The sequence below is a fragment of the Peromyscus californicus genome, unplaced genomic scaffold (genome assembly GCF_007827085.1).
Source record: "Peromyscus californicus insignis strain IS unplaced genomic scaffold, ASM782708v3 Scaffold_23__1_contigs__length_62951481, whole genome shotgun sequence".
Taxonomy (NCBI): domain Eukaryota; kingdom Metazoa; phylum Chordata; class Mammalia; order Rodentia; family Cricetidae; genus Peromyscus; species Peromyscus californicus.
The window spans coordinates 14,053,091-14,125,179 of NW_026294534.1; the positions used below are offsets into that span (position 1 = coordinate 14,053,091).

At 40.2% G+C, this 72,089-nt stretch overlaps 1 protein-coding gene and 2 pseudogenes across 1 annotated transcript; all 3 read right to left on the reverse strand.

The window, feature by feature from the left end:
• Window positions 1–11,829: 11,829 nt before the first annotated feature.
• LOC128119362 (alpha-defensin 24-like) lies at window positions 11,830–12,672 on the reverse strand (annotated as a pseudogene).
• Window positions 12,673–30,005: 17,333 nt separating this feature from the next.
• LOC128118843 (neutrophil antibiotic peptide NP-2-like) lies at window positions 30,006–32,216 on the reverse strand. The gene is made up of 3 exons (XM_052751609.1): window positions 32,164–32,216; window positions 30,673–30,854; window positions 30,006–30,134 (listed from the first exon to the last, which is right to left on the reverse strand). The coding sequence occupies exons 2-3, from the start codon at window positions 30,839–30,841 to the stop codon at window positions 30,019–30,021; spliced, it is 285 nt and encodes a 94-aa protein (XP_052607569.1). The 5' UTR covers window positions 30,842–30,854; window positions 32,164–32,216; the 3' UTR covers window positions 30,006–30,018.
• A 15,368-nt stretch (window positions 32,217–47,584) lies between these two features.
• On the reverse strand, window positions 47,585–48,570 carry LOC128119363 (glutathione S-transferase Mu 1-like; annotated as a pseudogene).
• Between the last annotated feature and the right edge of the window lie 23,519 nt (window positions 48,571–72,089).

Sequence of the window (72,089 nt, forward strand, 5' to 3'; positions counted from 1 at the left end):
AAAAACATTGTGTGTGTGTGTGTGTGTGTGTGTGTGTGTGTGTGTGTGTGTGTGTGTGTGTGTTTGCATGTGTACAGATGGAGCACTGTTCAACCATAAAAGGATGGAATTTTCAATGACTGAGATGGTCCTTGGGGACACTTTCTGTGTAAAATTCAGATGCACAAATATAAGGACAACATGTTCTCACATATACAAGGTAAAATCAACATAATGTAAAGTGAGACTAGAATACTTGCTAAAGGAGACTGGCAAGGTCAAGGTTTGCAGAGGAGAGGTTGGTCAATGGGTACAGAATTACATCTAGGTTGGAAAAATGAGTTCTGGTCAATTATTATACAATAACATGATTGTAAATAACAATGGACTATGTATTTCAAAATAGCTAAGACAGTAGAATTTTAGTGTATTTGATTATTATCTGGCCAGCTTCTGAATTTGGGACCATTCTGTTTACTGCTGAAGTCAATCTTTGTAAGAAATCTGTGAAAGATTCTTCTGGGCCCTGTATAACCTTTGTTAATGACTCAGTTTTTTTTCCTGGTTCCTCAACTCTGTCCCATGCATTCAAGGCTGCCATTCGACATAGAATCAGGGTTTGGATATCATATAAACATTGTGTTTGTACTGCAGCATATTGGCCTTCTCCAACAAGCTGATCCTGGAAGACTTGTATACCTTTATCACTACATTGTTTTGCTATGTTTTTAGCTTCCTCTTTGAACCACATTTGCCACTGGAGCTGTTGTCCTGGTTCCAGAACAGCATGTGCCAGCTCCTGCCAGTCCTGTGGTATAATCCTATGATAAGTTGACCAGGAGCTTTACATATGGGGAATGCATGCCATAAGATACTATTGCCTCCTTAAACCTTCGTAAGTCTAACATTTCAATTGGAGTCCAAATATTTTGTGCATTCTCTTGACCAGGTAGCTGCTGTATGGTTACCAGATAAATTAAGGGTGATTGTGTGAAAACAGGCTTTCTTTCTGTAACCTTATATACACAGACTGCATATATATCCTGTGATCTGTATACCATAGGGTAGAGAGTCTTATGACTTTTGTCATATTCATTTACTATTATTAATAATCTTCATTTATTCCCTTTTATTGTAATGTCATTTTTGCTATTTCAGTGTTTCTCCTTCAATCAGCAACATATGTTATTCAATGTTAAGTCTATTTTTGGTGCATCTCATGTTGATTACTTTATACTTTAAATGGAAAATATCAATGTATGTATCATATAACATATAAACTATTTAATTTATTTCCCCCAGAGCTTTCTTGAGATATAATTGACAAAATGCTATATAATACATACAATGTGAGGATTTGGTACATTATACACTGTGGTGATCAACAGTGTAATTTATATAATTATCATCTTTGAAATAAACACTTCAAATTTCTTTAATTTTTTGATATTAAAATTTAATTACATCATTTTCTCCTCTCTTTCCTCCTTCCAAATCCTTCTATAATACCCCTCCTTTCTCTGTTTTAAATTTAAGGCCTCTGATTTCATTAATTTTTGTCACACACCTATGTGTATGTGACATAGATATGTGTATACATTTATAATTCTAAGTTAATAAATGTACCTTGCTCTGTGAGTATGTTACTTGTATGATGTTTTCAGTGGTGATCATTCAGTATGGGATAAATAATTGCTGTATTCTCTCCATTGAAGTCTATGTCTACCACTTATATATTCTTTAGTTGCCTGAAGTTCTTTATGCAGGGTTGAGGCCTCCTGGGCTTTCCCCCATCCACTTCAGCATATCTGTTGTTGTTCTTGTTCAGCTCATGCTCAGGAAGTCAGGTTGGAGGGACTTTATGGGTGTGTCTTCTGACATTCTTTGGAGACACAATATATAGAGTGAACTCCCTGATCATCCGGCTCTTCCAATCTTTCCACCCTCGAGCCTTCCGTGTGCCAATTGTGTTGTAGATGTATCCACTGGGACTGAACTCTACCTTCTGATTGGCTGTGGTTTTCTGTAATGGTCTTCCTTGGTTGCAAAGAGATGTTTCCTTGATGAGGGGTAAGGAGTACACTTATCTGTGGGTATATGGACAAATATTTAGAGTGTAGTTAGGGAGTTTACTGGCTTAGTAAAATGGTGGTTGTAGGTTCTCCTCTAAGATCCATGACTTCACTAAACCTGGGTAGTTGCCTAGATTTCCAGTACCAAGCATAATTTCTGTCTTGTTGAACAGTCCACAAGTCCAATTAATTAGAGAGCAGTTGGTTATTTCCAAAGTATGCATGCTACTACTACATTCTGAGTATTGTTTTTTTTTTTTTTTTTTTTTTTTTTTTTATTCATAGACATCATAGCTGAGTAGAACTGCTATTGTAGGTTGGTTGCTTCCCTCCTCTAGAAGCTTACATGGTACCGGAAGGCACCATGAAAACTAGACTCCTTAAGAAGAAAACTTTCAGGTCAGCTATAGGTCAGGAACCCCTGAGACATGCATCTAAAGTACAAGGTGTCTTCAGTACTAGGGAACTTACCTTCCACCTCTAGAGGGCAACCAAGGACAACTGTAACAGACTATGGTGTTTTATTGTTCTCTTGGACAACCCTGGTCACCAAGTCAAAAAGGGGCTTATCATGTCTAGTGTTGGAGTTTTTGTTAGATTGTTTCTGGCTCTTGGAGGAAGAATTGTCAGTCCAGATGAGAAAATTCCATCAAAACTATATGTGCAAAATTATAGACATACTTACTGTGTTATAGGTGGTTTTTTTTTTTTGTTTTTTGTTTTTGTTTTTAGATTGTACTGGACTGTTGAGCTTCTCCATGTGAGAGGAAATAAGCATCAGTGTGAAATGTCAACTAGAACATGGTGGGAAAGGCTGGCAAAGCAGACACCTGATAAGAAACTATTATCCATATATAGGCAATGTGTGCACCTCAGAAGCCAAAACCAAGTCAAACAAAAAATGGTAGGTGACCCAATGAGATATTTCTTAAAATAGAAACGCATTTTAGGATGATATCATTCTCCCTACCTAAACGATAAGTAAGACATCTATGTGAATTTCCTCTTAACCAGGATTACTGTCCTTAGAAGGCACCAGAGGTCCACACAGAAGAGCCTTAGAAGGGTGTCTGCACATGTAGGCTCTTCCAGAGTGCCCTTGCCTTTTGGGAGTCAGTTGTAGCCAAGCCTCAATGACATATCCATTCTTTGAAAATGAAGAGACTTTCATTACTTATAGATCCTTGGGCTGTGCAGAGAGCAGAGCAGGAGACAGCACTCCTCTGTCCAAATCTTGGGATGCAACAGTGCCTGTACCCTCACAGGACAGACTTTACCTATTTAATAGTCACTTGTGATGTCCTAATATTTTGTGGTTAATTTCTATTAGGTACTTCCAACACCTGTGGTGCAAGGACATTTAGGCTGTTTGGAAAAGCTGGGGAAAGGCAGGGATTCCCAGAGGGACCTTTTCAGGAATCCATGGGAATGTACAACAATGACAACTAGTATTGAAAAAGTCAACCCACCAGACCCATGAGTCCCTGTTGGGGGTCCCCATTTGGCAAAGCTGTGGGATTATTGACTGTAAATGACTGGTTGTTTTCTGTCTGCAACTATCTAGGGTGCCACTGCTATCCCTTCCTAGTAAGAACCGCTGTGGGGGGTCTTTCCACAGTCCTTTGGTAATGTGTTTTACATCTTTGGACACACATATTGTTGTGGGTGGTCAGTTAATGATTTCTGTTTAAGTTATGTAATTTTTTTTTTTTTTTTTTTTTTTGGTTTTTCGAGACAGGGTTTCTCTGTGTAGCTTTGCGCCTTTTCCTGGAACTCACTTGGTAGCCCAGGCTGGCCTCGAACTCACAGAGATCCACCTGGCTCTGCCTCCCGAGTGCTGGGATTAAAGGCGTGTGCCACCACCGCCCGGCTAAGTTATGTAATTTTGATGTATAGAAATAATACTGGGATATTTTACACTACTCAGACTGACACAGGATTCTCAGTCACAAAGACAGCCTTTTACACAGACAGATAACTTTAGACTTCAGAGCAGATTCAAAGCAGGCTGGTTGCCCCTAGAGACAAATACATGAGGTCATTTTTCCAGGTGTTGTTTTGCTTATTCAAGATCAGAGCTTGAAGCAACCTTAGACATAACTTTTTCAGTAATTCACTTTTGCACATAGTCCCAGCCTCAGATGATGCCACAGGCTTCAGGTTCAGTCAACTGTTTACTTACTATCTGGGATCCCTCACCAACTGAGAGCTACATGTGTGGGTCAGTGTGACATTACTAGCCTAAGAGAAACTGCATGACTTACCTTGTATTATGAGAATGGTTTGGACCCTGAAAATTTAACATATAATTGTCCAGATTTAGCTGGAAGAGAGATCAGTGGTGGTATGGAAGAGATATTACTGCGTAGAGCTGTGTGAGAGCTGCTGCAGAGTGTGAGTGAAGTGTTTGTGTGTGTGTGTGTGTATGTGTGTGTGTGTATGTGTGTGTGTGTTTGTGTGTTTGTGTGATGAGTGAGAGATTCAGAAGAAGAAGCATAAGAGAAGTGTGAGGGAGTGAGTGGGTGAATGAGTGAGTGAGTATAGAGTGAGTGAATAATATAGAAGTATGTGTGTGTGATTGTGTGTGTGTGTGAGAGAGAGCTCTGTGAAAGAGATGCTGCTCCCTGGAGTGCCTAGGACCTGTGTAAAGTGCTGTATGGTGAGAGAGCTATGTAAATGAGATATTTAGCTGTAACTGTGTGGAGATTTGTAACTGTGTGGAGACAAGGAAGATGAAGCTGTAAAGAAAAGAGATGTAGAAGAGAACTGTATGTAAAAGAAGCATGTGTAGCCCTGAGAAAACAGATGTAAACAGATGTAACTGTGAATAGAGATATATCATCATATGTATGTAAAGAAAGATATGTAGCTGTATGTATAGAATGTAGCAGTGTGAAAATATGTAGTTGTGTAGAGACAGAAGAGTCAGATACCATTTTTAAAGATGAGATATAAGAGAAAGTTACCATCAGAAATCATGTGTGTTTCCTTCTTTTACCAGTCATATAGATAGAAACTTATTTCCAAATATTCTCTGATAGAAAAAGTCTAGCCCTCAGAGAGATAAGAATTGTTGCTAGACCCTAGCTGCATTGGTGGATTTTATTGCATTACCCTGGAGGTAGCCTTGGAGCAGGTTCTCCGTAAGGCCTCTGATAGGCCTCTTATCTATCTTGTCTAGGACTACACAACAATTGTTTACCCCATCCCTGCTTACACAGTGGAGCCTGTGCTGTATAGGCCTGTGCCTGAGGCTTAATATCTAATGTTAGAAAATATGAAATGGCACAAAGGAAACATGTGTCTTACAAATCTGCTTTATACTTGGTGAAGATGACTAGAATAAATATTCGATGAATGTGTAGAGAAGGATTTAAAAACAAGTTCTCAGTGAATCTCCCAGGACCTAGGTTACAACCATGAAAGCTAGTTAAGACATTCAGTGGATTAGGGATTCTGCACTAAGATGAGATTGTACATTAGTTCTGCTGTGTGGCTGTACAGTTTCTAATGGACTTTCTCGTGTGATTCATATGTATCATGTTGTTCTCTGGAGGGACCAGATGCAACCTTTCTTGGCCACTAGGTAAGGATAAACAGCTATCTAGAGCAACATGGCCAAAACACTCATGAGTTTGTTACTTAAGACATAATGTCTTCTGGATGTCTCAGAGGCTGGACAGATAGCAGAGAGTTTGGAAGTAGACAGTCTTGCCAAGTGATGTGTGTTCAGTGGCATTATACCTAAAGCAATATTGGTCATCTTTAGGGACTGTGTTAGACCAAGCATGACCAGAATGGATATTGCATGCAGGAGTTGCACCAGCTTTCCACCATACAGGAGGGAAAACAGTGCTTTTAGATTACCTGAAATCCTGTGACACTTGCTATCAGAATGCAGGCCTGTCTGAGCTCTTCTTGAGCATATATGGTAATTTCTTGACCAATAGCAAAATCTCACACATGTCAGCATGCTGTAATTTTGTTTCCAAGACTTGAAATATTAATATTTTCACTTTCTTCTTACTGGATGATGTTGTGGTCTGAATGTTTAAGTCTTATTAAGATTACTGTGTGGAAATCTTACTCTTAAAGATTATGAAATTCATGAGTGTTCTTCTGTGAGGGGATTGGGTTAAAAGGGAAGAACCACCATAGATGGGATAGTTGTTTTTATAAAAGAGGCTGAGTGAACTGACTTGTCTCTTTTACCAGGTGAGGATATTTCCTGAAAGTATCATTTATCAACCAGGAAGTGGGCTATCATCACAGAGTAAATCTTTTGACACTTTTATCTTAGACTTCATAGACTCCAAAACTGGAGGAAATTGGTACCATCTGCAGTGTATAATACAAAGATCAATGACCTGATAGGTGGTTTTGTGTTATACTAATCAAAATGGACTAAGACAGATGTTCATGCTGGAACCCATCTGCCATACTTTGAGGTACTCTGTGTCTTGTGGAGGAGATCACAGGGGAAGAACTGAGCACTCTTACAGTGCTAGACCTGAAATACTTATAGCCAGCTTTCTCACGAAAAAAATGATCTGATTTATAGTATTTACAAATATCCATCATTAAAACCCACTCAGCTTCAGACAGGGACCACTGTCTGATGATCACCCCCCTCTCTTGCCAGGATGGATGGTTGTGGTCTGCACATCTTGTCTCAGCTCACAGCCTTGCTGAGCTTCCTCCTGACACCAGTACCACTTGTCTACCATGCTGGAGAGTTCTTCTGCAATAATCTCTCCATATCCTAGAGAATCACTCCTCCTTTTGCTCAGGGAGTAGACCAATGTTCATGTGGGAAATGTGAGGTAGAACACATGCATATGTTGCATGGATTCCATCTCTTATTGTAATGGTTTCTTACACAGCAATAGGAGAGCAGAGCATGCCGATGTTCACAGTGAGAGAACCTGTGACTTGTATAGATTAATTCATACATCAACTTTTGCTTTGTCAAAGTATTTATGTAGGACTTCAACTTTTTACTTAATTTCTCAAGAGTAACATAGAACATATAATAAGTAAGTGGCATGAAGTCCTGTATTCATTGGGATGTTTTGGTGAACAACAATGCTCCAGCATATGTCTCTGGTAAAATGAAACAGGTTCTTTTGCTTATTACAATATAAAGCATATTATAGGTATACCACACAATCCTACAGGCCAAGCAGTCATAGAAAGATCAAGTTGAACTCTAAAGGATATTCCAAATAAACAAAAAGGGTTAACAAAGACCCCCAGAAATAGATTACATAATGCTTTATTATCTTTCAATTTTCTCAGTGCTAATGAGAAAGGAACAACAGCTACAGAGAGACATTGGGTAATAGAAAAAACTATAGAATTAAATCAGCCTATATATTTAAAGATGTGCTGACCTCAGAATGGAAGTCAGGTTACGTGTTACATTGTGGACAAGGTTTTGCTTTTGTTTCTTCAGGAGAAGAAAAGCTATGGATACCATCAAAATTGATAAAAGATTCGATTTGAACAAGAGAGACCTCTTAATTTGAAGAGGTGATAGCTCATCAACCAGGATGACCATTGAATTTAAACTAACTTATACCACTAACAAATGCTTTTTATTTGATCACATATAACTTGCCAAAAGGGAACCTCCTCAAAATTAGGGTTTGGGAAGGGTTTTATTTTTGTCTTTCAGGAGAATGAAGGCTAAGTAATCTGAAGAGCACTGGACAAATGAGATATCTGAAGAAAAAAAAAAAAACCAAATCATCCAGAAAAAACATCTCATGAAAAAGATTTTCTGGCCGGGCGGTGGTGTTGCACGACTTTAATCCCAGCACTTGGGAGGTAGAGCCAGGCGAATCTCTGTGAGTTCGAGGCCAGCCTGGGCTACTAAATGAGTTCCAGAAAAGGTGCAAAGCTACACAGAGAAACCCTGTCTCCAAAAACCAAAAATCAAAAAAAAAAAAAAAAAGATTTTCTGCAATGAACTATGACCACACCTAACAACGACCTTTGAAAGATGATAGAACCCCACAACGATGATTCCACATGGGCAGTGATAATGCCATTAAGCTGACAAACTCCACCCAAAGATTGGTTTTAGACTACAAACTGCTCAGGACAATATCGAGACAGCTAGCTAAGATGATACAGCCTCACAGACTACTCCAGTCAGGACTTGACCATAATCCTAATTTTTTTTTGTGTCCCCATAAGACTACCAGCACCCCCAATCAGCAGGAAATAGCCGAGAAAACTATGCCCACATTCCCCAAAAATGGATTATGGATGTTTGTCTTTGTTTAACAGTTGCTTAAAAATTGTAATTGTTCATAGTCAGTTTCTTTCTAAAAGAAGAAAGGGAGATATGATATAGAAATGTATTATATAGAAATGATAGGATAAAGAGGTAGATTATTGAATCTACTCTTAGAAATATAGAAATGATAAGATAAAAGGATAGATGATTAAATCTATTCTGAAAAGAAAAAATATGATATAAGTATGATAAGATTAAAGGTAGATTATTGAACCTACTCTGAAAAAAAGAATTGAAATAAGAGGATAAAAGAGTATATTATTGAATCTACTCTGAAAAAAAGGGAGAATATAGATATGTTAAGATAAAAACGTATATTATTGAATCTACTTTTAAAAAGCAACTACAAGTTTTAAATATTTATATTAGATTAGGTTTTTGTATATTGTACACAAATTTTATATATTGATACAAATTTGAGGTTGATTTTGTTAGAAAAACTATACATATATTTCTAATCTTATTCAAGGTATTGTACCTATACAACTCACAATGTAATGCAATTTTCCAGTCCTTGAAAGTTGTTATTACCAACTAATTATGATATAGAGATATGCAAGTTAGTATTTAGTCACTTATTACAATTGAACTTATAGTCATATTATGTAAGTTTTCAAGGTCAAACAGATGTATTTTAGATAGACAGGTCATCTTCAAACACCTCAGAGAATATAGCATTTGAGATATTTTAATAATACAGATTCTGGCTACAACTGTTGTAGGTATAGCATGGGCATCAGAGTTCTTAGGTCATTCTAAAGCACAACTTTACTGAGGCTAATTATCGAAGAACTAGGGTCACCCACATCAGAAGACCTGAAGGCAATGAAATAGGTTATAAACCAAGAGTATTAGGTTGACACACAAAGGAGGAAGAATCTAGGCAATGCAAGTGTGTGGGCATGTGGTCATTGGCTAGAGGGTTGAAGAGAGTGAGGTCACTGTAATCTAGGGAGTCAAACTACTAAGAGATTGAGAAGGTGACCATCTGTGCCACCTTAGACCAAAAACCTTTTCCTCTAACATGTACATTTCTGAAATGACCTATGGAGCTTTGAGTGGCAAAGGAACGTTCTCAAAGCACAGAAAAATATATTTTCATAATCCCTTATACTCTGTTTCTGGTTGTAGTAAGAGTTCAGGAAACCAAACTTTCAAATGGAAATGAACACAAATTGGACAGATATCATTGTGTATTATAGCTCTGTACACTGTACATTATTGTACATTGTTGCCAAAGGAAGACATTGACCTCCGTGTTCCAAGGTGAGTGCATGGATATGGAGAATTTGGTATACAAAAACATTGTGTGTGTGTTTGTGTTTGTGTGTGTGTGTGTGTGTGTGTGTGTGTGTGTGTGTGTATTTGCGTGTGTACAGATGGAGCACTGTTCAACCATAAAAGGATGGAATTTTCAATAACTGAGATGGTCCTGGAGGATACTTTCTGTGTAAAATCCAGATGCACAAATATAAGGACAACATGCTCTCACATATACAAGATAAAAATCAACATAATAGAAAGTGAGAATAGAATACTTGCTAAAGGAGACTGGCAAGGTCAAGTGTTGCAGAGGAGAGGTTGGTCATTGGGTACAGAATTACATTAAGGTAGGAACAATGAATTCTGGTCAATTATTATATAATAAAATGATTGTAAATAATAATGGATTATGTATTTCAAAATAGCTAAGACAGTAGAATTTTAGTGTTTCATCAGAAAGAAATTATAAATGTCTGAGGTGACAGACATGCTAATTCCCCAGTTCAATAATTTCACAATCAGCATATACATATATCAACCCTTACTATTATGCACTGTAATTTTTCACCATTACAATAGATCAGTTTAAAAACAATAAACTCTTGCATTTTATAAGAAAATTTCACCCCAAACTTCAAAAGTGGGAAGGAAGAATATATGGGATTATTCCAACCAGGGTCAAGAATTTGCAATAGAGTGAGAGGTTTGAATGAACTCTTTGCAGACAAAGACAAGAGAGGCTTTCAGCTTTGTGGGCTAGTGGAGAAGCCCTGGAGAGCATTAGTGGGTTAATCAACGTGATTGTGTCAAATGTTTGCTGATTGACACTTACTGGAGTTACACTAACTGTACCTGAAAACAGAGTACCTATGTCCTTAGATAATTACATTTCAAAAGGATGACCCCACATTTGATGAAATCATTAAGTTTATTTTGGCCAGGACATGATTGACTTATTTAAGAAAGAAATATTTTGTGGGAGTTTGGTAACTGCATATTATGTTTGCAATCACTAATCAATTTTCTGTGATATTTGAGGCTAAAAGAGTTGTACTGGCTGAAGATACACTTTCTCTACTAGTTCAGTTGGTGGAGCTGGTGTCTGTCACAGCCCAACACAGATTGTTGTAGCAACTACCAAATGAGATGCTTCTAGCATCCTTTTTTCCTCAAAGAGGGATGGGGTATTCTATTCTCCCAGCATGCCTCCTTTGCCCACAAGGATGTATGCTGTGAACCCACATTACCTGTGCTACTGGAGTTTGGAATCTAAGAGCTCACCACTGCTGTCTTTTCATCAGATATCATACATAACTCCATTAAGGAGTGTGCAATGTTCTGGAGTTTGAGTCTAAACAACCTGTAGCACCACTGGGGACTCCAAGCTGCAGGGAGAACTGTCTGTTGATTTTTTATTTTTCTTGGAATCACTTCCAAGCTGCATTAAGCCCACCAAAGCTATCAGATAACTCCCTTGAGTGTACATTGCAGAGCACACTGGAATCATTAGGCCCATGCACTTTCTGTATGTGAAGAACAGTGTTCTATATAGAGAATACCTTTTGCTGTATACAAGCATAGGTGCTGTGAGTATGTGCACATCATAGCATGGGTTGCTTTGCTTTTGTTCAGACCCATTCTGTCTTTGTACTAACATTTCCTAGTATTGGTAAAAGTTGTCTCTATGGAGCCAAAAACAACCCAGTGCTTAGAAGGTAGAGGCATAATCCAGGCCTGATCATTAAAACTTCAACACTTTTTAAGGAGCCTGTGGCTCTCTGAAAAATTAAGATTAGGACTGTATAAACCTGAAGCCCAAAGTTTTTTCTTAACATGTAGGCATGTCTTTGAGTGTGAGTTGAATCTACATGAAGGCAGAGTCAAAAGTCAAGAGAGAAATGTAGAAGGATCATAAACACTCTGATATTTCTTTACATTTTGTTTCCGAATGCTGGGATCATACATTGGAGTCTGTATTTTGTTTAATAAAAACTAAATTATTTATTCAATTGCAAAGGTTTCCTTGAAGGTTCTGGTACTTGATAACCAGAGTCCTGACTGAGCCTTATAGCAAATACTGAAAGAATGCAAACACACAAGGAACATAGCGCAAGAAATTTATTAGAGACAAAGGAGAAACACAAGGGCAGTGGTAATCAGAGGTCTCTCTTGGGCCTCAGATGGTCATCTTCTTGTTTCTGGTCTCCATGCTCAGCGGCAGCAGAACACGTAGGTTTTCCTACCCTTGGTGCAGATCCCACTGATGCGTTCTAGTATTTGCAGGATCGCCTTCGACAGTAGCATGTCAAGAGCTTCCTTGAGGCTGGAGACATACATACAAAATCAAGAATTGAGTTTGGAGGTTGGCAAGATGGGATACTATACAGCCTATGAAGATGTATGATACCGCATGGGTAACATTACAGCCAGCCATATGGTCAACTCAACAGAAAGTGAAATAATGTATTTCAGGAGTGTTGAGTGTTGATAACATGCAGAACATCAGATCCATTCTGATATGACTATAATTTGTATGCTCATTTTCTCACCATTCATATACTTGAGTGAAATCTTACACTGACTTGAAGTTTTCCTAACAAAAGAAAATTATCTCCTTAAACCTAAGACTACTCAATTTGTTCTATAAGAATCTACTCAGTATATTGCTTTACATTTTGCTGAAATTTCAAAGTATGTTTTTAGAGCAAAAGACTTATGAGAAGGAAAATCAATTGATACTGTTGTGAATAAGAAAGAGAAGGAAGTAAGACAGAGTTCCTAAGGAAGCCAGATTGGTCTTGACAGGATTTCAAGGCACATCTTCAACTCTCTCAGGAGACTCAAACCCATTATCATGCTGTTTTGCACCACTCACCTGCTTCTTGATGAGCAGAGCCTTCTGGGCCTCCAAAGGAGATGGACACATCCTGGTCCTCTATCCCTGGCTGATCCTCATCTTTAGTCTCCTCAGTTGCTTCAGGGAGAGAATCAGCCTGGGCCAGGTAGGCCAGCAAGGGAATATACAAGAGAAGAGAGGAAAACAAGTGTCTTCATGACTGAGAGTCACCTGGAGGAAGGGTGAGCAGGAGCCTAGTGTGTGGGGAGTGAGGAGCCAGCCTGCATTTATAGGGTTGCCGTGAGAAGAAGCAGACACAGGCCCAGTTGTTAGAGAAGGCATGCACTGATGGGAACTGGGAGAGACTGTTACCCTCCAGATCCCTTTGATGTTCCTCTGTTCTCACAGCTGCCATCACGATGTTGGTCTGTGTGTTCAGTGACAGCCCTCTCTTCCAGCTAATAATGATGAAGGGCCTTGCTATCTTCTCCTGTTTCCCATCTGCTTGAGTATTTACCTTTCTGTGGTCAGGAAAGAAAAGAGGCAGCAAATTCCAAGTTGATAAGCTCATGAAACAAGGGGTTGTTGTGTTCTGAAGTTGGAACCTGCTGTTCTCAGAAAGTGTGGACCCTGGACCAGACCTGAATACCTGTGGCTTGGACAGCCAGTTCTTTGAGTGATGCTGGGGTATTATTACCCTCATGAAGGAAGACTCTGTGAATCCCTTCTTTTGGGGCCATTATGGAGAAAGAAAGATGGCTCTGGTGAATTGAGCTCTAGGAGAAGAGGGACAGAGATGGTCAGAGTGAAGCTAGAGCAGGTTGCTCTGAAGAAGCCAGTGTGACCTGAACACATCTCATGAGTGCATTCCAGGTGCCTCTTTACAATTTGGGAGCCATCAAATGATGTGCTGTGGCTTATGTCTGAGATCTTGGACTTTTTTCTTTTAGGAGATGAGAATAAAGGCACAAAAAATAAACAACACCTACACAGTAAAGACAGTAGCAAATTGTTTCTCATCCTCAGTCAGACAAGTAAATGTTCTGTTTCTGGTGCTCCAGTAATTCCACCAGTATTAACCAGGACACTTTTCTGTACTGAACTGTTATCTTTTCCCCAGAAAGATTATTTTTTACTCATGTTTTGCATAAGAAATATCAAATTTTTCTCTTGCCTTAAATTATGCATGGTATATGCTATCTCTGAATTCATTTTTATAAACTGAGATCCTTTCCCAATTGGTAGAATTTAGTTATTTCTGTGCTTTTCTAATAAGTAGGAAAACATCAATATATATTTATTTATATATTTATATGTATCCATTAAGTATATTGAATGCATACATATATAATAAAAATACATACAAATATATCATATAGCCTAAAAACAACCATTATTTTGACTGCATATCTAGAAGCAGAATTGCTGGGTGTATTACTACACTAATGCAGTTATCAAAATAAAAAAATCACACACGTGTGGTAACTGCTAAAGAAATAGAATTGATTATTACAGGTAACTGCGAGCTCTGTTGACATTTTGCATACTGGTTTGTGATACAAAACAAGTGCAGAAGTGATCACACCTCCACCCACCTTAGAGTCCAGGAGATCTTCTGAAGAAACACATCCTCAAGGCTGTGACTCATCTTACCCAGCACCTCCTGTGAGTCAGTAGAGTCTGAGTACCTGTGAGGAAGAAAGAGCAACAGCCTTCCCATGTGGACACATGGGTTAGTTGCAATATCTTAAGTTTCAGAGTCCAGTGGAGGTAACTTCCACTCTTTAGAGGCAATGTTTGAATAAGTGATGGTACTTGGACATGATCTAGTACAATGGAATGTGGGAGAAACAGCAGTGAACTATGAAGAGTTCCTTCTTTTCTCCAACATCACTTCAATGTCTCTGGCCCACCAACTCCATCCACAGCTCTACTTTCCAACTGCTTGTTGGGCATCCATAGGTGATATTATATGCCAGAACATCAGTGAGTCTGAAACCTCTCCCTGGGAAGGTTTAACCTCCTCAACTGTGGCAGTAGTTAAGAAAATAAACTTTCTCAATCACAGAACTTTGATAATGCCAAAATTACTAAAACACACATTTGAGTTTTACAAATTTAAGTTGAAAGGAAGAAAACTCAGAAATATTATTAAATAAAATTTGTTTGCTATAGCAACAAAAAGACAAAGAAAAATGACAATCTTTAAGATTTGTAACATGTTACACAGAAAAAATTTCCAGAATTTATGAACAACAGCTAAAGGTTAATTAGAGAAAATGTGGGTCTGGAGGGATGGGTCAGTGGTTAAGAACATTTGATTCTCTTGCAGAGGGCACCAGTTCTGTTCCAGCACCCACATGGCAGCTGATAGCTTTCTGTAACCCCATTTCTAGGGGATTTGACTGTCTAATCTGGTCTCCACAGGCAACAGGCACACACACACACACACACACACACACACACACACACACACACACACACATGCAGGCAAATACTTTATACTTACAAAATAAAAATAAGTAAATGTTTTCTTAAAAATATGAAATGATTATGCCAACCACTACATCAATGGAGCATTTGACCAAATACACGTGGTGCACACACTCCTTGGGCATGTGCACTTCTGCCAACAATTCATGAGAAAAAGGTAGACTGGGATGATACTGAAATAACAATTTTTACCTATTAGATTGGGACAAGGAAATATGAGAAAAGCATCATAGTACAGGTATCAACCTGCACAAATTTCATAAAAACTCCAGCAGACTCTAAACTCACAAAGTAAAAATCTGTTTTTCCCCAAAGCTCAACAAACTCAGAAGTAGGTAAGTGGTCACATTGACTTCCCAGACAGAGGATTCTGGTCTCTACCTTCTCTGGTGTCCACATGAGCAGATGTCTTTCTTCAAATAAGATAGCTGCTGCTACCAGGATTTGGAAAGAAACAAAAGAAAGATTACAAAATAACAAGAAAAAGAAAACTATGGTGCAATCCAAAACTTGATTGCCATATTTCAAAAGGGCATTTTTCTTAAAGGACATATTTTAATTGTTTGAGATACTCTGGAACTTCAGTGACCAATTCTGTGCAGAACACTGGCAGAGAGAATGGAAAGTAAAAACACAATAATATAAATCCTTCAGATGAGCATGGTGTTCTTTTGGGTATACAAATTCAGTAAGTGCTACTGAGGCCAAGTCTGTAAAGATCAGAATGACAGTGAGTGATGTGTCTAAAGTAGAAAATGTGCTTATTGACTGATAAATCTAAGTCTACAAAGGTATTGAGAGGTCATGTACCATTAGGAAATATGTTATATATATATATATATATATATATATATATATATATATATATGTGTGTGTGTGTGTGTGTGTGTGTGTGTGTGTGTGTGTGTGTGTGTGTTTGTGTGTGTGCACGCATGCATGTAACAGCATATTCTTAATGCTTTGCTAATTATTGCATAGAACTGTAAATAAAAACATTTTAACAATTGAACAGTATTTATCAACATGTAAATATGAGCTAGGATTTGCAATACTGAGACCCCATATGCTGACTGAAATTAGTAGAATGTTCTGTATGTTTTGGTGTATACATGGTGAGGGTGAAGAAAAATAGATAAAAACATGTACAGAACAATGTTTGTATATGAACAGCAGCGACTTCTTGGAGTAGAAGCACTACTTGTGGTTGGGATGAAACACATCACTCTCTCTACATTTGGAATGTTGTTTCTTGTAGGTAAGTTCACATTTTCTAAAAGTTAAAAAAAATACAGAATCAGAGATATGAGCCACAGCACATCATTTGATGGCTCCCAAAGTGTGAAGAGACACCTGGAATGCACTCATGAGATATGTTCAGGTCACACTGGCTTCTTCAGAGCAACCTGCTCTAGCTTCACTCTGACCATCTCTGTCCCTCTTCTCCTCTAGAGCTCAATTCACCAGGGCCATCTTTCTTTCTCCATAATGGCCCCAAAAGAAGGGATTCACAGAGTCTTCCTTCATGAGGGTGATTATACCCCAGCATCACTCAAAGAAATGACTGTCCAAGCCACAGGTACTCAAGTCTGGTCCAGGGTCCACACTTTCTGAGAACAGCAGGTTCCAACTTGTTGTTTCATGAGCTTATCAACTTGGAAGTTGCCTGCCTCTTTTCTTTCCTGACCACAGAAAGGTAAATACTCAAGCAGATGGGAAACAGGAGAAGATAGTATGGACCCTTCATCATTATCAGCTGGAAGGGAGGGCTCTCACTGAACACACAGACCAACATCGTGATGACAGCTGTGAGAACAGAGGAACATCAAAGGGATCTGGAGGACAACCATCTCTCCCAGTTCCCATCAGTGCATGCCCTCTCTAACAACAGGGCCTGTTTCTGCTCCTTCTCATGACAGCCCTATAAATGTAGGCTGGCTTCTTTCTCCCCACACACTGGGCTTCTTCTTACCCTTCTTCCAGGTGACTCTCAGCCATGAAGACACTTGTTTTCCTCTCTTCCCTTGTCCTGCTGGCCTACCTGGCCCAGGCTGATTCTCTCCCAGAAGCGACTGAGGAGACTAAAAATGAGGATCAGCCAGGGGTAGAGGACCAGGATGTGTCCATCTCCTTTGGAGGTCCAGAAGGCTCTGCTCTTCAAGATGCAGGTGAGGGGTGGTGCCCAGTATAATAGTGGGTTGGATTCTCCTGAGAGAGAGTTTTAAGATGTGTCTTGGAATTCTGTCATGAGCTGTGTTATTCTGGTAGTCATCTCTGTTGATCCTCTAGGATTTTAACTGTCTTATTTATATGGGTAACAGTGAAAATTTAAAAAATGTAATTGATTTTCTTTCTTTTTAAGTTTTTTGATCTAAATATGTATCTGTGGAAGACATTTAAAATATACAACATATTGATTAGCCTTTTGACTAACCAATTGATACTTTTATTATAGAAAGAAAACTCTGCTTTGCTTTAAACAATACAGTTAAGAACCAAATGCCTGTTGTATGCTATTTTGTTTGTGTTCTGACAAATAAGGCTTGTCAGGAGATCAGAGTGTGGAGGTAGCCACTAGTTAACCATATAAGCCAGGCGGTGCTGGTACATGACTTTAAGCCTAGCAATTGGAGGATTCACATTTTTAACTGGGAAGTGGAAACAGGAATATAAGGTAGACAGAGACAGAATCTCCCCCTACTTGGTTTGAGGATTCCAGGAGGTAAATCATTCAAATGTCTTTTGTGGCTTCTGCTCTGCTTCTCTGATCCACAGGCAAGCTTTATGTTTCAGAACACAAACAAAAATATCTTACCACATATGCCAGTGTATGAATATGTTGGGTCAGGTAGACATAAAAAGGTGGATGAATGTGAAATGGGTTTCAAGTGCTGCATGGGATCAACACTTATTCAATGTCTTATTTCCCAGTGTTTGGAGTTGATCATGGTGCCTGGTGTGATGTCACCAACACAAACGGACCTCCTCTTTACCATGTATTGTGAATCTTTATAGTATTGTACACTATTGTATACTGCAGTCTACCTTACTTAATGCCTGATGTCCTGTCTCCTTAGCCAGAGGAAAACACTCAATTTGCTACTGTAGAGGATTCTGCAAACCGTTCGAACGACTCAGCGGGATCTGCTGGCGAGGGCCAAAACGCTTCAATCTCTGCTGCCACTGAGTCCAGAGACAAGATCGCCCTGTGCTCTGAGACCTTATGATCTGTCACTTCCCTTGTATTCACCTCAATTGTTTTTCCTTCTCCAATAAATTTCCTTGCAGAAAAAGAATCTGTTTTTTTTTCTTTGATGCTTTCTATGTGGCTTAATGAGGACTCTTTCAAGATATCTAGTAGCATCTGCAATAAATACCTTATAAAAGAAGTCTGGGTTACATTTTAGTAGTCATATCAAGTGTGAACAGGAGGTTAGATACATAGTCACATCTTAGTGATTCTGCTCTACCTACTTCTCCTGTCTGTCAACTCTACTGTCCTTTAGATGGGATTTACCCTCAGAAACATGTCCCACATTTCCAGGATCCATTCTTCTATTGGAAGACATTGAGGTTGTTTCCACTCTCTAGATAGTGTGAACACAGCAGCAATGAACATGACTGAGCAAGTATCTGTGGAACAAGATGCTGAGTCCTTTGGGCATTTTCCAAGGAGTGTTTCAGCTGTGCCATATGGAGAGTTCCTTATAGTATTTGAGAAGTCTCCACTCTGATTTCAGTAGTTCCTGTTTGCAATCCCACCAGCAATGAATGAGGGCTCCCCTTTCCCTACATCCTCAATCATATTTGATGTTAGTTGTTTTCTTGATCTTAGATGTTCTGACTGGGGTTAGATGAAACCTCTGAGAACATTAAATTTGTGTATCTCTAACTGTTCAGAATGTTTAACACTTTTAAATATACTTATTAGCTCTTTTTATTAGTTTTTTTTAACATTTCCAACAAGCTGTTAACCTGTTGGGAAAATACTTACCTCTCCCCAAATTCTTCCCAGATTACAGCCTTCTCTGCCTACCCAAGTTGTTTCCCCCCCCTTTTTATAAATCCATCTAGACAATTTTTTGCTGCCCATATGTTTGTAGACATGAGGTTTTTCACATGGCAAATTTACCACGGGAAACATTCAAAAAGAATCATTCCCCTAAGTAGCTAATAACTGGCAATACAGCAACCAATAGGAGTGGATTTTTGTACTCAACTCCCATCTCCATGGAGGAATCTGGTCTGATTTGGGCTTACACACTACAGGCATACCACCTTGAATGTTCCTGATCTCATTTTAGGTATTTTTATATCTATTTTTCCCCCCGAACTCTCTGTTCTGATCCATAGCTTATTTTCAATTTAGTTGTTTTCTTAACGTCTTTATTTTTATCTATTTAGTTCTTTGTATATGTTGGATGATAATCCTTATCAGAGTTATAGCTATGCAAAAGATCTTTGCCACACTCTGAACTTCCTCTTTACTGCACTGATTAATATTATTATTTGCTATAGGGAAGGTGTGTTGCTTTATAAGGTCCAAATGTCAGTTGGCCTAAATCCTAAGTTGGATATATAAGCAATGTTACATGGACTCTGCTATACATGCATGTATGTATTTGTAAGCATTCAAAATTTATGCACATGGATATATATATGTTATAATTATAATTAAAGAAGTGGTAGTATATTTGTGATGGGGATGTGGGAGGAGTTGGAAGGCTGAGAGAGAGCCAGATTTAGAGTAGATGCAGTGTTGTTCATGTACATGGTTCTCAGGAAAATGTTTGCAATGAACCTGAAATTTACAACATCGTATTCTACCAGGGTTCTGTTAGAAACCTCATTAAATTCCACATCTCATAGATACTGTGCCCAATGGACTGTCCTCCAGAAGCCTTGGTATAAGCTCTGTCCACTGTCTTTTCTTCCAGTCTGTGTTTAGTACAGTACTGGCCACCTCTGATGCCTGACAACCTGGAAGACATCCTGCTTAGAATCTACAACAAACAGAATTCTGACCACATAAACAAACATCCTCATTGGATAGTGATGAGGATACCCTTTTAATATTAAATACATTTGATTTACCGTATCTTTCCTATTGTTTATACTTTCTTCTCTCTTCCTTCCTGTATTGTGTGGTCAGGAGCCCTGTACCACCTATCTTCTCCATAAAAGAGCCACTTGCTTGATGTTCATGAAGGACCAGATTGAGGTGTGTCGCGTCTGCCTCGACCAGCAAGGAAGACACAACACCGAGCTCTTCTTCAAGCTGTTTTTTATTCAGGTCTTTTCAAAATCTGTGTCCTTTGTTCTTCTCCCCTAGGGAGAGCCCGCCCAGCCTTATATAGGTCTCAGACCACCAGCCATCATGCGCCACATGGGATTCCTGGATAGGTGCACGTATGCCTTAGCAAGCCGAAATTTAAAGCCAAGCCAAATAAGGAGTTGTTTAACATAGAGAGCACTCGCCATCGGGAGGGCGGGGCGGGGCGAAAGCCAGAGCCATCTCAAGAATGCAGCTTCACGCAGCTCTCTACAGAGGTGGAATTTCTGTGTCCTCAAGACCACAGTTTCAGACACTTCACCCTCACCCTGCTTTGCACATGTAGGGATTTGATGTGATTCAATGGATTCATTTGGGGCTGAAAATAATCAACTTGTGTTAAGTATATATAAATTTGGTTTTTCAAGACATGGTTTCTCTGTGTAGCCCAGGCTATCCTGGAACTCACTTTGTAGATGCTGCTGGCCTCAACCTAACAGTCAGCCCTCCTCTGCCTCCCAAATGCTGGGATTAAAGGCATGTGCCTCCACTACCACCACCTGGCTAGATAATTTTAAAAATATACTTTCTAAGTTGATAGGCAAAAATTGGTATTTATTTGAAGTGCTATTTGTATTTTTTGTATAAGTTAGTGCTCTATTTGCATAGAAGGAATAATTTGTAGATCCTGGTATACTCTTGTTATTGCTCATTTTGTGTTTGATTAATATGTAGTGTTAAAAGCTCTTCATAAATGTAACAAATTAGCACTGTTTCCTAGGTTTTACAGAATATTTGAAAGCTTATAATTTTCTCTGGCGTTAACTTCATAGTTCATAACTCCTGTATGTGGTTAATATATCGTGTACCCCAATAAACTTATCTGGGGATCAGAGAACAGAACAGCCACTATATTAAACAAAGGTTTAGGCAATGGTAGCACACACCTTTAATCCTAGCATTCCAGAGGGAGAGATCCATCTGGAAACCACACTGAAAACAGCCAGGCATGGTGGCACACGCCTTTAATCCCAGGAAGTGATGGCAGGAAGCAGAAAGATATATAAGGCATGGGGACCAGGAACTAGAGCCTTTTTAAGCTTTTAGCTTTTAGCCGCAGTTCAGCTGAGGTCCATTCGGATGAGGACTCAGCGGCTTCCAGTTTGAGGAAACGAGATCAGCTGAGGAACTGTGGAGGTGAGGTTAGCTGTGGCTGGTTCTGTCTCTCTGAACTTTCAGCGTTCGCCCCAATATCTGGCTCCAGGGTTTGTTTTCATTAATAAGACCGTCTAACAATTCCTGTGACACCTGTATTATTCCCATTGACTTTTGTAAACCTGGACGTTCTTCATTAGTAATTTCCTGGCATAAACACATGCCTTCCAAATCGTGTCCTGAGTCAAGGTCTTTCTCTCCAGCAGCGTTTCATGAACGTTGTCATTCTGACATAAACATCACGTGCATTCGCCCAGCAAGTGCAGAGGAAACAGGACTGGAGATGGCACTGATGAGTCAGGGAGGGCAAAGTGACTTTGGTGACACTTTCCTGGGCTGTTCTTGCTTCTTCTCTGCCCTTCTGTGCCACAACCTTCTTTCCATCCTCAGCCAGCACATAAGTCTTTTCATCAAAGATCCAAAGTTGATCCTGGACTATTACCTCTCATCTTGACCTGACCAATTTGTGTGCTCAGGATGCCAGGTTGTTCCCTGTGCTTCAAAGACATTCCGACTGGTGCTCACCGCAGTGTGGAACCCCAAGATGGGTCACAGCTTTCAGTACTTGATTCTCCTTGCAGTTGCCTTGTAGACACAACACCAACGTTTCTGTCTTTGTTTCTGACTTTTTATTAAAATTATTCTTTTGGTACAACATATTCTGATTACAATATTTCCTCTCAAATCTCCTCTCATATCCCATATCCTCCCCACCACTCCAACTTGATGCCTTCTCTCTCTCTCTCTCTCTCTCTCTCTCTCTCTCTCTCTCTCTCTCTCTCTCTCTCTCTCTCTCTTTCTCTCTCTCTCTTTCTCTCTCGCTTTCTCTCTCTCTCTCTCACTTTAGAAAGCAAACAGGCAAATCAAACAAACATAGAAGAATAAAGTGAACAAACAAACAAAGGAAAAGCATGAGATACTCATCAGATGTGGAGACACACACATATATAAACAAAACCCTTAGTGAAACAAAACAAAACACAGCATTAGAAATCATAATAAACAAAAGACCAGTAAGGTTTAAAACAACAACAACACAAAAGCCCAAACCAAGTAACAGGAGACAAAAATACTTTTGAGTTAATTTACATCAACATTTTTTAAAGAACAATTTTCTTCAGTCTACTTTCATAGCGCCCTTAGATTATTGGTGGTGCCATGTGATAAATATTGTTTTCATGCTTTCTAAAGTGTACACAAAAATCAGGTTTCATGGGCTTCACATCAAACACCAGTATTGGTGAAATTATTAAGGCCACTCCACGTAGTTACGTAGTTAAAAGAGAGATTTATTTAATGGCGTAATTACAAATGAAGGGATAGGTAGGTTGCGGGTTTTGTGAAAGACGCAGCGCAGTACAGCGGTGTTCTCTGGGGAACTCTCCTAGTTCTACCTCTAGCGTCCATGGTCCAAGAAGGAAGCAAGCACTGTGCATCCCTATCTCGGGTCTTCAGGGCCCTCCCTAGCCTCGCCTTGTAGGCGTGATAGTTACCAAAGCCTCAGTGGGGGTTGGAACTTCCAGACCAAGGCTGGAATGGCTACCCACTACACACCAGAAGAGGGAATTTGCACATATACCCTAAGAAGAGTCTGTGAAACCCATAGGAAGGAATTTGCAGAGATATCCTAAGGAGAGGCTGTGAGACTGAAAGGAGGGAATTTGCAGATACTCCCTAAAGACAGGCCTAGAGCAGCAGCAGCCTCATCTGAGAGTCAATTTCCTTGTCTCTCATTCCACTCTTAAATCAAGAAATGGACAAACATCTATTTCCTTTGTTACTGAAAGTATTAACTATTCATTCCCTTAGAATTAGAATGCCTTGGAAGAAAAACACACATATATTTTTGTGGTTTGTTTTTTTTTTTTTTTTGAGACAGGGTTTCCTGGAACTCACTCTGTAGCCCAGGCTGGCCTCGAACTCACAGATATCTGCCTGCCTCTGCCTCCCAAGTGCTGGGATTAAAGGCGTGTGCCATCACCACCCGGCTCAAATACACATATTTTTTCAGTGCTATTTTTGAAAATTGAAATTATCCAGTCCCTAATTTTATATCTTATAAATATAAAAATATTGTATGTGTTTATTTCATATTTTTAATAAACAACTTATTTTTCATTTAAAAATTTTACTTTCTTCTTCAAGAGAATGTCTTGTTCAGCACCTCCTGGGAGAAGCAGGGGCTGAGTGTCTATGAGGGGGATAAAGAAATTGGTCTCAAGCAAGCTCATCAGTCAACTGAGGGCTTCTCATGTCTGGTGTTGGAGTTTTTGTTAGATGGCTTTTGGCTCTTGGAGGGAGAATTGTCAGCCCAGATGAGAAAATTCCATCAAATCTATACGTGCATATTTATAGACAGACTTACAGTGTTATAGATTATTGTTTGTTTTTGAGGATCTTTAATAGTATGCTTGCTAATGCTATCTTCAAAGGAACTAATACAATCTTAAGTCCTAAAAGACGTACATTTCCTTGTGGTCTTTTCAATAAAACTCCAATATTTTAGGGAAGAAGGTGATGGCTTTCCTTAGAAGGAAGTTGACATGACTGTTTAAATGTGTCTGGGAGAGAACTGTCTTTGAGAATGATAAAAATGTAAGTGAAGGCAGAGTTGAGAGACAAGAAACACACACACACACACACACACACACACACACACACACACACACTGATCAGAAGTGCTCTTGAACTTTCCTAATGCTTTACTTCTTAAGCTTGTTGTTATTTCTTGACATTTCTAGTATTGGAAGACAGGTTTTTGTTTAAAGAGGCTTTTGTTTCTTTAAAAATTGCTGTGTTGGGTTCCCAAGAAGCTCTAGTTGAGTCTAATAGCAAGTACCCAAGAAAAGTATCTGAGAGAAGTGGCTGCAGTGAATTTATTTCAAATAAAGAAAATTAAGAACAAGTACAAGGACATTGTCAGTTGGTTCTCAGTTCTTGACGATAAATGTGTTGTTGTTTCATCTCTGCTCTTGATGCTCAGTGGCAGCATAGTTGGACAGGTATGCGTGTTTTTGAACAGGTGCCTCTTACACTTTGAGGACAACATGGCAGCGTCAGCAGGAGCACTGCTGGTTCCTTGATAAACCTAGTGATGCAGAGTATATGAGGCCCTGAGTGCTGGGTCACACAGGGATGGTAAGAGAATTTAGAAGTTTTGTGCTGAATCAAATGGGTGTAACATGTGACTTCCTTAGACCCAGCTGCATTAACAACTCTGTCAACAGAAGTCAATACACACAGTAAGTGTTGGTCACTTGGCATTAGAAGCTTTGCTCAACAGTCTTTACTTCTTTGTACCCCAGACCCTCCATGCACACATTGAACATATTATCATTCCAGGCACAGATTCAGAATTATCCTCTATAAGTAAAATATGCTGTCTTTAGCTAACTTGACTTGTTTTGACTCAGAAAGTATTAAGGTCTGTAGCTAGAGTTTTCCTGCCTGGCCCACAGTCAGGACAAATCTCTCTCACCTGCCAGTCCCACAGCCGCTCAGACCCAACCAAGTAAACACAGAGACTTATATTGGTTACAAACTGTATGGCCGTAGCAGGCTTCTTGCTAACTGTTCTTACAGCTTAAGTTAATCCATTTCTATAAATCTATACCTTGCAATGTGGCTCGTGGCTCGTGGCTTACCAGCATCTTCACATGCTGTTTCTCATCGTGGTGGCTGGCAGTGTCTCTCTGACTCAGCCTTCCACTTCCCAGCTTTATTCTCCTCCTTGTCCCGCCTTTACTTCCTGCCTGGCCACTGGCCAATCAGTGATTTATTTATTGACCAATCAGCAACACTCTTAATATACAGACCATCCCACAGCAAAGGTCTGTAGATGTCTTAAGATGTTGAGTTGCAGACAGATCTCAGAACCAAGTCTTCAGAGGAAGAGCATCTCTTAAATGAATTTATCTCTGGTTTTTCAATCTTCAATTAACTTTCAATTCAAGTAACTTTCAATGGGAAAGTTAAAGCCCAGAGAAGTTAACTAAAGAAGCTTGCAAGCAATGTGGACCTTTCCAGACCTCATCCACAATCTCTGTTCACCCTTCTCCTTGAACTCCGATCCTCTATCATATGGATGTGTTCACCAGCTTCTTGAAGAACAGAGCTTTCAAGCCCTCCAAAGGAGATGGACATGGTCTGGTCCTCTTCTGATGGCTGCACTGATCAGGGGCTTCCTCAGCTGCTCCCAGGAGAGGCTCAGCCTGGCCTTGGAGGACCAGCAGAGGAGTGGTTATAAGCAAGAGTGTCTTCATGGTTGAGAGTCACCTGGAGGATGGATGAGCAGGAACCAAGTGTATGTGGCATGAGGATTCATTATGTATTTATAGGTCTGTTAGGAGAAAGCTCAGGGAAGGGCTTTGCAGATAGAGAAAGGGAGCATTAATGAGGAAAGGAGGAACTTTCCCCCTCAAAGTCCCCTTGATGTTCCTGTGTTCTCATAGGTTCCAGGACATCTAAACTGTGTTTAGTGTCTGCTTGCTGAAGAGCATGAAGATAAGAATATCATTATCATTTTTATTGTCTGAGCATATTTTCTCATTAATATTTGAAGAAGAAAAACCCCACAAAATTTTCCTTCCCTTTAATATTTTAGAACAGTATGGAAAAAATTATATTAATTCTTTTTTAAAAGTCTTGTTGAATTTGGCAAGTGAAGCCATCATTCCCTGGGACTTTCTTCATAGAGCTCTATAAACATTCTCAAACTTACATACTGTTGTATGAAACCCAGAGTAGAAAATATAAATTTGGTCTAGATATAGTAGCCTGTTTCCAAGCCCCTTCTAAAGCATTTGTGTATACAGTGGACAACATGAAAAGATATGTCCAGACTTTTAAAGGGAATTGTCTTACAGTACACTGTTTCATTTTTAGTATGTGTACAAAGTGATGGGTCATATTATGGCATTATACACACACTGATAACTGACATTCTTCTAGGATACCATGGTCCTTTTATTAGGGATGGGGAAGTCACTTTAATCAAAAGTTGTCAGAGCAGCTAGGTAGTCACAAGCAATAAAATGCAGTTGAATTCTATGTCACGCTATGTAGCCATGTATAAAAGTCAATTCAGAGAGAAGCAGAATCTTAGAATGACACCTGATATCACAACTCAGAGAGGACAGGAGAGTGTTTATGTCTTATGATTGGCATGGAACAAAAGAAATGTGTGTTTATCATTAAAATTAGTGCCTTAAGCTTTGAAGGACACTTTAAGGAAACTCAGCAGAGTGATCACAGCCACTGTGGTGTGCATGTTTACTCATTGTGAGACAGGGTCCGACTATACAGCCCTGTGTGGCATGGGTATTGCTCTCAACCTGCCTGCTTCACCCTGCTGCTGGAGTCACAGCCCAGTGACACCAGGCCTGACATTAGTTGTGCTTGAATGAGACTTGTTTTGAGAAAACACACATACCTGGGTCACAAGGAATCAGGACTGAAGCTTCCACACTCAAAGACCGTTGCTGACATTACTGCAGAGTCGAAACATTTGGAAACTATAGCCATTCTTGGACATGTTCCTTTAAATTGCAGGGATATGTATTATTGCAGGGATATGTATTACTGGAAGTGGATGATACATTTTGAGGACTAATGAATGTTTCTGGTCCATTCTAAAGGCAATAGATTACAACAGAGAACAATACACATGGCTATTAATAAATATTTAGGCAGTTGCAGATGAAGGAATCTTATTATTTTTTCATTGCTCATCAAGTAACCGTAGTCAGCCATCAAATAGATGCAGCATGTGGTATAAGCAAAAATCCCAGATCAGAGGAACATCAAAGGGTTCATGGGGAATAAAGGAGCTTTGTGTGGTTCCTGTCCACATTTCCATGCCTTTCCCTTACTCATACACAAACACTAAAATCTAACTCTATTTTGAAGGATACATATTTCTCAGATCCATATTTTAGTGACCAAATACAAACATGATAAGCTTCTTCCTCCCTTTCATAAGTTACCAGGCTGAAGAGGAGCCTCTGGGATGACAGACACGATGTCTTATCTCTGACCTGTGTTTGATTCTTCACCCCAGCCTTGCACCCACAGCTAAGCCAGTTTCATAGCCAGTCATCCAGGACCATGCACTGAAATGCAGCCTGTTGAGACCCAGGTCTGCCTGTCTATGCTCAGCTGCTCCAGTGTGCTTCCATATGGAAATGTCTTTCTTCATGAGACACTGACCAAGAATCCACACTATTCCAGTAAAGGAGGGCCAGCTCCCATAGGGAAGTGGACAGATGGCAGGGCAGTGGCCAGCAGGTGGCACAGCTGTCCCAAAGGCTCTTCTTTTCTCAGAGAGTCTTCAGAGGCCTCTCAGAGCAGTATGCTCAAGCACCAGCCTGCTGAACACTTAACATTACCATCTCAGTTCCAAAACAGACATTCCAAGAAGAACAAAAGAGACTCTGTAAAAGTGGCTGGAATCTATGAGTTAAGAGATCTTCTGAGCATCAGTGAGGGTGTGAGTTCACAAAATCAACCATGACTCCTTGTTATCACTTCATACTTTGGAAGGCTTGGGAATCTTTTGTATTTTGCTAGAATTAATCTAGTATCTTAAAGTGGCTTCTAAAAAAAGGGAAAAGAATGATCTTGGGAGCATTTTCACACATCCATGTTTTAATATGTCTGATAAATTTGGTAGATGGTTGTTAAGGATTGGAGGATCGAGGTCTCTCATTCCCTCTGCAGTTTCATGTTCAGTTCAGGATCTAGTTAACTGTACAGGAGGCATGAGCTGGTGTGGTGACTGAGGATACTGTTCTCTGGCACCTGATCCCTCTTGCTGCACCTCTTTGTTTTGTGGCATATCTTCTTATGTAAGTGACATCAGTCACAATTTCTAACAGCCCAGCACAAATTGAGAGCCATAGATAAAGGTATCTTAAGACACCTACACTATATATCTTAAGGTATAGATAAGAACCTGAGCACATTGGTTTTATGTTTTTAAAAGCCTGGCCTACCTATATCAAATCCAGCTTTACCAGATGTTGGCAAATAGTTCTGGTGATAAGCACATCTGGGAGGGACTTCCTGTTTTTCTTCCTATTTAGTACCCTTGCTGCTAACCTTTTTTTAAAATATCTTTTATTAACTAAATTTATTCATTTATTTTACATCCTGACTTCAGTTTCCCCTCCCTTTTCTTCTCCCATTACCTCTTCTACCTCCCCTCTGCCCACCCCACCCCCCAATCCATTCATTACTCCTCTGTTTCTATTGTGAACAGGGCAGGCCTCCCCAAGGTGTTCACAAAGTATGACATATCATGTTGAGGTAGGAGTAAGCTCCAGCCCTTGTTAAGACTTGGCAAAGCAACCTAGTATGAGGAAAAGTTTCCCTAAAGCCTGACAAAGTGTCAGGGACAGACCCCACTACCAACGCTGGGTTTCCCACAAATAGACTAAGCTCTACGACTGTCACACATATATTGAAAGCCTACATGGGTTCTGTGTAGATTCCTTAGATAGCAGTCCAGGGTTTGTGTGATCCTATGAGCCCATGTTAGCTGTTTCTGTGATAACCTTATGATAACTTTGGACTCTCCCCCCCGCCATTGGTTGGGACAGTCCTTTCTCCCTCTTTTCAACACAATTCCAGGAGCTTGGCCCAGTGCTTGGCTGTGGATCTTTGCATCTGCTTCCCTCAGTTACTGGACTAAACCTCTCTGATGACAAATCAAGTTGTTACCAATCTGATTACAGGAGATGCCAGTTCAGACTACCTATCCACTATTGCTAGGACTCTTAGCTGGGGTCAACTTGCTAGATTTGTGAGCATTTCCCTTGCACCAGTTTTCTACCTGGCCCCAAAATGCAACTCCCTTCCCTCAAGATATCTCTTTAATTACTCTCTCCATCCATCCTGTCCCTGAGCCCTCATGTTTTCATCCCCACTCACCCCAATTTCACCAAGGAGATCTCTTCAATTTCTGCTTCCCAGGGAAATTCATGCATCCCTCTTTGAACCCTTCTTGTTACCTAGCCTCTCTGGGGCTATGGGTTGTAGCATGCGCTAACCTTTCTTAATGCTACTTACAGTTTTGTCTGTGGAGATGATACAAATCTAGGGCTTTATGGGCAGATATATGATGTTGGCCTGTTTGGTCAAATCCTAATGTTTGGAATGAGGATGTTGTCTTCTTTGAGAAGTTAGGTCATTGAGACTTTGGAAACATGAAGATAGTTGTGTTGTTTTCAACCTCCCACATTGTCAATGGCTTTGAGAGTGGTTCTGATCTAAATGAGGCAAGTTATGAGATGAGAGATTAGAATGACTACAACAGCATTGACCTTTCTTATTTTCCAGAAGCCTGTGTGACAGCCTTGATATTCCTACACATCAGAGCCAGGAAATTCTTTATAGCATTCTGGTACTCCATTCTCAGAGTCTTGCTTGGAGAAACCAGACAAGCACAAGCACACACATAACGAACTTGCTGCAAGGACTTTATTTAGATATAAAGGAGGAAGAAATTCGAGGACACACAGCAGGGGACAAGTAGTATCCTTCAGGTTCTCAACTCATATGGCAAACCTCTTCGTCTTGTTCTTAGTGATCATGTGGGGCAGCAGAGTCGGTAGATGACGTTCCGGTACCTGCAGTACCCAATGAGGTGTTCTCTAAATCCACAGCCTCTTAATCTGCAATAGCAGGTCAAGCCTGACCTCACATCTGGGGAGACAGGGACCACAAGAAGCAGTCAGTGCCTGGGTCAGCAAGGTGAATGTGATCATGGGCACGATTATGTGCTAGGTGAAGTGGGTCCCCCACATTCACCATCACTGACAGCAGCCTGAGCAATCACAATCAATATGAATAAATATACACGTTAAACATGGTAGTTTCATTTTCTTCTCTTGTGCTGCTACCATCACATGTTTTTGTGCATCCTGCCATTACATAAATATCTAAACACATGCCTCCAATTACTAAAATGTAATAGGCACAATAAGATATTCTCCTCATGACCAAGTCTAGCCATTTAGAGCTAGAAAAAAACTAGCTATTAATCTCTTTATGTATTAAACCCAGTGAGAGTCACAAGCATATCTTGGAACAAAAGTCTTTGCAGAAAGAAATTGGTTTATTTGGCTCCTGCTGTTGAATGAGAAAAATAAAGAAGTAGTTAAGTCACCTAGGTGACCTGATTTCAGAGCTTATCTCCATCCCTTCCCTTTGCTCCTGTCTCTAACCTGCTGACATCTCTCACCTGCACCTTGAAGAGCACTGCTTTCATCCCCTCCAAAGGATATGGACATATCCTGGTCATCCTCTCCCAGCTGCTCCTGGACTAGAACCTCCTCAGCTCTTCTTTGGAGAGGTTCTGCCTGGGTCTGGAGGGCCACCAGAAGGGCGATGAGTAGAGTGGGTGTCCTCATGGCCTTGGGTTTCCTAGGGGATGAAAAAAATCAGGAACCAAGTGTGTGTGTGTAGTATGTGAGCAGAAGGGTCCGAGATAGGTCCTGGAGTTGGACAGGATTGATAAGGCGAAGGATCTGTCCTCGAGGTCCTCTTGATTCTCTTGTTCTCACAGCTTCATCACAAAATGTCTTCATTTGGGTGTTTGGTGACTGCCTTTGGTTTACACTAGTGAGGATGGGGGCGGGGACTCTGCTATTGTTTCCTGTTACCGCTTGGATTTTGTTCCTACCGTTTGAATGAGTGCTTACTTTTTAAAGTTAAAATAGAATAAGCAGCACTCTTATGCATTGAGTTCAAGAAAATAATGCCTCTAAATCTCTGAAGATGGATTCTGATGTCTTCTGTTGTCAACTCTGGTGTCAGACCTGGATCCTGGTGATGCCTGTTAGTCAAGGCTTGTTAGGGTTAGATGTGTTACAGCACATGTGATGACCACTTTGACCTTATTACACTATGGATGAAATGAACTCCTGTGATTCTGAGTAAAGCATGAATCTAAGAAGGAGAAACATTTATTCTTTCCACTTCTATGCAAGTATGAGTGACAATTAAGATTATCAGAATTAAACCTTACAACCCAATGATTTCATGCACAATTGGAACTTGATCTCAAATAAAATGATTCAAAGACCTGGGCATATGTTTTGAAAGCATTAAACTACTAGAAGAAAATTCAGACCTGGATCTGGACAGTGATTTTTTTTTTTCATGACACCAAATGTGCTGAGAACAAAGCAAAGATGGGCAAGTGGGATTGCACTGGACTCTACAGCTTCTCCATAGGAGAGGAAATAATCATCAGCTTGAAATGATAACTAGAACATGGTGCTAAAGGCTGGCAAAGCAGACACCTGATAAGAAACTATATATATATATATATATATATATATATATATATATATATATATATATATATATATATATATATATATATATATATGCAACGTGTGCACCTCAGAAGCCAAAACCAAGTCAAACACTAAATGGTAGATGACCCAAAGAGATATTTCTTAAAACAGAAACACATTTTTAAGATGATATTATTCTCCCTACCTAAAGGATAAGTAAGACATCTGTTTTTTGAAAAAAGTATTGTGAATTTCCCCTTACCCAATGACTAGTATCCTTGGAAGCCACTAGAGGCCCGAACAGAAGAGCCCTAGATGTGTGTCTACATATGTGGGCTCCTCCAGGGTGCCCTTGCCTTTAGGAAGTCAATTGCAGCTAGGCCACAATGACATATCCATCCTTTGAAAATAAAGGGACTTTCATTACTTACAGATCCTTGGGCTGTGTGGAGAGCAGAGCAGGATACAGCACTCCTCTGTCCAGATCTTGGGATGCAACAGCAGTTGTAGCCTTGCAGGACAGACTTGCCCTTTTTAATGGTCACTTGTGATGTCCTAATTTTTTGTGGCTAATTTCTATTGGGTACTTCCAACACCTGTGGTGCAAGGACACTTAGGCAATTTGGAAAAGCTGGGGCAAGCCAGGGCTTCCAAGAAGGAACTTGTATCTATGCTGTCCAGGCCTAGACAATACTTGTTTACCCCATCTCTGCTTACACAGTGGAGCCTGTGCTGTATAGGCCTGTGGCTGAGGCTTAATCACTGATGTCAGAAAGTATGAAAGAGCACAAAGGAAACATGTGGCTTACAAATCTGCTTTATACCTGGTGAAGATGACTAGAATAAATATTTAATGAATGTGTAGAGAAGGATTTTAAAGTGAGTTCTCAGTGAATCTCCCCAGGACCTAGGTGGCAGCCATGAGAGCTAGTTAAGCCATTCAGTGGATTAGGGATGCCACACTAAGATGAGATTGTACATTAGTTCTGCTGTGTGGCTGTACAGTTTCTAATGGACTCTCTCGCATGATTGATATGTATGCATTATGCCATTCCCTGGAGGGACAAGATACAACCTTTCTTGGCCACTAGCTAAGGATAAACAATTATCTAGAACAACATGGGCAAAACAGTCATGAGATGGTTATTTGACACATAATGGCTTCTGGATGTCCCAGAGGCTGGACATATAGCAGAGAGATTGGTAGTAGATGGTCTTGCCAAGTGATGTGTGTTCAGAGGCATTATACCTAAACCAATACTGGTCATCTCTAAGGGCTGTATTAGACCAAGCATGACCAAAATGGACATTGCATGCTGGAGATGCACCAGCTTTTCTTGTATGCACCATACAGTCCCTAGGATTGAAATCAGTGCTTTAAGATGACTTCAAATCCTGTGACATTTGCTGTCAGAATGCAGACTTGTCCAAACTCCTCTTGAGCATATATGGTAATTTCTTGACCAATAGCAAAATCTCACACATGTCAGCATGCTGTATTTTTGTTTCCAAGACTTGAAATATTAATATTTTCACTTTCTTCTTACTGGATGATGTTATGGTCTGAATGCTTAAGTCTTACTAAAATTACTGTGTGGGAATTTTCCTCCTAGAGTTTATGAAATTTATGAGTGTGGTCTTCTGTCAGGGGATTGGGTTAAAAGGGAAGAACCCCCAAGTATGAGGTAGTTCTTTTACAAAAGAGGCTGAGGGAACCTCCATGTCCCTTTTATAAGTTGGGGTTATTTCCTGAAAGTATCATTTGTCAACCAGGAAATGGGCCATCACCACAGAGTAAAACTTTTGACACTTTCATCTTAGATTTCCTAGCCTCCATAACTTCAGGAAATTGGTCCCATCTGCTGTATATAATACGATTATCAATGATCTGATACATGGTGTTGTCATATACCAGTCAAAATTGACTAAGACAGATGTTCATGCTGGAACCCATCTGCCATACTTTGAGAAACTCCATGTCTTGTGGAGAAGACCAGAGGGGAAGAACCGAGGCCTCTTATAGATCAGAAATATTTATTGCCAGGTTGCTCATGAAAAAATGATTTGATTTCTAATATTTACAATATCCATCATTTAAACCCACTCAGTTCACACAGGAACAACTGTCTAATGATTCTCCTCTCCTGAGCCAGGATGGATAGTTGTGGTCTGCACATCTTGTCTCAGCTCACAGCCCTGCTAAGCTTCCTCCTGACACCAGTACCACTTGCATACCATGCTGGAGAGTGCTTCTGCAGTAAACTCTAAATCCTAGAGAACCACTCCTCTTTCTGCCCATGGTGTTGACCAATGACCAAGTGGTCAATTTGAGTTAGAACACGTGCGGGTGTTGTATGAAATCCATTTCTTATTGTAATGGTTTCTTACACAGCAGTAGGAGAGCAGAGCGTGCTTAGGTACACAGTGAGTGAACCTGTGACTGGTGTAGATTATTTTAAACATAAACTTTTGCTTTGTCAATGTATTTATGAAGTGGGACTTCATCTTTTCTCTTTAATTTCTCAAGAATAACCCAGAACACATAATAAATAAAGGGCATCAAGTTCTGTACTCATTGGAGTGTTTTAGTGAACAAGTTCTTTTCATTTTTCATCTAAATTGTTGCAATGCAGATGCAGGACTAGTGTATAACCAAAGTGTGGTTCAGGTCTCTGTCCTTGGGGAGAGAGTTAGTGGGAAGTATATGGTCTTGGCAACTGCTAGAACATGAGGGAGACCAGAAAGTTGTCGGGTTTTCTTTTTTTTAACTAGGAAGTTAAGCTAGCAAGGTTCCATTGAGCTGCCCTTCATTCACTCTACCATCACATCAGAGTCATCAGAAAAAGAAAGAGTATGACAGGCCAGGACAGCATTTTTATTCCTTGAACCAAACAGTTTCTCTAGGCAAGATTCCTCCTTACAGTTCTCAAGAATTTGAGTGAAAATGCTGCGTCAGGCTGAGGTGGTTCCTTAAGGTTGAATCCAAGACTCCAGGTAATACACATGGGAAACACGACCAAACCTAATGCAAAACATTCAACATGAAAGAGCTGGTTACAACTGTTGTAGGTATAGACTGGGCAAACACAACTTTACTGAGGCTAATCATCAAAGAACCTGGGGTCACTCACATCAGAAGACCTGAAGGCAGTGGGATAGGTTATAAACCAGGCATTTTAGGTTGACACTCAAGTGAAGGTGTATCTAGGCAATGGCAAATGTGTGGGCATATGGTCATTGGCTGGAGGGTTGAAGAGAGTGAGGAGAGAGTCACTGTCACCTAGGGTGTCAGAGTTCCAAGTTGTTGGGAAGGTGAATATCTGGGCCACATTAGACTGGAGAACCTTCTTCTCTAACCAGTACATTTCTGAAATGATCTGTGGAGCTTTGAGTGGCAAAGGAAAGTTCTCAAAGCACAGAAAAATATATTTTCTCAATCCTTTATATCCTATTTCTGGTTGTAGAAAGAGATCAGGAAACCAAACTTTCAAATGGAAATGAACACAAATTGGACAGATATCTTTGTGTATTATAGCTCTGTACATTGTACATTATTGTACACTATTGTATATTATTGCTAAGAGATGGCATTGACCTCCATGTTCTACAGTGGGAGAATGGGTAAAGAAAATGTGGTAAACATAAACATTGTGTGCGTGTGTGTGTGTGTGTGTGTGTGAGCGCGCGCGCGCGCGCGCGCGTGCGCATGTGCACACTGAACACTCTTCAACCACAAAAAGATGGAATTTTCAATAAATGAGATGATCCTGGAGGACACTTAATGTGTTAAATGCAGTTGCACAAATATAAGGACAACATTTTCTCACATATACAAGATAAAAATCAACACAATGGAATGTGGGGTAAAATACTTGCTATTGGAGATTGGCAAGCCAAGAGATTTGGAGCAGATGTTGGTCAATGAGTACAATGGGTACAGAGTTACATTTAGGGAGGAGCAATGACTTCTGCTCAACTATTACACAATAACATGACTGTAAATAATAATGGGTTACATATTTCAAAATAGCTAAGACAGTAGAATTTTACTGTTTCACCATAAAGAAATTATAAATGTCTGAGGTGACAGACAGGCTAATTCCCCAATTTAATCATTTCACAATCTGCATATACATGTATCAATCCTTACCATTATACACCTTAAATTTTCACTGTTACAATAGGTCAGTTTAAAAACAATAAACTCTTGCATTTTACAAGAAAATTTCACCCCAAACTTCAAAAGTGGGAAGGAAGAATACATGAGATTATTGCATCCAGGGTCAACAATTTGCAATAGGGAGAGAGGTTGGAATGAACTCTCTGGAAATAAAGGCAAGAGAGGCTTGTAGCCTTGTGAGCTGGTGGAGAAGCCCTGGAGAACGTTAGTGGGGAGATTGGTCAATGTGATTGTGTCAAGTATTTGCCCATTGACAGTTACTGGAGTTACACTAATTGTAACTGAACACAGAGGACCTACATTTTTAGATAATTACATTTCAGAAGGATGACCTCACATTTGATTAAATCATTAAATTTATTTATCCTGGAACATGAGTAACTTATTTAGACAGAAATGTATTATGGGACTTTGGTAACTACATATTACATTTGCAATCCGCTAATCAGTTTCCTGTGATATTTGAGACAGAAAAAGTTGTACTGGCTAGAGTTACACTTTATCTACTAGTTCATTTGGTGGAGTTGGTATCTGTCATGGCCCAACACAGATTGTTATAACAACTACCTAATGAGATGCTTCTAGCATCCTTTCTTCCTCAGAGTGATGCGGTATTCCATTCTCCCAGTATGCTTCCTTCCTTATTGAGTGCCCACAAGGATGTATCATGTGAACCCACGTTATCTGTGCTACTAGAGTCGGCAGTCTAAGAGGTCACCACTGCCATCTTTTCATCAGATAACACACATAACTACCTTAAGGAGTGTGCAATGTTCTGGAGTCTGAGTCTTAACAACCTGTAGCACCACTGAGGACTCCAAGATGCAGGGAGAACTGTCTGCTGATTTCTTTATTTTTCTTGGAATTACTTCCAAGCTGCATTAAGCACACCAAAGCTATAAGTTAATGCTCTTGAGTGTATATTGCAGAGCACACTGGAGTCATTAGGCACTGTATGTGAAGAACAGTTTTCTGTATAGAATATACATTTTGTGGTATATAAGCATAAGTGCTGCAGATAATATGCACATCATAGATACTAATGACTTGATTTTCTTCCTACCCATTGTGTCTCTGTATTAACTTTTTCTAATATTGGAAAAAGTTGTCGCTATGGAGTTGAAAACAACCCAGGGCTTAGAAGGCTGAGGCACAATCCAGGCCTACTCATTGAAACTTCAACCCTTTTTAAGGAGACTGTGGCTCTCTGTAAAATTAAGATATTAGGAATCTATAAACCTGAAGACCAAAGTTGTAGTTTTTCTTCACATGTAGGAATGTCTTTGAGAGTAAGTTGAATCTACATGAAGGCAGAGTCAAAAGTCAAGAAAGAAATGTAGCAAGATTATCAGCACTCTGAACTCCTTTACACTTTGTGTCTGAACCCTGGGATCATCCTTAAAATGGTTAGTATTTGGAGTCAGTATTTTTTAAATAAAAACTAAATTATTTATTCAATTGCAAAGGTTTCCTTGAAGGTTCTGGTACTTGATATCCAGAGTCCTGACTGAGCCTTATAGTAAATACCAAAGAATGCAAACACAAGGGGAGCATAATGCAAGCAGTTTATTGGGACAAAGGAGAAACACAAGGGCAGTGGAAATCAGAGGCCTCTCTCCGGCCTCAGATGGTCATCTTGTTGTTTCTGGTCTCTATGCTCAGTGGCAGCAGAACACATAGGTTTTACTACACTTGGTGCAAATCCCACTGATGTGTTCTAGCATTTTGCAGGATCAGCTTCAACAGCAGCATGTCAAGAGCTTTTCTGAGGCTGGAGATACACAGAGAGAAACAGGAATCGAGTTTGGAGGAGAGCAGGGTGGGATAGTATACAGTCTTATGAAGATGTGTGCTACAAGCATGGGTATGTTTTGTTGGCAACATTACAGCCAGCAGGATGGTTAACTCAACACAAATTGAAATAATGTACATGAGGAGTGTTGATAAAATGCCAGACTTCAGATACATTCTGATGCATCTTTAATTTTTATGCTCCTTTTCTTACAATTTATAAACTTGAATGAACTCTTACACTGATTTGAAGTTCTCTTAGGCAATAAAATTATTTTCCTCATACCTAAGACTACTCATTTTGTTCTATAAGGATCTATTCAATATATTGCTCTACATTCTGGTAAAATTCCAAATTGTATTTTTAGAGCAAAAGACTAATGCAAAAGAAAATGAAAATAAAAAAGCTTTACTTCATTCTCACTGTTAATGCTGTGAATATGAAATAGAAGGAAGTAAGACAGAGTTATCAAGGGAGCCAGATTGTTCTTGACAGGATTCCAAGGCACATCTTCACCCATCTCTCTGGAGATTCCAACCCACTATCATACTGGGCACCACCCCTCACCTGCATCTTGAAGTGGAGAGCCTTCCGGACCTCCAAAGGAGATGGACACATCCTGGTCCTCTACCCCTGGCTGATTCTCATTTTTAGTCTCCTCAGTTGCTTCTGGGAGAGGATGTCTGGGCCAGGAAGACAAGCTAGATAAGGGCAGTGAGGAGGACAATTGAGTTCATGGCTGAGATTCACCTTGAGGAAGGGTGAGCAGGAGCCCAGTGTGTGGGGAGTGAGGAGCCAGCCTGCATTTATAGGGTTGTCATGAGAAGGTGCAGAGTCAGGCCCTGGAGTTAGAGAGGGCATGCACAGATGGGAACAGGGAGAGACTGTTGCCCCAGGATCCCTTTGATGTTCCTCTGTTCTCACAGCTGCCCATCAAGATGTTGTTCTGTGTGTTCAGTGACAGCCCTCCCTTCCAGCTGATAATGATAATTATTCTTGTTTGTCTATTTGTTTTATTTGCCTGCTTGTTTTCTAAAGAGAGGGATAGAGAGAAGGCATCAAGTTGGAGTGGTGGAGAAGATCTGGGAGGATATTGGAGAGGGAATTCTGTGATCAGAATATATTGTACGAAAAGAACAATTTCAATCAAAATTCAGAAACAAAGACAGAAACATTGGTGGTGTGTCTACAAGGAGACTGCAAGGAGAATCAAGTACTGAAAGCTGTGACCCATCTTGGGGTTCCACACTGCAGTGAGCAACACTCTGAAGGTCTTCGAAGCACAGGGAATAATCTGGCATCCTGAGCACACAAATTGGTCAGGTCCAGATGAGAGGTAATAGTCCAGGATCAACTTTGGATCTTTGATGAAAAGACTTATGTGCTGGCTGAGGATGGAAAGAAGGTTGTGACATGGAAAGGCAGAGAAGAAGCAGGAACAGCCCAGGAAGGTGTCACCAAATCACTTTGCCATCCCTGACTCATCAGTGCCATCTCCAGTCCTGTTTCCTCTGCACTTGCTGGGCGAATGCACGTGATGTTTATGTCAGAATGACAGCGTTCATGAAATACTGCTGGAGAGAAAGACCTTGACTCAGGACATGATTTGGAAGGCATGTGTTTATGCCAGGAAATCACTAATACAGAGATTCCAGGTTTGCAAAAGTCAGTGAGAATGATAGAGGACTTGTGTCCTATGGAATTAATGCCAGAGAAAATTATAAGCTTTCAAAAATTATGTAAAACCTAGGAAACAATTCTAATTTGTTAAATTTATGAAGACCTATTAATACTACATATTAATTAAATGCAAAATGAGCTATAAAAAGAGTATACCAGAAACTGGAAATTATTTCTTCCATGCAAATGGACCACTGACTCATACAAAAAATTGCAAGTAGCACTTCAGTGAAATACCAATTTTTACCTATCAACTTAGAAAGTATTTTTTTTGTAATTATCTAGTCCAGTATGGTAGCACATACCATTAATCCCAGCACTTGAGAGGCAGAGTTAGGCTGATCTCTGTGAGTTCCAGGCCAGACTGGTCTGCAAAGTGAGTTCTAGGACAGCCAATGCTACACAGAGATACCCTGTCTCTAAAACCAAATGTATATATATTTAACACACATTTTTTGTTTTCAACCCCAACGACTGGAGGGATCCAATGAATCACATCAAATCCCTACATGTGCAAGGCAGAGTGTCAGTGAAGTATCTGAAACTGTGGTCTTGAGGACACAGAAATTCCACCTCAATCTGGTCCTTCATGCACATCAAGCAACTGGCTCTTCCATGGAGAAGATAGCTGGTACAGGGCTCCTGACCCCACAATACAGGAAGGAAGAGAGAAGAAAGTGTAAACAATAGGAAAATGAAGATATGGCAAGTCAAATGTATTTAATATTAAAAGGGTATCCTCATCACTATCCAATGAGGGTGTTTGTTTATGTGCCCAGAATTCTGTTTGTTGTAGATTCTAAGCAGGAGGTCTTCCAGGTTGTTAGGAATCACAGGTGGCCAGAATTGCACTAAACACAGGCTGGAGGAAAAGACAGTGGACAGGGCTCATGTCAAGGCTTCTGGACAGTCCGTTGGGCTCAGTAAATATGAGACATGTGGAATTTGATGAGGTCTCTAACATAACTCATGTGGGATATGATGTTTTAAATTCCAGGTTCATTTTAAACATTTTCCTGAATATCACATTCATGAGCAACACGGCATCTACTCCACTTCGAGTTTTCTTCCACCCTTCCAGCTCCTCCCACCTCCTGTCCCAAATTTACTACCACTTCTTTAGTTATTATTTTACATATATATCCATGGGCATAAATTTTAAATGCATACATACACACACACACATGTATGTATAACAGAGTCTATGTAACATTGCTTATATGTCTATGTTCAGGACACTTAGGATTTAGGCCAACAACTGACAATAGGACCTTATAAAACTAAAAACCTTCCCTATAGCAAATAATAATAACAATAACCAGTATAGTAAAGAGGAAGCTCACGGTGTGGTAAAGACCCTTTGCAAGCTCTACATCTGATAAGGATTATTATCCAGCATAAACAAAAAACTAAAAAGATAATACAGTTAAGAAAATCATCCAGTTTAAAATGAGCTATGGATCTGAACAGAGAGTTCAGAATAAAAGAAATTAAAATGCCTAAAATGAAATTACGAATGTTCAGGGTGGTATGCATGTTGTGTGCAAGCCCAAGTCAGACCAGATTCCAGCTTGAACTTAGGAATTGGGCAGAAAAATCCTACCCCTAGCAGTGGTTGTATTGCCAGTTGTTCGCTACTAAGACAGGGAAATGGGAATGGTCCTTTTCATTATATCCCACGGTAAATTTGCCATGTGAAAAACCTCACATGTAAAAACAGATGGGCAGCACATAGTTGTCTAGATGGATTTTAAAAAAGGGACATGAACTTGGGTAAGAAGGGAAGAGGGTAGATATGGGAAGAGTTTGGGGAGAGATAAGTGTTCTCCCAACAGGGTAACAGATTGTTGGAAACTTTCAAAGAACTAATAAAAATAGTTAAGAGGTATATTTAAAAGTGTTCAACATTCTTAACTGTTAGTGAAACGCATATTAAAAGTACTCAGGGGTTTCAGCTAAACCCAGTCAGAACAGCTAAGATCAAGAAAACAACTAACAGCATATGTAGGTGAGGGTGTAGGGAAAGGGGAGCCCTCATTCACTGTGGTCGGGATTGCAAGATTGCAAACTGGTGCAGGAACTATGGAAATTAGTGTAGAGACTTCTCAAAAGACTATAAAGAAATCTCCATGTGGCACGCTGTATCACTCCTTAGCAAATGCCCAAAAGACTCAGCATCCTACTCCACAGATACTTGCTCAGTCATGTCTATTGCTGCTGTATTCACTGGAATAGCTGGAAAATAGAAACAACCTCAATGTCCTTCAATGGAAGAATGGATTGTGTAAATATGGGACATGTTTCTGAGGGTGAGTCCCATCTAAAGGACAGGAGAGTTGACAGACTGGAGAAGTAGCTAGAGCAGAATCACTGAGAGATGACTTTGAATCTAACCTCCTGTTCACTTTTGATATAACTACTAAAATGTAACCCAGACTTCTTTTATAAGGGATTCATTGCAGATTCTACTAGATAGCTCAGAAGAGTCCTGACTAAGACACATAGCATCAAAGAAGCATAAAAAAAGATTCTTTTTCTGCAAGGAAATTTATTGGAGAAGGAAAAACAATTGAGGCAAAGTACAAGAGTAGTGACAGATGATGAGGTCTCAGAGCACATGGTAATCTTGTCTCTGGTCTCAGCGGCAGCAGAATACATAGCGTACTGGACCTTTGTTGCAGAGCCCTGAGACTTGTTCGTAACGTCTGCAGGCATGTTTTCTACAGTGGCATGTCACCTTTCTTGCAGCTGAGGAATCAGAGAACATCAGGCATTAAGTAAGGTAGCCAGCAGTATGCAATAGTGTACAATACTATGAAGATCAGGATACATGGTCCAGAGCAAGTTTGTTTCTATTGATACATGGTGACATCACACCCAGCACCATGATCAACTCCAAACACTGGGAAATAATACATTGAACAAGTGTAAATCACATGCACGACTTGACACCCATTTCACATTCCTTCACCATTTTCTGTCTCCTGACCCAACATGTTCACACACTGGCATTTGGTTCCTAAATCTATTCTTTTAAGCAAAGCAGATTTTTCTTTCTATACCAAAATTATCAGTTGGATAAACAAAGAGCTAATCAATATGTTTTATATTTTAAAACTATTACACAGATAAATTTTTAGATAAAAAAATCTTAAGGAAAATCAATTACACTTTTTTGACTCTCACTGTTACTTCTACAAATAAGACAGTGAAAGTTATAAATAATCAATAAAGATACCTACCTGAATCATACAGTTCTAGACAGAATTCCAGGGCACATATTCAACTGTGTCTCAGGATATTCCAACCCACTGTCATACTGGGCACCACCACTCACCTGCTTCTTGAAGAGCAGAGCCTTTTGGGTCTCCAAAGGAGATGGACATATTCTGGTCCTCTACCCCTGACTGATCCTCATTTTTAGCCCCCTCATTTGCTTCTGGGAGAGAATCAGCCTGGGCCAGGAAGGCCAGAAGGACAAGGGCAGAGAAGAGGACAAGTGTCTTCATGGCTGAGAGTCACCTGGAGGAAGGGTGAGCAGGAGCCCAGTGTGTGGGGAGTGAGGAGCCAGCCTGCATTTATAGGGCTGTCATGAGAAGGAGCAGAGACAGGCCCTGTTGTTAGAGAAGGCATGCACTGATGGGAACTGGGAGAGACTGTTGCCCTCCAGATCCCTTTGATGTTCCTCTGTTCTCACAGCTGCCATCACGATGTTGGTCTGTGTGTTCAGTGACAGCCCTCCCTTCCAGCTGATAATGATGAAAGGCCTTGCTATCTTCTCCTGTTTCCCATCTGCTTGAGTATTTACCTTTCTGTGGTCAGGAAAGAAAAGAGGCAGCAAATTCCAAGTTCATGAGCTCAAGAAACAAGGATTTTTGTGTTCTGAAGTTGGAACCCGCTGTTCTCAGAAAGTGTGGACCCTGGACCAGACCTGAATACCTGTGGCTTTGACAGTCAGTTCTTTGAGTGATGCTGGGGTATAATCACCCTCATGAAGGAAGACTCTGTGAATCCCTTCCTTTGGGGCCATTATGGAGAAAGAAAGATGACCCCTGGTGAATCTAGCTCAAGAGGAGACAAGGGGCAGAGTTGGTCAGGGTGAAGCTAGAGCAGGTTATTCTGAAGAAGCCAGTGGGACCTGAACACATCTCATGAGTGCGTTCCAGGTGCCTCTTCACATTTGGGAGCCATCAAATGATGTGCTGTGGCTCATGTCTGAGATCCTTGGACTTTTTATTTTTAGGAGATGAGAATAAAGGCACAAAAAATAAAACCTACACAGTAAAGGCTGTTGCAAGTTTTTCTCATCCTCAGCCAAGCTAGTAAATGTTCTGTTCTTGGTGCTCCAAGAAACCACCAATATCCACCAGGACACTTTTCTGTACTGAATTGTTACCTTTTCCCCAGTAAGATTATTTTTACTCATGTTGTGCATGAAAAAAAAGCATCAAATTTTTCTCCTGCCTTAAATTATTCATGGTATATGCTATCTCTGAATTCATTTTTAAAGTTGAGATCCTTTCCGAATTGGAAGAATTTAGTTATTTCTGTGCTTTTCTAATAAGTAGGAAAATATCAATGTATATTATTATATGGATACATGTATAATAAAAATACATATAAATTTACCATATAGCCTAAAAGCAACACTTGTATGGTTACATATCTAGAAGCATAAATGCTGGGTGTATTACTACTCTACCCCAGTGATACACAAAATATCATATATGCTCCACTGTTCCCATCCATACTACACCTGTGATAGTTGATCATACTGCCGACTGTCATGACGCCAATATGGCAAACATTCTGGATTCTTCAAACATCTTTCCAAGACTATGTGTCACTCATTGTTTATTTTTAATCAGTGTTTTATACTCTCTCTGCATCTCCAGGCCTAACCCAGACTTGTCCTGCCATTATGGGAGTAGTCTACAGTTTACTTGACTGAAATTGAATCTTTTGGATACATATAAGGGATAATACATGCTGCATATTCTGTGTACCCAGAACGGGGAAAACCAAAGTACTATTCACTTTGAGAACTAGAAATTACATGATATTTACCCATGATGCTGTGAAGTTTAGTCAAGAGTCTTTTGAATGTAAGTGTCTGACTCTTAAATGAAACTGTTTTAGACAAAACCCTGACTCCAGTTTGTAGCAATTGCAAAAAGGAGCACAGATTCCAGATACAAAGTAAAAAAAAGAAGCTCAAATGATTCTGCTGGCCGAGTTACATACCTCTTCTCTCTTGTCTTAATTTACACTGGACTCAGTCACAAACGCCTCTCTCCTACAATAGGCTCATGTCGTCTTCTGAAAGAATCTCATTCTGAGAGAATGAATACAACACGTCTGAAGAAGGAAAAACAGTGAATTCACGTAGTGAGAAACAGAGGGGAAAAAGAAAGAGAAAGGCTAGTCAAGAGATAAAATACCAAGGAAACAAATCATGCACAAAGAAAGCCAGTTAATAATAGAAATTAAACAAATGAGGGCCAATGAGATGGCTTAGTGGGAGAGATGTTACCACCACACCTGAACAACCTCAGGATCCACACAGTGGAAGGAGCAAACAGATCCATTAGCTCTCCTCTGACCTCCACACATGTACTGTGGCATATGAGTTCTCGCTGCACATACAATAGTTACATAAATGTAAAACAAATTTTCATGAGACAGACTCCCCCATGTTGCAGAATATTTCTTTAACTGGGCAAAGATGTGTTACATTTGCTTATGTTGTGGAACATTACTTTAACTCTGTAAAGGTGTATTACATTTGCTTATGCTACATTTTTTTAACAATGTAAGGATGTGTGTGTTTAATTATGTAAAAATGTGCTGCATTTGATTCACCTTTCATGCCTAAGGCACCTGATTGTTCTAATAAAGAACTGAATGGTCAATAGCTAGGCGGAGAAGATGGATAGGTGGGGCTGATGGGCAGAAAGAATAAACAGGAGGAGAAGTCCAGACTCCAGAAGAATGAAAAGAAAGAAGAACAAGAGGAGAGAACAAAGAAGAAAGAGCGGGAGATACAGGGACTAGTCAGGCAGCCTCCAGACAGCAGAGACTGAGCAGGACATACAGAAAGAAACATAAAGAAAGGTAAAAAGCCCTGAGGCAAACGGTAGATAAAGAGAAACAGGTTAATTTAAGTTAAAAGAGCTAGCTAGGCCGGGCGGTGGTGGCGCACGCCTTTAATCCCAGCACTCGGGAGGCAGAGCCAGGCGGATCTCTGTGAGTTCGAGGCTCAGCCTGGGCTACCAAGTGAGTTCCAGGAGAGGCGCAAAGCTACACAGAGAGACCCTGTCTCGAAAAACCAAAAAAAAAAAAAAAAAAAAGAAAGAGCTAGCTAGAAAGGAGCCTAAACTAGACAGAGCGTTTGTAACTAATAAGAAGTCTCCCTGTTATGATTTGGGAGCTGGTAGGTGATCCAAGGAAAAAGCCTGGTACACCTCTGAGGTTCGAGGTTCAGTTATAGAAAGTATGCTTTTGTCTCACAGACGGGTACCTAGTTTAGCCTAATCCCAAAGAGTCTCAAACAGTTACCTTTATTTGGCCTAGGACAAACATTGAAGAACTACCCGTTTATGTACTAATTGAGAATTACTTTAGTTTGTGATGCTCAGAAGACATGTCCCTATTGAAGTCACATCTCCATCAACACGTCCACCAACTGGGCCAGATGTCATCACTTACCACTATAATGAAACTCTGAAGAAATTCCAGTAAGCAACCTTTGGTATCATGAAAAAAAAAAAAAAAAAAACAAACAAACCTAAGATCTTTCGAAATATCCCACTCATCACAGGAATTTCTAATGGACAACACATGCTTACTGGCTCATACCAGCCAACTCTGGGGCAAGCTCAAGTTATGGCTTGTTATTGAAACCTAGACTCCTCGTAGAGCATGGAAACACAGGGAAAAGTGTGTAAACTGGGGCTGGAGTCAGAAGTCCTGTATAGACTTCACAATTAAAATTCTACTAAAATTCTCTGGTTCCTGAACACTCATCTTCAGAACAGGGAGGTTTGTCCCCATGGTCTCAGGAAACTCCTCAGCCTAATGTGAAGCTCAGCTTTCTTTCCATTAATCATCCTAACATCACGGTCTTCTGGACAGAAATATCTGCACATTACTCTTTTGAACTTTCCCTATTTTTCTTCTTCCCACTACCACTAACATTTCAGATATACTTCCCTTCTCATGCAAGTCTCACCCATCTTCAAGGGAGACTTGATGTCTCATTCTTCTTGTTTACACTTAACAACTTTGACTTTAACTTTGAAAACTGCTTATTTTGTGTGATTTCTCTTTATCAATGAGATTACTAATGCCATAAAGTTCTTGAGGTATTTGAAACTAGAAAATATGATCCTTGCGAGTTTAACAAATATAAATTATTGACTATTGGATAAAACATTTAGATGATAATAAACTTAACAACTTCTTACATAAGGTGAGAATACTAAATTTTCATTTTTATAGAGTCAGGACAGCTTTATGTGACTTCATAGAAACCATGATAATTTGAAACTGATGATACCGGGTAGCATTCTAAAAGTATATAATATATGCAATACATTTATATTAGCTTATATTTATTGATTGTTAAGATATTTCTATCTATTCCAGTAACAGGTGTTCATAACAACTCAATAAAGTAGCTGCTTTTATTGACCAATATCTTGTGGCTTTGTACAGGAACTTTGAAGAGGTTAATTGCCTTACTCAGAGACACTAAAGATTCGGTAACAGGGCTGTGGCCAAATCCCTTGTACTTCACCACAAGCCAATGTTCCACCTTAACTTCCATATTTTAGAGTGCTAACTTCTGTCATTTAATGGGATTATTTATTTTTCTTGCTTAGAACCTGACAGTGGCTCACGGTTGGAAGACAGCTGTTGGTAGATGGTCTCTCCACAGCTTCTCCTTGGTCTCTACGTCTGTAAATTCTCTCCTCTGGGATTTGATGTGAACCCACGAATAAATAACCCACACTCTAGAAATACCAGAAGAAAAGGTTTGTTGCCAGTTTTCACAAATCAAAAAAATCACACATATGATCACTGCTAAAGAAATACAGTTGATTATTACAGGTAACTTCGGTTCTATTGACTTTTTTTTTTTAGTGTGTTTCAGGCTTTATTGGCAATGAGAAGGCCTGGGGCAGCCCCCCCCCCCCCCCACTGGGGGACTTGAGACAGTATTGACCTTTAGGGTAATCCTAGGGAGCAGAGTTCAGGGCAGACATCAGGTCATAGAAGAGGACTGTGTGGTTGGGTTAGGGCACAAATGAGGAAGGGGTCTTGATGAAAGTGGGGAGATGGAGATTGCATGGGCTTGACCAGGGTCTGAGCTGAGGAGACTGAAAAGCTGGAGAAGGCGGTGGGAAGGAGAAGGAAGTGAGATCAGGGAGGCTGCAGGGCAGAAGGCCGGCTGTCCCCAGGGCCTGGAGGATCCCCAGTGTGGACTGGTCCTCCTTATGAAAGCCAGTGTAGCAGGAGCCTACTTGTTACTCCAGTGGGCCATCTTTGAAAATATAGGTGTTGAGATGAAGCGGCTGGTCTTCATTCAGGCAGAGATCTTCTTCAGGCCCTCAAAGCGGGCCAAGAAGTCCTTCAGGTTTGGGAAGGCATCCAAGCACTTGGTTGGGCTCAAATATACGGTGCTGGTCAAGGATATCGTAAGCGAGGAAATCTACATAGGTGATCTTGTCCCCTGCAAACCATGGCCGCTTGCCCAGGAACTCAGAGTAGAGCTTCATCTTCTCGGGGATGGTCTTCAAGAACTCTGGTTTTTGCTTCTCAAAGTCAGGGTTGTAACAGAGCATGATGAGCTGCATGCGGTTGTCCATAACCTGGTTCTCCACAATGTCGGCACGAATCCTCCTCCGTCTCTCCACACAGGTTGTTCTTGCGGGCAAGGTAGGCGTTGCTCTGGGTGATCTTGTGTGACCATCAATTAAATAGGGCAGATTGGGAAAGTCCAGGCCCAACTTGAACTTCTCATTCAGCCACTGGCTTCTGTCAAAGTCAGGAGTGTCCCCCATGGTGTATTTTTTCTCCCCATAGCTTGAGTCTGTGTATTCCAGGAGCATGCGGATGGGGTGAATCAGACCGCGGACATTCCAGTATTCTAGTATCTTAGGCATAGTGCTGGTGCTGTGGCTGGTGCTGTGGCTGGTGCTGGTCTTCTCAGACTCTCTATTGACTTTTTGCACACTGGTTTGTGACACAAAACAAGTGCAGGAGAATGATCACACCTCTCCCCATCTTTGAGTCCAGGAGATCTTCAGAAGAAAATGTCCTCAAGGTTGTGACTCATCTTACCCAGTACCTCCTGCAGGTCAATAGAGTCTGAGTGCCTGTGAGGAAGGAAGAGGAATAGCCTCCACAAATGGATAAGTGGGTCACCTGTGATATCTGAGGTTTCAGAAGCCACTGGAGATTAACTTCCACTCTTTAGAGGCAATGTTTGAATAAGTGATGGTACTCGGACATGATCTAGTACAGTGGAGTGTAGGAAAAACACCAGTGAACTATGAAGAGTTCCTTCATTTCTCCAACATCACTTCAATGTCTCTGACCCACCAACTCCATCCACAGCTCTACTTTCTAACTGCTTGTTGGACATCCATAGGTGATATTATATGCCAGAACATTAATGATCATGAAAACCCTTCCTGGGAAGATGAAACTTCCTCAGTTGTGGCAGTAAGAAAGACAACTCTGTCTCAATCACAGGCTATGACAAAAATTTTGCTAATGCAAAAAAATCACTCTAACACACAAGTTTGAGCTTTACAAATTTAAGTTGAAAGAAAGAAAACTCAGAAACAATATTAAATAAAATTAAAAACCATGTTGTTTGGTACAACAAACAAAAAAGGAAAAAGAAAAATAATAATATTTAGGATCTGTAACATGTTACAAAGGTAAAATATCCAGAATTTATGAACAACAGGTAAAGGTTAATTAGAGAAAATATGGGTCTGTAGGGATGGCTCAGTAGTTAAGAGTATTAGTGTGCTTGCAGAGTATTAGTGTTCAGCACCCACATGGCAGCTCATAGATTTCTGTAACTCCAGTTCTAGGGGATTTGACTGTCTATTCTGGTCTGCATAGGAATAGGCACACACACATGCATACAGGAAAATTTCTTATACTTACAAAATAAAAATAAGTAAATATTTCTCTTAAAAGAGTAAAATGAATGTGCCAACCACTCCCTTAATGGAGCATTTGACCAAATACATGTGATCAGATCATGGTTTTCCCTCTCGAATCTCTTCCTAGATCCTTCCCACCACTCCAACTTGATGCCTTCTCTCTCTCCCTCTCTTTAGAAAACAAGCAGACAAAACAACAAACAAATAAACAAGAATAAAATTAGCCAACAAACAAAGTGCATGAGACACTCATACACATGAGGAGACACACACATACACAAACAAAACTCATGAAAAAAAATCACAGCTTTGGAATCCATAATATACATGCAAAAGACCAGTAAGGTTTTGTTGTTGTTGTTGTTGTTGTTGTTGTTTATTGTTGTTTTTTTAAGCCCAAACAAAGTAATAGGAGACAAAAATACCTTTGAGTTAATTTACATCAATATTTTTTAGGGAATAATTTTCTTTACTCAACTTTCATAAGACATTTGGATTATTGGTGGTGCCATGTGGTAAGTATTGTTTTTACTATTTCTAGAGTGTACATAGAAAGTCAGGTTCCATGGGCTTCATATCAAAGCCCAGAAGACGGAATTTGCAGATATACCTTAAGAAGAGACTGTGAAACCCAAAGGAAGGAATTTGCAGAGATATCCTAAGGAGAGGCTGTGAGACTGAAAGGAGGGAATTTGCAGATACTCCCTAAAGAGAGGCCCAGGGCAGCAGTAGTCATCAGGACTGGGCTCTTGCTGACTCATCTTACAACCCCCACATTTCTTTCCTTAATATATCTTTGAGAGTCAATTTCCTATTTTCTTGTCTCTCATTCTGTTAATGTTGTGAAATGACATGAGAGGCTTTGGTGGGTTTGGATCAATGTGCCCCGTGGTGGGTGAGACATGCCATGTGGGCAGGGTGGGCAGCAGTGTGGTGCTGTGAAAAGCTACTCATGTGGTTGATGAGGCATTCACCTGTAAAGTTTTTATTGTTAAAGAGGGAGGGACGGAGGGGGAGGGAGAGAGAGAGAGAGAGAGAGAGAGAGATGCATGCTACCTCTGTGGAGGGGTGGGAGAGAGAGTGAAGGGGGAGGAGTTTTTTCTTAAAGGGGACTTCACATAAGATGATGTCAGGATGCTGGGCGGGTCCCCAATGAGTGGGCCAGAATACTAACATGTCTCCATTTCAATTATTATAAAAAGTGAGTTATGGATAGCAAATATGGAGAAATGAGGGCCTCAAATTCTCAAGACTGCTTCCTGCTGACAAGGGGCATAGTGGGGAGGGGGAAGTTGGGAGTCATGGTGGGAGGTGTGAGTGAAGAAGCATTCAGTTAGCTGTCATCGTGGAGATCTCAAATGCGTATCTCAGGCATCTGTTCCTTGAGGGAGCTGAGAAGGCAGGTTGCAGCAGTGATGTTCCAGGGGCTTGGGGGAATGGCACACCAAATCAGAAGTACAGGAGCCATCGCATCTGCTGTTCCTCTGGAGGTGGAAATGCCTCTATTGTGTCAACAAATTAGGAGACAGCAGAGTTTTTGTGAATGGGCACGTGGGTGAAGTTAACCTGTCAGTATTCTTCTGGTTGGCATCCTCAGTCAGTGGTTGGCATCTTCAGAGATGGTGCAGGGGCTGGCACATCTGGAGGATTCCCTGTGGGTTGGCCTTTGCACCAGTCTGGTAGGAGGAGTGAAACTGCAAAATACCCTCAAAAATGGGTGGGGTCAAAATGGGCTCTGGAGACAGGAAAAGGTCAGGAATTGTGTTGCAAAAGCCAGAAGGGCATAAAGAAGTTGTAAACAACTCCAGAGGGGATGGGTAACAGCCCAATTGAAACTTACATGATTGCTGATGGTGGATGGAGTGGTGAGTGATTGGGTGAACCAGAGCCTGTTGTGGGTAGACTGGGTCCAAGATCCTGGCATGTGAGGGGCTGTCAGAAAGGCCTATCCATGTCATGCAGCACCATGTTGAGAAAAGGCACGAGAGGCTTTGGCAGGTTTTGGACCAAGGTGCCCCACGGTGGGTGAGGCATGCCATGTGGACATGGTGGATGCCAGCATGGCCTGGTGGAAAGTTAGTTACTCACATCAGAGCCTTTGAATGGCCAATTGTTCCTGTCTTTGTTTGTGCTATAGACCAGTGTGGATAGTCAATAGAACTCCAGCCACCATTTCCTGGACAGACCATGTCCATTTACTAAATAATGGCCATATATGTAAATTATGACTTGAGATGCCTGATAATTAGTTTTATTTCAACTATTTAAAGATAAAAGAATACAGATTCTCATTGTCTCAATGGTAGGGATATGGAAAGCACATCAGTCAGCAGTTGGGTTCTGGGCACAGAACACAAATGTTCCCAACATTGAGAACAGCTAGTTTTGTATCACGTTGAGCAGTTAATAGAGAATATAGGGTAGTAGTTAAGTACATGGTGCTAAGCAACAGCTGTGTTGCTTAATCTTCAATGACTTTGAGTGAGAGATGTAAACTCTCCAACTTGCTATTGAGACTCAAATAAGAAACTGCTTAAAGAAACCTTTTCCTTGACAGGGTCATAACAGACCTATACATATATTTAGCCTTCACTCTGCACACACACTTGGCTCATGCTCTCTAGTCTGGCAGGTAACACTCATCCTCTTCACTGCCATTCTCCTGGGGGTCCTCAGGGACCCAGAATGGACCTCTCTGAGAAAAACCTGAGTCATCTCTATGCCAGGAACATCTTAGATAAAAAACCATGACATGATCAAAGAACAGGTGAATGGCCACAAGAGGATAGAGACAGATATCTAGAGAGGAGGATCTAGATACAGACTACATAAAAAGTTCTGGAAAGATTGTATCTATCAATATCACCTACATATATATCTTTTCATCTATGTCTATATATCTATATAATCTATGTCTATAGCTACATATCTATGTATCTTTGGCCTTCTTTAGCTTATTTTATCTCACCTATATGTTCAAGCACGAAAACCAAATAAGTGTAGGAGACTTATTTCTACCATAAACTTTTGATATGTTGGAAAATTTCTTAGTATAAGTTAGAAGAAAGCAAACTATGAGTAATTAATATTACATTTAAGTATAAAGTTGTAGCTAGAGTTTTCCTGCTTTGCCCACAGTCAGGACAAATCTTTGTCACCCGCCAGTCCCACAGCCGCTCAGACCCAACCAAGTAAACACAGAGACTTATATTGCTTACAAACTTATATGGCTGTGGCAGGCTTCTTGCTAACTGTTCTTACAGCTTAAGTTAATCCATTTCTATAAATCTATACCTTGCCACATGGCTCGTGGCTTACTGGCATCTTCACATGCTGTTTCTCATCACGGCGGTGGCTGGCAATGTCTCTGACTCAGCCTTCCACTTCCCAGAATTCTTCTCCTCCTTGTCCCACCTATACTTCCTCCTGCCTAACTACTGGCCAATCAGTGTTTTATTTACCAACCAAGCAGAGCAACACATTTGCCATACAGAATATCACACAGCACTTCCCCTTTTCTTTTTTTTTTTTTCAAAAAGGAAGGTTTTAACCTTAACAAAGTAAAATTACATATAATTTGGGAATTTGGGCGTAGCTTCTCTTACTACTTCCTGCTGGAGGGGGGCGCTGTATCTTATGGGAACACAAAGAAAATTTTAGGATTATGGAATAGTCCATGAGGCTGTATTGTCTGAGCCTGTTGCCTTCAAACTGTTCTGGATGTTGGATCATCTGAGCCATGGTGTCATCGGAGACCTTTCAGGGGGTCTTGGCTGGTCAAACCTGATGTATCTTAATCTGGAACAAATCCATAGCCTCTTGCTTTCTGTGGAAACAAAAGCAGAGCCTCCTTTCCAAAGCAACACATCCTTACATCCAAATTTTGAAGTCAAGGTATCTTTAAAATATATATATTGGTTTAACTCAACATCTTTTATGATCAAATGTTTTTCTGCAGTTAAAAATCCCAAAGAAAGCCGGGCGCTGGTGGCGCACGCCTTTAATCCCAGCACTCGGGAGGCAGAGCCAGGCGGATCTCTGTGAGTTCGAGGCCAGCCTGGGCTACCAAGTGAGTTCCAGGAAAGGCGCAAAGCTACACAGAGAAACCCTGTCTCGAAAAACCAAAAAAAAAAAAAAAAAAAAAATCCCAAAGACAACACAATCCAAATTCTCTGTGTTATATTCATCTTTACATGGCTTATTTTTTTATTAATTTTACTGTCTCTTTAAAGACTTTATTTTTTAAAACTATGTATTTGTTTATGTAACTGTATATACCACCTTTTATGTCTCTTTCAAGCCTACTTATATTTTACACACATTGTAAACTATTACATCTGAATCTGTCTTATTGTGAATCTATTGCTTTAAACTACAGCATTTGTAAGACTGAACCGGCGCTATGGCTGCTGGCTCCACCCACCTCAGCTTCCCAACATGGTGGTGGTACATTTACCATGAGCTCTGGGAGCTATCGTGGGTCTATGCTTTTTTCCAAGCAGCATGTAGCCCAGAAACCTCTTTTTTTGTTTTGTACTAGGAAAAGCTAAATCCACCCCACAGCTTAATGTGCCACTTGCAGAGGCCTCATTCCCACCATACTGCAGAGCGCACACACTAGAAACCCGCAAGTAGCTCAAACCAGCAGGCTGCTGCTCATTTGAGAGAGACAATTAGGAAGCTGTTTTTAGCTCCATTTTAGAATCTTTTCTCAGGTTTTAGGTGGAACTTTTGTCAACTCGTTGGGCACCATGCTACATAAAGTTTAATTGCAGAGCTTATTTCAGTCTACCTATTAGAAGAGATTTTAGAAATTGGAGGTATGTGAGAGTCTGCATAAGCATATAGGCTGGGGTTGGGGTCCAGAAACACCAACAAGAAAAGGCAGTAAGAAAAATTCTCACACCCTGGAAAGAACAACAACTCCTCTGGATATCAATTCCCACCAGCAGAGTTGTTCAAGCTGCTTGCGCTGATGTAGCCACCATAAAACACCCACCCAACTCAGCCTGGGGCTTCTCAGATTCTCCACTATTGGATAGTAGACCTATTTTTAGTGTCTAATGTTCTCTGTATCTCTAGGTCCAAGACTGGAACTTCTTTTTTCTTTTTTTGAAATGGGGTTTTGTTTTGTTTAGCCCTGGCTGTCCTAGAACTTGCTCTGTAGGCTGGGGTGGCCTCAAACTCTGAGATCTACCTGCCTCTGCCTCTCAAATGCTGGGATTAAAGTCATGTGCCACCACTGCCCAGCTAAGGAACATTTCTTCATAAAAAGGTACCTGCCAGAAGAATAAAGACCTGTATGTGTCACAGAATGAAACTTGTGTCTGTATTGTGTAAGGAAAGTAGAAAAACCATAAAGTCCTAATTTGCTTCTTTGTTACAAGGAAATTACTAATGCAGTGTCTGCATTAACACTCAAAGTCCCCTCTAGAAAATTCCTACTATTTCATTTGATTTTACTTTGTGTCTTTGTAAAGACTTGGTTTCAAGCCTCAGAATCTTATTTCAAAGTCTTTTTAGAAAAAATCCTAGCTCCAAGTGTTATGGGTGCAGAAAGCACTGACTCAGTTTAAATTGTAATTAGCTGAATTTGTGTTTCAAGCTGCAGCTGTCCTCAGTTCCCATGGTTGGATTTGGAACTGAGACCCAGCTAAAAGGGGAGGGCTGCTTTTAAATGCAAAGGCTACAATGAACTCTTGTGAAGTGAGTTTCTTCAGGTCTGAGAGAACATCTGGGGTCTCTTGCATTCCTGGGATTTCTGATGTTGTCTTAGCAGCCTCAGGTTGCTCTCAAGGCTGGCCTCCAGATGAAGTTTCTTTAGCCATCATATTCCCCATTGAGTCTTGTTGTAACTGTCCTTTTATTGTCAGGTTCGAACCTGGGCCACTGCCAGGCAGATGGGGGCAAATGCAGCAGTGGCAGTGGGCCCAGGGGTAGAGGGTTTTTATAGGGAAAAACCTCAAGCCAGGAATCATATGCTTTGGCAACTTGGGATTAGATAGAAGGGATATGGGGCAAAGTAATTTTTTGAAACTATTGGTCTAGACGTTCAGCACGAAACCACATTCGAAACTATTGGGTTGGACTTTTTGGTGAGGAACCACAACTTGTTGAGCAGGATTATCTGGGCTGCTTGACAGGATTATCTAGATATCTTCAAGGGCCATAAACTTCAGACAGAATGTCTACAGGAGCATACTGTCCTATATCTGTTTGAGTTGTCATGGCGCATTCCTGAGGTCCTTCCTGGAACTGAGTATAGCAGGTGGTCTAAGATGGAGTCTGTATTGCCTTCACACTCTAGATCATATGAATCAAATTATTGATTTTTGTTGATACAGGTTAATACTGAGCATGTAGGGCTAATATTTTAACAGAGTTGATTATTTTATGAGATAACATAATTACAGTTTAGTAGCCTATTATGTTTCCACTGGCTCTAGAAGAATGAGTCAAATCTGGGAAATTTAATTTTAAGTGTTTTTATAGTGTTTGTCCTTGATATCCACAAATGAGCATTAGGATGTATAAAGCAGTAAGAGAGAGAAAATAAACATCTGCTTTACCCAGGTAAAATTTATAACCATGAAGTAAACCATTCAATCAGATCCCAGCCTCCATTTTGAATAGCCCTTTTCCAAGTTGGGGTTTTGTTTTGTTTTGTTTTTGTAATATGTACTTGTGATACTGAAGGAATGTGGAGGCCAGCATGGGCCCTGGTATGTCAATAGGCACCCCAGGTAGCCATTTTGCAAGAGAGAAGGGAAGTGACTTCTTCTGGTAGAAGTGAACTAGTTTCCTTTGGACCTAACATTCCAGCCTTTTGTTGAGGGTAAGTGGTGATATACTCTCTTCAGTAACTGCTTCTCTGCTGAAATTAGGATATCATTGTCAGGGACAAAGAAGGTGGGAATGCTGGTCGAGCCTCGAGGGGATTTAGGCAATGGGAGACATTCATCAGAAGCATTTGGTCAGCTGACCCACTCTGAAGAGACAGGGATTGATAACATCAGCTAGCCTGGTTCACATCAGCTTTCAGCAAGTTCAGGGCTGTCCGGTTTTGTAGGACTGCCTAGTGTTGGTGTGATGTAGGTTACTTTGGAGCAGTTTGTAGTCTGCAGCTGATCCCTGGATAGATGGTGTCTGTCAGCTGAGTGGAAATATGCTAGGACAGACACAGACCAGATACAGAAGTTAAAGAGCTTAGGAGAAAATCTTTTATTTGAAACTTTTTAGGCCTGTAGTCCTGATAAGAACAGGGGGAAAAAATCTGTCTTCAGGCATAGGCAGTAGGTATGGAAGCTTAAACTGTTAAATGACATGACAGGAGTACTTATCTGGAGTCTGTTTGACCCATAACAGGTGGATTAAACTCATGACTATCTGAACCTTACATGTATTTCTGCACTGAAATCCTCATTATAAAAAAACAGTTGACAGGTGTCTGTAAACTATTGGGTAAATTCACACCTTGAGCCTTAGCAAACATTTTAAATGCCATATTCAGCAGATCTGAAGAGTTTTGAGGGCCACTAATTAATTATACCTGATTTTAAACAAACTTTATTTGTTTTTAGTTACTTGCTTCAGGTTTAACCTTGAAAACATATACAGGAAGCTAAATAAAGGTTGTTCCTGTAAAGTTAATTACATTTGTACTTAGCATGACTACAAGCACAGTTCTGAGCACATTAAAGAATTTGATCATTTATAAGGTGACTATTAACTTGCGTGTCCTAATTATCTTTAACAGTTTATAACAAGTTATCAGTTTTTACAAGATTAGCATTTTATGGTTTTATCCTTGTTAAATTTTAGCCTTAAGAATTACAATTTTTGAATCAGAGATCTTTTAGTACCAACATTAAACTTTAAATTTTAAATGCAGCCCATAGAGAGACTGGAAGTTTTATTAAAACATAAATATAGTTCACAGAGAGACTGGAAACCTTATTTTCTTGATTCTTTCATAGTACACCATTACAGAATATCATGGGTTTTTGTATGGCTCAGTTCATCCAAATAGCTAAAGCTTAACCAAGTTAGGAAAAACAAAGAAGCTAGACCTGTATCTCCAAGTCTCTTTCTGACAGCCTGAACAGCTCTTAGGAATTTATAAACCTCATTTGTCAAACAAATCTTATTAGTCATAAACACATTGTTTCTTTTTTATAAATTTCTGAAAGTCTGGTGTTGAACACAGTAATAAAAACTTAAGTGGGTAGACATATATCTCTAAGTCAGTTTTTGTTAACCTGAATAGACCTTTTATACCATTAGGAATTAATAATCTTAATTAGGCATATTTTATTTATTAAACATATGTTGTTTTTTGTTTTCAATCTAAATTTTATTACTCTCGGGACAAAAATCATCATACAAAAATCCATCCTAATCCAAAATATCTTGGAGACCTGATGTTGCCTGCTTAGTTGATTTATAACACGTGATCACCTTAATGAAGATGGTGGTAAAGTCAATGGCATGTACCCTCTTTAACATTAGTAAAGATGGCTGCCATTCACATAGTTGGTTTCATCCTCATGAGGTCATCAGTCAAAATGGCTGCCAGTCACATGGTTGTTATTTATTCCAAGGTGAGGCCATTAGACACATATCCCTTTAACATATATATGTGTCTAATCTAAATCTATACAGAGGTATATACCTCTGTATAGATTTTTAACTATTAATCCTTTTGTTACAAGTTTTAAGTTAATTTTTGCTATAGATTTTTTTTTTGGTTTTTCGAGACAGGGTTTCGCTGTGTAGCTTTGCGCCTTTCCTGGAACTCACTTGGTAGTCCAGGCTGGCCTCGAAATCACAGAGATCCGCCTGGCTCTGCCTCCCGAGCGCTGGGATTAAAGGCGTGCGCCACCACCGCCCGGCTTGCTATAGATTTTTAACCATACCCAATAAACTTACAAATCTTGAAGCACAAAAAGTTTACACAATGGTCTTACAAATCTTGAGATGAAATTTATACTTTAGCAAAAGTTTTAAGGAGTTAAATAAAACCAAACCCTAAAGAGTATGAACTGAGTACTAATAATCACTATTGGGAATAGTCTTCTTTTTGTTTGTTTTTAGCTGATTTAGAGCACGTAGTGTGTTTTCCTGGGCTGTTTTATTGGGAACCTTTGGGGCAACTGCAAGTAGCCATCTTGCCTAAATTTGATAATTTGATATTGAATATCTGTGACTCTTTCATATGTGATTTGTTGACTCTTGTATTGATTTTCTTGTAACTGTATTGTCCTTGATTTAAAAAAACAACAATGACAAAAGAACTTTGGTGTGTTTTGTTTGTTTGCATGCACACAAGAGTATATGTGTATACATGCATTCATGTTTGTGGATATGGGCACACAAATGCAACAGCGCATGTGTGGAGATTAGGGAACAAGCTTGTGTGTCAGTCTTGGCCTTCTACCTTGTCTGAAACAGAATTTCTTGATGTTTCCTGGACTACGTGGTCCATGAGATTTTGGAAAGTCTCCTGTCTCCACCTCCCATCCATGCACTACTACTTCAGCTTTACTTGAGTCCTGGAATTCCAACCTCAAATTCTCATTCTTACATGGCTTCACCCACTGGGCCGAATCTCCCCAGCCTGTGCCCTTTTTTTAGATGGTCTTATTATAGTGCTTCTAGGAGAAATCATCTCTGAATTGAGTTTGAATACAGATTTCAGTGTTTGCTGTAGCTAGTCATTGGTTGTTTGGGGAAAGTTTTGTTACACAGGCTGGGAGATCCTGCTACCTATATTTCTTCAGAAACAAACTGGGAGGCAGAGATTGTCTGACATATAGTTCGATTCAAGTCTGGGCACAAAGTAGGATAGAGACTATCAATGTTGTATAAAAACCAGTCCCCACTTTTTTAAAGGGAGAAAGTCTTCTGGCTTTTTATGGGTTTGGGGATGTTCTTTGTCTTTCTACACATTCCTTGAGGGATTTGTAGAGTAAATACTCCATGTTTTTTTTGGAACAGCAACTTCCTTTGTCCCTGTTAACACACTAAGTTTTCTTTTCTTCTTCTTCTTCTTTTTTTTAAATATGATTAACAGGAAAAGGAGTGAGGAAGCACCACCAAATCTCTCTCCCTGGAACTTAGAGTGCTTTGTAAATGGCAAAGGCTGTTAAGGGACTGGGCAAAGGGAACTGAGTTTGGCAAGGCTTTGTTTACATTGCTTATCAATGCTCAGCAAAGGGAAGGCAGTTCTTTCCTGGTATAGCATGACTTTTTGTTGTTGTTGTTTATAAATTCATTTTTATTTCATCTCTGTCATTTTAATCTGTTTGTTACTATTTCTACCATTATTTCTTCAAATATGCCTCCCTCCCTTCTGCCCCCAACCCTCCCTCTCTCCGTGTGTGTGTGTGTGTGTGTGTGTGTGTGTGTGTGTGTGTGTGTGTGTTCCTATCACTGAGAGCAGTATGTTTATTCTATACCTAAACTGTCTTCAAACACCTGTCACAAACTAAAGAAGATTAAGGAGATATAGGAAAGGAAATCAGCCACTCACTCAAGTCTCTGCTTGAGGTCCTTGCCGGTCAAGAGTCCAGAATTTTGATATAATTAACAAAATTTACTGTGAGGGTTGCCTGCACACAGACAATATTTTTTTTTAAAAGACACTCCAAATAAGAATGATAAATCAGTATGAACCAGCTTAAGGCCTGAGTATGTGTGACCTCTGTGTTTGACTTTACTCCTTTCTCAACTTTATATCTGGAATTCTGGGAGAAGTTCATTAAAACAAGATGATGAACTTTGTTTACAGTCAAAATATATTTGAACTCCCCTATAACAGCATAAAAGGCCTCTTTTGAACATCATGACCTATGGTTTTATCTGGCTGTACTCTTGTCTGTACACCTCTGAAATAAGTCTATGATCTCATTTGGAAAAAAAAAGTTTCTTTGAACAATAAAATTCCAGAAGTTATCAAGGTTATCTATAAGGTTATTGCAAAAAATATGATGTATGACTCTCTCTTGAGAAGCCCATCCCCATGTCTAGGGTGTGCTGTCATTATCCTGGGCTACCACTAATACACATGCTTAATTCAATGTTAAGACTTTTTCTTAATAAACTGTAACTCTGCTTCATATGCATTGGTCCTGAAATTATTTTCTGTTATAGTCAAGGATCCTGCTTTTCCTGAGTGAAAGTCCCTAAGACAGAACCTCTCAGGCTACTGACAGCAATACTTCAATGTATCTCTCCTGCTGCCTCAGACATCATCACCAAGAAAATTATGTGGCTAAATATATATTTACCATTAGAGAATGATAGTTATAGAAAATATATTTCATGATTTTCCTCACTATTTTAGACACACACACACACACACATACACACACACTCATTATAATTAGTAAAAGTGACATCACACTAGATATATTGTTTTGAAACCAATAGTGATTTATTTACTGTCTTCTATTATTGGACATTGGTTTGTAACCTTTCTTAGGATTGCTTAATGACTAGCACTAAATGAAAAATAGAGCAAAAATAGCAAAACATCTCACAATTTTGAAAAACTGAAAAAAAAGTTAAAAATCCAAGTAAGATTATGAAATCAATTAATAATGCACCAAAATAAATGAACCTGGAAAAGCCAGGATTTGGACATTCTCATTTCTGATTTGTGATTCAAATTAATTTGGTGACAGTATCCTTACTTCTATCCATTTATCTTGTTGGGGAGGGCAATTTTGTTTTTAAAACACATGTTATCTGGCTCCAGATAGCAGTCATTTTCTTTTCAGGCATGACCCTCTGGCTTCAGAATGAGAATCCTCATCACTTGTAATAGATAAGTACCTACTTTTCTGAGACAAAGAGGATCACTCCTACTGACTCTGCCTTCATCTCTCTACTCTGGTCTATCAATATTACTTTGTTGTTGTGATTAGTATAAATCCATGTTCCAATGTTATTTGTCCTCCCATAAGAAGGACTTCTTAAAAAAAATAAAAAAGATTTGGAGGCCCCAAAAGGACCTAGAAGTGCCCTCTAGGTACTGGCAAAGAAAGAGATCTGCTTTCTCCAGGAAGGTCCAGGCACAGCATCAGGGTACATGGAGAGTGGAATTCCCCCCTATAACCTGTAAAAGGGTAGAGCTAAGTACCCCCAAAAGCCTGGAGTTGACAGGGACAATAGAGGAGCAAAGTGAAAAGGCACAAGAATCATGGTTTCCTCTTACACACTCTTGGCGAGCACACAGGAACAAAATCTGGAGCTACCTGATAACAGAGTTTTTCTTGAATGGGAAGAATGAATGATAGCATGCCTTGGGTGTATCTGGTCAGCTCAAGAACACTCCAAATAGAACAGAGGATACTGTGTCTCCTGGTAACATGAGTGGATCCTGCTGTAGATGTCAGGATGGTGACCAACTATGTCATCAGAATCTGGACATTCAGGAGACCCAAGACACAGAAGTTCTGGAAAAAGCCAGACTTTGGGGGACAGAAAATAGTGAGGACTTGTCATCCACACAAACCTGCAGAGAACACAGGAAAAGTCAGAGTGAGGAAGAATTGGGTCTCTGCAACTGCTTTTAGAGACAGGGTTTTCAAAGAGGTGATCAAGGCAAAATAAGGCTGTTGCTGTATTACCTGATGACATGCCTGCTTCATGGTGTGATAAAGGGGAAGGGTTTTATTGTAGATATGAGAGAGAACTTCCAGAGGCATCTAAAATCCAGAGCAGAGAGAGAGAGAGAGAGAGAGAGAGAGAGAGAGAGAGAGAGAGAGAAGGTAGTAGACTAAACATGGCCAGCCAACTGGACCTGGCCAGGACAGAAACAGGAGCAGAGCAGAGGGAGAGAGGAGTAGGAGAGGTGTGGGTGAGTGAGATGTGAAGACAAAGGAAGTGCAGGCAAAAGAGGAATCATCGCCAAAATAGCAGGGTTATAAGGAAAATGAGTAGCTGGAGGGAAGCCCAAGTGCTGGAGAAGTTTAGGGTAGGGCAGGAGGTGAGAAGATCTAGGATGCCAGCATTGACTCTGAAATGTGTAACAGGCACTGGTGATACAGAGGGAGCCTGGAGGCCAGCATACACTTTGGTATGTGAATAGGCACCACAGGTAGCCATTTGTCCCTTCTGCCACTGATGAGGGAAATGGCTCTTTTATTAGAGGGGAACTGGCCTCACAAGTTCCTAAGGCATGCCGGCTTTAATCTAACCACCAGAATTGGTGAAAATGGAGTTTCCTTTGGACCTGATGGTGTACATCCTAGCCAATGAGAGTTGGTCCTCTCATAAGAAGTGACTCCAGAGGGCTGTGGTCACAGAAGAAAAGTTACCTGATGAAATAGCAAAAATTAGCCATCTTGGGCACCAAGGAAGGATGAAGCGCCCTAGCCACCTCCTTGGTCTTGGATTTCCAACCTCCATAATTGTGTGCAAACAGATGAACTGTTTCAACCACCCAAATGGTGCTGTTTTGTGATGGGAGTCCTAATTGAGCCACACAAATGTTTTAAGAGCTGTTAAGTACAGTGGAGAACAATGAAATGAGAGAAAGAGTGAAGATGAGGGCATTCTACAGACTTCTTCTAGACTGACCAACCCATGTTGGCCGTCGGGAAACAGAGTGTTGAATGTGGGTGTTCACTCTGCAGTCTCCCTTTTCTCTTTTTATTCAGTCTAAGACTCCAGTACATGGCATAGTGTGGCCCACATTCAGGGTGAGTTGTTCCTCCTTAGTTAAACCTTTGTGGAACAACTCACAGACATACCCCAAAATGTGTCTCCTTGGTCATTCTTAAATCCAGCCAAGTTGACAGTAAAGATTCACCATCTCAGTAGCCACTCCTGCTTTAGGAAGGAATATATCTTTAAATACTCTTAGGGCATATGCTAATGGCCTGGAAATCATTGACTCAATGATTCTGTCAGCTGATTAACACCAGTGTGCTCAGAACATGATCAGGGCATAATTGTAACCTGCAGCAATAACCACTCAAGAGTGAAGAGACTGAGTACAATACTGTGCTGCCCAGAGGAGCAAAGTCAGACTGGGGAGGACTTGGGACTAGGCTGTATGGTCCAATAACCTAGTTTTAGTTATTACATCCTTCCAAAAGATCCAATTAGACCAAAAGAACATGTTTATTCTCTCTCACAGTTTTCTCCCTCTCAGAGCTCAAGGTCAGGTAGTTACCACTGGGCACAGCAGACACCTGTTTTCACATTACAGCTATTCCAAAGACAGGAAGGTCTGCATAGACACCGGGGTTGTATTTTATTTTTAGGAACAAAGTAAAATACACCTTCTTATTTCATTATCTCAAGGATGGCATTGGTAAATGAGAGCCAGAGCACCCTGATGTGGATAAAAATGCTGCTGAGGGACGGACATTCTTAGCTAAAGAGGGAGTTTGGGGTCACACAATCAGTGTCCAGATCTGTGAAGTCAGTACATAGACAGAGGTGAGCTGAAGGATTCTGTATCTTTATGGAAGCTGTCTCATTGTTATAGAAAGGCATCATCCTCCATGTGCTTCATTCCCAGTAGTTCAATGCCAAGAAGACAAAAAATAATAAGATCTAGCCTCAGAATGACGACTTAACATGTAAGAGGATCTAACTGGCTCTGGATGACAGGGAAGCAGTTACATTTTCTAGTGAGAGAGGAAGTTGATTCAGTGAACTTGACAGATGATTTTGGACGCTTGGGATTCTACAAGCCAGAATGTTGTAGTGAGAAGAGAATAGTAAAGGGTTTTGTTTTGTTTTGTTTTGTTTTGTTTTGTTTTGTTTCCAAGAGAGATGAAATAGGCAGTGTTCTGATTCTCAAGCTGTCTGCTCAGAGGCTGGCTTTCCCAGAGGGCACTGCCAGGAGACCTTGAAGAGTTTTCAAAGACTCTCATAAAGTCCTTCCTCTCATCCTCCTTCTTTCCCTCCTCCCACTTCTTCCTTCTTCCTCTCTTCACCAACTTCATCTTCTACCTTCTCTTCCTCCTCACTTTGCTTTCTTTAGAAGTCATGAATTATGCTTAACTTTTTTCTCACTTTCCCTATCTTCTCAAGGACTGTTCTCAGGGCTTCAAACAGTGGTAATGCCCAGTATGCTTAGACAAACACCCTCTGGCTCTGCCTTCTTCAATTCTCGAGATGAACAGAATCATACCAGTTTGGGACCCTAAAAGAAGCATACTCTGGTGAAGGATCACAGAGACATCAGGCTTTGTGTGGTCATTAAAATTCTTTCAGTTTCTTTGCTAGACCCAGACTCATTTCTGATCTCTAAGGACATCTGAACAAAGACTGCAACCTGTGCTTAATGCATGAGTTGAAATTCTTAATCGTGTTCTGGAAGAAGAATCAAAGGCTTTTACGGAAGGTATCACACATGTCAGAAAACTGCCAAAGCATCTATTTTTAAAGAGTTGATCTCCCCTCTGGATCTTGGATTTTAAAGAAGTTGGTCCCTCCCATGCGAAGTTTCAAGGGACAAGAAAGAAAACAGGGAAGAAATAAGGCTGTTTCCCATGCTCTACTAACTGAGAAAAAGTTCCTCAGAGTTGAGGGGTGTCTACCACAAGTTTGCTTGGTAAGGTGAAGTTTTGTTTTTTTTTTCTCATCTGATGGTAGTTTCCCAAGGGTAAGATGGGTAAGGTTAGGAGGATCATCTCTGAAGGTTCTAGGAATTGTTAGACTGTGCTATTAGATGAGGAAGCAAAATAACAATTCTTTACATAGTTACACACTTATGTTTGAAAAACTGCTGGGCAGTGTTATAGTTACAGTGTCCCCCTATGGCCCTATGTTTGAATGCCCCTGCTGAATTGTACTTGGGAGGCTGTGGAGCCTTTGGTAGGCTGGGTCTAGCTGGAGGAGGTGAGTTACTGGGGGTGGGTCTTGTGGTTTACTGGGACCTGTTTCTGGTGAGTTCTTTGCCTCTTGTTGCACTAGACTGTGAGAAGGTGTGTAGTCCCAGGCACCGGCTCCTGATTCCATGGAGCCTCTTCCTTGCTGTAACAGCTTATAACCATCAAGGAATGGCATGGACCATGTCTTCTCTGCTATAACATCTTATATCCATCAAAGAATGAGCCGAAATCAGTCCTGCCTCTCCCAAATTGCTGTAGTCAGGCATTCTCACAGCAAATGCTAAAAGTAACAAATGGGAGATAACTACAAAAAGGAAAAGAATCGTAAGAGTTCAGCTGTGAGATAGTGAGGAAATTAGAAAGCAAAACATCACCAGCATTATCTATGGAAGGCAAAACAAAACAAACAACAAACAAAAAACCCTTGCCAATCACATGCAGAGAAGCTATACAATATAATTGTTCACAATAACTGTCAACTGTGTTGTGAAAACATTCTAGATCTGTAGGAAAATCTTATCACATGGAACCAAGGAGAGATGCTAAAATAAGAAAATGTTTTTAAGGCAAACTCTTATGATGGAGTTCTTCACTTGTTTGTTTTTCTTCAACAAAACCTACAATTTCATTTTAACATGCTAGCAAAGCAATGGCTTCCAACTTGAGAAGGTAAGAGTGAATCATGGACAGTGATTGTGAACTCGTTCAATCCCCACTATACCCTATTTGAGTTAAACTATGCAGGGCTGGCACAGGAAGAGAGATGACCTGAGGGATAAGGATAATGGAGTTCCCAAGTCACCACTGCTATCTGAGCATCACACACCTGGCAAGGATGAAATTAAGAGCTCTGGAATTTGGTAGCCCATGAGCTTGAGGAATGTCCTTCTACAGTGCCCTGCTGCACCCCAGTTGCCAGCATCCCCAACATCTTTATTCCTCACAACACTGTGATTTATTGTCAAAGTCTATCAGACTCAATTCCTTAGAAAACTAGTACAAAGCCATGCCTGTGCTTTTTATATGTGATTCCACACTCAGTAATGGGATTTCTGTGGGCTTGGGAAGTCCGTATGTCTGGATGGGGCAAAAACCACTTGTTGTATTATAAATGCAAGTCTGCCGTGAAGAACTAAGGAAGGCCCTGACACAATTAGATAAAACCACAAATAAAATGAATATCCTTAAGAGAAAATGAACATGAACAACATACAGGTGAGTGTTGAGCACAGCCATGAACGGCAGCTACTGGATGATAGAGCATCAGTTAAAAACAAATCAGAAACCGTTTCTTTGACACATATGGCAAAGATTAGTGACCTGAAATACACATGGAGTTCTTAAGTCACTAAGAAAGATGAGCAGCATAGCAGAAAAATGAGTTGGAAGTGATAAAATAAACAATGGATATGAAAAGCAATTCAATCTTAGAAAAAGATTCAAAATGCATACCAATATAAACAGAAATATTATCATTCACTTGTCTCACTGACAAATGTCAAAAAGAACTCCTAATAATCAGTCTTGGTAATAATATTAGTAGTTAAAGTGCTTTCATACATATTAGTAAGAGAAGAAGATAAATGGCAATTTCCAAACTAGTAATTAACAGTATGTAGTAAATCTTGAAATATATTTTGCTACAATATTCCATTTCTAAGAATTCATGCAAGGTCATAGTCATATAAATTTCTAAAGATACAAACACATTCAAAATGGATATATTTAAGCATATATTAAAGGTTTTTCAAGATAACCTTTTAATGAAAAAATATAAGTGAGCTGGCTATGAAGTTTGATCATATGTTATAAATTTAAAACGATATTCATGATTTTATTAGCAAAGGAAAATAATGAAAACATTCTAAACCAGTGGTTCTCAACTTTCCTAATGCTGCAACTTGACTCTTTAATATAGTTCCTCATGTTGTAATGACCTCCAACCATAAAATTATTTTCATTGTTACTTCATAGCTGTAATTTTGCTACTGATATGAAATATAATGTACATATCTGTGTTTTCCAACGGTCTTATGTGACCCTTTTGGTCACATAAATAATGTTTGAAAAGTAGAAATCAATGAGTGTTTCTTTTTTAACCTTTCATTTTTAGTATTTCTCTAGCATTTGGGATTTTGTAATACGTTTTTTTAATCATAAAAATGATAGATTTAAGAGTAAGCAAATCATGCTATTCAAATTTCAGAAGTAAATGGATATATTCTTTTCACTATTTCTTGACAAGTACGATATCCTTATTTTCTTAGCATGGATATCTACTAAGATTGTACCCAGTCCCAAACCACAGTGGATGTTCCTTTGAAGGAGACTTGAAATACCCAGCAGATGGCCTCAAATCTTTTCAGATTCCCGTCTGGCTTGTGAGGGACCATTCTTGGTTTCCTTTTTTAATAGCCTGACTCCTGGCCATGGTGGCCTTCTGACATTCAGATCTCAGACTCAGCTCAACCTCATCTTCATAGGAAGCAGTGGGAAAGTGTGGAGGGAAGGAGCAGGCAACAATGGGTAGGACCTGGGGAATGTGCCAGGAAGACCACGCCACTGTGAGCCACTGTGAGCCACTGTGAGTCACTGTGAGTGAGTGAGGACAACCAGGGCCTTGGGAGAGAAAATCTGGTCTCAGTCATGATCTGCGTGCCACCATGAGTTCCTCTGATAGAGAAACAGACTCCTAACTCTGTGTCTTGATTGTCACCATCAGGTTGGTCTTCAGGACCCACCTCGACAACAATGAGACTCCACATGTTCCTCCTGGCTCTCTTTGCCATCTTCCAGGTACTGCACGGTAAATACCAACTATCACGGCCTTTCTCATTATATTTGCTTTTTCCTTTCCCAACGTTAATGATCATTGGAAAGTAAAGCACTAAGGGATGACTCTGAAATCACCTCTGTGGCCCCCAAATCACGTGCATGACACAGGATACTATGCCGGGTGCTGCCAAAAGGGGGGGAAGGAAAGACAAAGGGTCAGAGAGGTAAAGGAGGGAAGTTAGCTATGAAGGTTCCTTTGGTATGTGACCCCCATGTCTTCATGACATGCCAGGCTTCTTCGGAAAGTCATCGTCAGCTGCCTCTCTACCAAACGAATGGGATGAGTTGACAACCAAACTTATCCACGTGACTGCTGTAAATGTGTGTGATTAGCAAAGACTCTTATCATACGCCCTGGACAGAGACCTGCAAACATTTTTACCACAGCAACGATATCAGCTTTTCCAGACTTCATACAAATGTTCTCTTTTGCTTTTTAGCTATCAGCAGTGCACTCCATTTTGAAAGACCTTGCTACCTCCGAGGAGGCATCTGCCTGAAGCAGGGAACACCAAACTGTGAACCTTTCCGGGGACCCTGTAGAGCTTTCACTGTTTGCTGCAAAATAAGAAATTGACACCAGAGGATCAAGGAACTGGATGAGCGATATGAGTGTGGATTCTGTTGTCTGAGTGACAGCAACACGTTCAAGTCTAAATCACACATTGCTCTGTTATCACTATTGATTAAAGAAAGGAATGTTGCCAATGAAGAGGTAGGCAGAGGGAGAAAATTGTAAGAATTCATTTGTATTATATTTTAACATTTATAAAGAGTTTTGTTCATGTATAGAATCTTTGAAAACATCCTGGCTTATCCACCACATTTTATAGGTGTAGAAATAAAATAATAACTAGGTTGACTAACTCACTCAAAAAAAAACAACACACAGACAATAAATTGAAATGCAAAGTTGAAGATTCTTCTTTCAATTTTCCAAAGACAACTCTGCCTACAATGGGAAGTGTCAGGATGTGAACGAGTTCATTAATATGAGGTGGATGCGGACTATGGTTGGCTTGAGACCAGCCACAGCAAAAGTGTTGCACAAAGGTTCACTGAGGAGGTGGATGGCCCAGGGGCATTGGGCCCGAGGAGGAAGCCTCCTTAGATAGGTTTCTATTGCTATGATAAACACCATGACAAGAAAACAGCTTGTGAAGGAAAGGGTTTATTTCAATTTATAGCTTCTAAGTCCATCTTCCTGGATAGTCACAGGACGAACTCAAGGAAGGAACCTGGAAACAAGAACTGATGCAGAGGCCATGAGGAATGCTACTTACTGGCTTGTTCCTCATGGCTTCCTTAGGCTTCTTTCTTATAGAACCCAGGACCACATAGCCAGGGGTAGCAATGTCCACAGTGAGCTGGGCCCACCCACATCAATCATTAATCAATAAAATGCCACACAGGCTTGCCCATACACCAGTCTGATGGGGTTTATTTTCCTACTTGAGGGTCATGCTTCCCAAATGACTCTAGATTGTGTCATAGTGACATAAAATTATCCACCATACCCCCAGTGTCCCTACACAGCCTATAAGAGCCTGCTCTGTGTGGAAATGTGGTTAGAAGCCAGAGGAAAGACAGGAATTCAAATTACAATCAGAAGGCTTTCTCTGAAGGGCTGGAGTCTTGGAGTAGAGGTAACTATTTTCTATCTTCCTTGGTCACTCTTCTTGTCCCCATCTGGACATTAGCTGGGGTATTCTGATCCTTTGTGTTAGGCCTCAGTGAGGGACTTGGCCTAGATGTATCTGTTCCTAGCTGGGATTTACAATGCAAAGTTGGAATGGAGAGGAGATGGAGGCAGGAAATATTACAGAGTAATCAGGGAATTGTAAGGCAGGGGAAAAAAATGCCAGCTGGACCAACATTTTTTTTTTTTTTTTTTACCAGACACAGTACCATGGAAAGCAAGAGGTCACAAGTGGTCTCACAACTTGTGACAAACAGGATCAGCTGTGCAATGTGTCCTTATCAATGGATAACTAATGTAAATGCAGTCCATGTTTGCAGGTCAGCGCGGGTTACCACATCTGCAAGTCGGTGTTTGTAAAGTGTTTGCAAAAATGTTGAGTCATTGGCATCAGCTCCCAATACAGTCTGTTAGGAGGGATTAGCACAGGATTTTGGGTACCTATCTTTCTGATGGTTATATTCTTGTGAATATAAACATACACTAAATCCTAGAGGCTGGATATGAGGATGGGAACTAAAACTCTAATCCAGACATTAGTCCCTTCTGGCGAGCAGCTTTGAAATCTCTAGATTTTCATGGTAAACATAAATTATACCTATTCTCCAATTTCAGCCCATCTCCTAAATGATCTTAAGGTTGCCCCTGCAGAGGTGGGAATGCTGCAGTGGCAATAAAGGCTGATTATGGGAAAGTTCTTCATGGTCAAGGGAATCGAATCCCCGACTTGATGGAGACCTAACAATCCAGTTGAGTATGTCAATCGCCCAAAGGAAGATGGTTCTACCTTAAGCCATGCTAAAGAGATAGTGGGGATAATCAATACTTTAATGAGCCGACACATTTTTCCTTCCCAGAATCCCTACCCCTTAACACAGTTGCTCTAGATCGCCTTTAAGGTTCTGTTAGGTCTGTTTGCCTTTCTGTGTCTTGATTGTTCCTGTTTTTCCCCTTGTCTAATTGTTCTGTCGGGTTTTAGCTGGAGCCCAAGCCTGTTTTCCCTGGTCATTTGGGCATTTTCATTCTTTCTCTATTGTCTGCCATATGGTTGATCTCCATGCTAACTGAGATGGTGGGGCTCTTGCTTTTCTCTCCCATTTCTTCCTCCTTTGCCGAGATCTAGAGCTAGCATTCTCCATAGTTTTTATTTGAAATTCTATTAAAATTGTCCTTGAGCTTAAAAACAATAATAAATAAGCAACTCTCGGCATATTATATATTTACAAACGTAAGACTTCAAAAGATATCCAGGGAGAGAGGTATGAAGCTGGCACAGTTATTCATACCTTTCACTTGATTCATTTATTTGCTGCAAATTGTATGTTCATATTAGTTGGCAAGCAAAGCTACAGATATTTATTATATAGTATTATATAGTATGACATGTTATCATAAGTACACATTGTGGAATTGCTAAATCAATCTGTTTACCAATGCATTTTTTTCACTTATTCTTTTCACGGTTTTTAAATACACTTATTTATTAACAGAAGTCAGTGAAACCTACCTGCTGTGCAGTCAGTCTCCTGTGGTAATACTTGTATGTATTTTTAGCCTCTTTTTTTTTTGTTTGTTTTTTGAGACAGGGTTTCTTTCTGTGTTCTCAGAACCAATTGCTTAAAATAATTTATTGATGTCCTAATTTGAGGGTGTCAGGTTAAAAAAATCCCCGATTGCTGTTTTCCTCCATCCTGGAACATGCTGGAACAAACCACACAGAAAGCACTATAAGAAATTCTTTAATGCATCAAAGATGACACAAGGGCTCCCTCCACTGCCACCAAGCCTTTGGGGCAGACACCCATGTGGAACCCCTGACTTACTCTTCCTGCACGCAGAGGTCCAGCAGCCCATGCTGTGAGCTCTCGGGTTAAGATGAGTCTTCAAGAAGATAGAAACCACAGATCTGCCTGATAGTTCATGATCCCCTGTTGCTTTTGGTTAGTTACACCAAACAAACTTGTAGAATTAATAGACTTGATGAGCCAGGGCACATGCAATGTTTCCTTCTTCACATGGAGCACAGCAGAAGCGGACTCAAAGCAATGAGGACCTGCCTCCCAGTACGAGGGTGCTCCAGTTCTGTCCCACAAAAGATGTGCCCCACTTGCATCATGGAGTCGGTCAGCAGGT

Bases quoted from the DNA above. Each gene is read 5' to 3' on its own strand.
- LOC128118843 (XM_052751609.1), bottom strand. From the start codon at position 30,841: ATGAGGACACCCACTCTACTCATCGCCCTTCTGGTGGCCCTCCAGACC. The intron at 30,135-30,672 runs GTGAGAGATGTC...CTGTCTCCCCAG, and splicing joins CAGTGCTCTTCAAGGTGCAG to ATGTGAGGTCAGGCTTGACC.